Raw genomic sequence first — 70,193 nt, 5'->3', positions numbered from 1 at the left:
GGGGCTTCTGTTGGAACAAGGTTGAATTATGAAACCGCCAGCCCCTTCACCAAGCCTCAGAGTCATGAGTCATGTTAACGCACATTATATATGTTAATGAAAATCAATACACATGGAGGAGTCTAATGTGGGGTTGTGTGTGTGTGTGTGTGTGTGTCGGTTGGTTATTGATTAATATTTTCATCATATTCCTTGTTGAGGTTCTGAATATTGCTTTACACATACATGTGCTTAATTGGCCAAATATTGTCCTCCCCTTGATATTAGTTGGAATATTGTTAATATTATTTTCTTGATAGGTAATAACAATGAACCTTATTTTTTTAGCATCTCTTTAAAACTGATTTTGGGCTAAGGTAATGAAAAACAGAACTTATACAACAATTACTGAAGTGAAAGTGCCCTTTCTAGCAGCACTCCTCGGCAGTTTGACGGCAAACAGGACCCTGGGCCCTGTAGTGCGGACACCTACATGGTCAAAGTGTTAATAGTATTGCATTAACTGTCCAACATGGGCAGTATCGGTGTGGAGGTAACATTTAAAACAGCAGACACTTTCACAGGGTCACGCAACACTGCAGAAACATTATCGTAAGAATACTAAACATTATATGGCACAGGCCACTGCATCTTATTTGTTAAGGACATACATTGGATTGCATCTGAAATAATCTCATACCTCCCTGGGCTATCCTTATTTGAATGAATGGGAAGCCTCAACTCACTAATATCACCGCTTCATTTCACTCCCACACAGATTACAGCACATGTTCTTATTGTGGACAATGTGTAGTGAAGATAATATCCAATGGAGCAATTAGACCTAATAACAGTTTTTGTTTTCTTTATCATTTTTGGGAGAATGTTAGTGTCTTTAAAGATGACAACAAGCCTACACTTCAAACATTTTACAATGCTGTTTGATGTGTTTCTGCAAACCGATGTTAACACAATTGCGACTGTTTGATATTTGTATCCGTAAGTCCTGGGTCAACATACCCACCAGTGAACTATGAAGAAAGAGGGTGCCTGGTTGTGGTAGCAGATCCACCAAGTTCCGCTGAGCTTGCGCTACAAGTCTAGAACCTCTGTTGTGATTAGGTTCCATATAGAACCCTTCTCCTGTAGTGAACAGCACATAGTTCTAGGTAATGTCAAGCACGTTTCTAATACTCTTGCTGTACATGACTCTACTGGCAGTGACTTCAAATCTTTATTGATTTTTTCAATCAAAACAGAAATGCATAAAATACATGTGCTTCCACAGAACATTGAACTAACATGACTTTTAATATTAACTTGTAGAGTGAAAAAAAACCAACAACTCAAAACCAATAGCAATGTGCAACCAATAATGAAATACAGTACAAGCAGCAGAACAGCTCACTGCATGTGTTAGAAGCTGGGTGAGTCTGCAGCTCCATTCCCAGTGATGCACATGTAGAGCTTTTAAAGCTTGCTAATAAACTTGAAGTATTTTTTTCCCTAATATTCTCTTACAATTACTCCCTCCTGTATAAGTGTTAGTAATATCAGGTGAAATAGGCCAGAGGTCTTATTTCATATAGCAGTCATGTTTACTAGCATATAAAAGCCAAATGCTTGCTGTCTACACTCTTAGTCAAATTAATCTTATTGACCACCAGTTGGGGCACCAGTGAGATACCAGTGCATTTGGGACTCCAGTTTGTAATTGTTGCTGGTCAGCTTGTAGTTGCTGGGATTATCAGTGGGACACAGGTATTATAAAGTTCTCTTTAAGGTTTTAGAGAGATAGTACAATGGAAAACAATCAATAAAGGAGATCTTGGCCTCCCAGGTAAGCTTTGTTTTAAGTAATAATGTTTAAAGTAGGGAGTTGTTTGGAAATTCCTACTCCAAATTAAGTACAAAGGTGCTTTAAAACTAATATAAAAAAAACAACCATAGGTATTTCCTAAACAAAAATGTATTTAAAAAAAGGGTTTGGAACTAGAACTGTCCAAACCCTGTAATGTGATGAAAATGTTTCATTATGAATACTTAGCAGGTGGTCAATTGAGCTCACAGTGCCCCCTGCAGGATGTGATAACAGTAACATGTAAGTGTGTACTGAGAAGAGCAGTAAGAGGTGACATGATTGATTCTGCTTGACAGTACAGAGTTAAGCAATATTAGCACAGGATATTATTCCAAGACACAGTAATCTGATTGAAGGGCAGTCCGATTTGTATGGAGCGTATGTTTGTCAAGTTTGTCTTTTAACTGTCTTTACTTATCTGTTATCCAGAGTCATCTACAACTCCCGATTCACTGTACAATTAAGGAACGGGCACTGTTTAAAAACCATGCAAGACATGCTGTGATTTCCATGCCCTTGTCCCTTGTAAACCCACCCTGAAGCAATACTATTGGCCCATCGATTTCACAACCGTCTGGTGGTGTGTCGGGGGCTAGTAGAGCATCCCCTCGGTTTCTAGTAAAAGGTATCGTTGTAGGAACTTTGGCAGTGGCAGCTGTGTAATGATGACATGACACTTGTGGCCGCATTGTTTCCGTATGGCGGAACGGCACATGTGCTGGAGACAACGAGGCTTGCCCTCCAGCGAAAACAGAGACTCGTAGAAACTCTGGTGAATCTGAAAAAGGTTAAAAACAGGTCAAGCTGAAAGCATTGCGTCTCTGTTTTTCTTGAGGCCCTACATGTTAACTCCTTAAACTTTTTAAAATGAATAAATTAGATTGTATAATTTTATACCACGTGCCCGTCTAACTCTCCTTTTATAAAAGCGCTTATTTAATCTTACAGTCAGTCTATTAAATTAAACCTGCACAGAAACAGAAACCAGAAGCCTTCCTGTTGTTTAATGTAACTAAGTTGGCTCAGTCTTAGCTGTAATAGTGTCTGTGTGTCTGGTATGGTGTCAGTGGTGGTGTGTTGGTTCCTGGGATGTAGTAATGAAGCCATGCCAGGGTAGTTATCTTTGGGAGCTCCCTGTCTACTCTCTCCCATCTGCTCACCTGGTAGATTTCCTCTGGGACAGCCTCCATCCATTTGCATGTCACCTGGATTTGGTGGTAGGAATTAAACAAGACTTCAATTGTTTTAGGTGCAGAAGCACACAATGTCAACACCTGGTGTCCCCAAGAAAAAAGCCAAACACAAACAAGAATATATTATTTATTTTGCTTGCAACCATTGAAATGTAATATAAACACAACAGCTGTTACCTATCCCACAGTTCTTTAAGTACCTCTGATCTGTTTTAATCAAATAGTAATAGTTGAGAAGAGCTTATGCAATATTACGTGTACATCCAATATCTTTTTCAATTAGTATAGAGCAATGTTAAGTATACAACCATTTGTATTATACAGCAATCTATAAACTTCAGGCCCTGGATGATAGAATGGCAAGTAGTTTAAATTTTGAATGTATAGTTCATCTTACCTCCAATATTGTCCAAAGTTGGCTCTTCCACTCCTGGTCTTTGTACTAACCCTCTTCTAAATTGTTTAATTGAACCAATTAAACCTCCACTGAGACCCTGAAGTAGTCAATTATATCATTTTACCTGTTAAACCTGGAGCAGAGCGGCCCTCCAGGACTGTGATTGGACACCCCTGGGAGTACACTAACTGTACAGCACAAAAACACCTCTGGTGTTACCTTGAGAAAAGCCAGTGGCCAGACTTTGAGAGCCCCGTGGTTGAGGAGGGTCTGCACGGTGAGGTGCGGCTGCAGGTCCAGCTTGAGGTTGCTGTTCTGCAGCACGTTGGAGAGCGGCGAGCCCCCGTTGTAGTCGATGGCATTGATGTCGGCCTTGTTCTCCAGGAGCAGCATGACCAGGCTGTGTTGGGCGTTCCTGCAAGCCTTGTGCAGCGGGCTTCTGTTCTCCTTGTCCACTGCGTTGGCCTCGGCTCCATAGAGGAGCAGCAAGCGGCACACCTTCAGGTAGTTCTCCAGCTCCTCGGGGCTCTTGGCCCCAGCGCAGGCGGCCCCCAGCGGGGTCTCTCCAGACCTGTCAGTGCAGTCCACCGCCGCCCCATTGCGCAGGTACAGGTGCAGGTGATTGTTCAGACCATGCTTGGCCGCCACATGCAGGGGAGTCTCGCATTCCTCCTCACTGGGCTGGTCAACCACAGCGCCGTGCCTCAGTAAGACTTTGGCACATCTGAAGGCATAACAAGAAACACATTGTTTTAATACAAGGCAAAAATGCAGTAATATGGACACATTTCAGAGCAATTTTACACTGGAAAATGTGTCTGAAATGCTGTATTGCCAGTAGTGTGTAATGTATTTTTGGTTGCACTTTAAAACAATGGCCGTAAATTCATATGAATTTCCGCAGTGTTTCATAGGATTGCACGGGAGTAACATATAAATATAACCAATGCATTTTTCTAAAGAATTTTAAAAAATGGGTACAAATTCATAATGAATTTAAGTGGAACCCCACAGGAATAGCAGCTAATGCATTGGAATTCACAGGAATGTGCCGCCTTTATTTTAAAGTGCTCCCTTTTTTTTTAAAAAAAAAGAAACATTTTCAATCTCAGTGATGGCAAAGTTGAATTTTCCTTGTGAAATGTAACATTTTTGCATGCTGTAGAGGCATTTCTCTTCAGCCAATAACGGTATGAAGCTTCAGTGACACCCTGTGGCCAGACCCCTCTCCTCACTTCACAAACAGTCCATTTAGAAATCAGCTCGTAGCATGTACTGTACACAGCTAAGGAAGTGACTCGGTACTAGGAAGCAGCTGTTTAACCTTTTTGAAGGTAAAGCGTTGAATCGTATTTAAAATTGTTACATGCTGTGAAAAAAGCATACAAAGTGTCTTCAGCACAAGTGAAGGGGTCAGAGCTTGGACTTTTAAACCCTTAACTCACTCCTTTACCCAGTGAGAAGAAAACTGTTGGAGTCTGAGGATCTCGCTAACGCAGGGAGACAGGCACACACTCTGCAGTGGGTTAGAGGAGTGGTCAGCATCTCAGCACTGACAAAATAAAAAACATCTTGGAGACTGAGGGTTTATACAGTGCACTGCTGCCATAAGAAAGTAATTGGTTGTTGATGCGCATTTAATTCAAGCCAGTTTTCTACCAAACGTGTCCATTGTTCCGGCACATGGAAACACAGGGGTGTCATTGTGTAAGAACCAGGGGGTCTGCGGATGTGAGCCTGTTTTTCCCAGTGCTCCCCATCATGCTGGATCTCGTCATAAAAGCATGCATGGCAAGTCTCAAAGTTTACCCGTGAAACTCCCGGTGTTTTAGAGTTTTGAGAGTCTCACGGCCGTGCAATGGATTATAACGTTTGTGCATGAGTTTGTTATTGTTTGCGAGGCTGCGAAACCCTTTATACACGATACAGCGGTAAATCTAATACAACTGTCCAAGCGTATTATTTCTTTTTTTTTTTTGGGGGGGGGGGGGGGGGGGGGGTTGCACATTACACTGTACACCCCCCTTGTTTTCTCAAACTGACAGTTTGTCTGCGCAAGCCTTCTGTGTTAATGTACCAACACCGGGCAGAATCGAATGAGAAGCTGTCACTGTCTCGTTCACGCAGAAATAAAAGAGAAATGGACATCAATGAGAATGTAATTATTAAAGTAAAAACATATCATGTTATTTATGATGCCAGTGTCAGTGGTTATAAAGACAATACAAAGATAGATACCATATGGCAAGAAATAACAAAACAATTGGAAATTGATGGTATGTCTATCTCTCTTTAGTTCACCATAATTTTGGTCAAAGTGACGGCGAGTGCCACACACTGGTTTCGTACTTCTGTAAAATTACGCTTCTTTGTTTTACTAATGTTGACCAGTAATAATAATCACATTCACACACTAACTGAAGATTTTATTAAAATAGAAAATAATTTTTAAAAAAGTATATTAAACTCATTTTCTCAGTATTTACAAAGAAATATGTGTCGATGTATTATTTTTGAATGATTTACATGTTAAACCAGATCACATATAAACATTCACTGTTAAATGTCATTTTTTTTTACTCTTTCTCTACATCTAGGATTAGGTAAAGGATTAAATAAAACATGGGTGTGCCATGACCGCTCATGAAGTACTGGAGTTATTCCAGAAATGAGTAAAATATCAAGTACAATCTATGAAATTCTACATTAATAAGATGAATTCTGAGAATTACTTTGCTTAGTTCAAGCTCTGAATATTCTTGGCAACGTGGCATAATTTGCAGAAGTGCAATTCCCTGTAATTCTGTGCAGTAGAATTTGAATGAATGCAAGAAAAAAATAAAAAATAAGGTACAAAAAAATATTCACGCAGCAGGATTTAAAACAAAAAAAGTTAGATTGTCACCCTGCATTTGTGTTCCCATCATGTTATATCCATTCAGTTCATCACTTGTAATCACTTAGTAAGAAGAGAGGTGGAACCAGTGACAGGAAGACACTGTAGCAGAGTCTTAGTGCCATCCCTGGCTTTGGTTCAAAAGCTGCATAGTGTGTAAAAGTCAAAATAAAAATAAAACAAAATAAAAACATTGCCAACCTCTAATAAAAAGGATGGCTTTTTGATACAGCTTTCTGGCCCATCTACTACATTGAATCAAACATCATTAGGTTTGATGGAGCCAACATGTTCAACACACCAGCACGCTAATGAGTTGACGTCCCCGCCATCCTTCAGAACATAATTAGTGTGAATCCGGCCTCCGAATGAAGCATGGCGGCCTTCAGACAAGAAAAAAATGACCGAAAGGAAAGATTCAACATAAATAATATAGGAAGGAGCCTAAATTGGCCTGCAAATGATTTAATTAGCATAAGCTTTACACGTGTATAGCTCCCAGGGAGGAGTAAAAATATAAAAGGTGGATTAATTCATTTGGCTGTTGTCTGATTCAAATTTAAAAAAATATATATATATATCTTAGTGCATAGTGCCACACATTAAATGCACGATTGTTGCTCCGCTGTATGAAGTAAATGTAAAAAAAAAAAAAAATGATCAAGGCTATTTTATGCTTTTAATACCAACACAATGTCCTATATTCTATTGCATCTCCACACCACACTCAGTGTTATTGTTCTCGCAGGCCTCGCGCAGTGCAGTTTTGCTCCCTGGGGCCAGGTTTGTTGTCCCTGGCCTGATTCCGCACCCATAACATCTATAACTTTATAACGCTCAATCAGAATTTTAAGTGAAAACTATAAGAAACCAAGTCACTAGAGAGCTGTTTCGGAGAGTGCTTGTTTAATTGTAGAGCACTGAAATGTTCTGCGCTCCCCTGACCTGAATGACTGCGATGTCTTGCAGAGGTGCAGGGGTGCAAGCCCGTCCTCGTTCAGCAGGTTGGGGTTGGCCCCATGTTGCAGGAGCAGCACGGCGCAGTCGGTGTTGCTGTTCTCGCAGGCCTCGTGCAGCGCCGTCTTGCCCCCGGGAGCCAGGTTGGGCCGGGCCCCATGCTCCAGCAGGTAGCGCAGGCAGTCTGTGTAGCCCTGCGCTACTGTGATGCACAGTGGGTTGGTGACCTCCCTCTTGTACTCCAGTGACCACAGACCTGCAGACGAGGACATAAGGCAGATATTCATGAATCAGGCAGCACGATTGTAATACACAGAAGTGACAACATAGTTTGTGTGCTGCGTCTGAGGTACGTTCAGGTCCTATGTGCTTTTTAACCCACTTCTGTTAAATATTTTTTACATGCAGTAAAATCTGTAGCTATTTCTGCATATTTCAAATGCTGTCTTGCTGATATTTTTATTGCACACAGAGAGGGCACCAGCCTTCTCTGCCCAGAACCTGGATTCAATCCCAGAATCTCCTAGCTGTCCGACTTCTGCTTGAGCCACTCAACTAAACAGCCAAGCGAACGCTCAGAGAAATACAGCAATATACAGCTCGGTGTAATTCATTAAATTCACCCCATGGTGTTCATGATCTTTCTGTCTGAATTAACAACAGCTGATTGTTAATCATTATTATTTTTAGGATTCATACCTTGTGTACGCTGACACCCGGTGGTGAATAATAATTGTGAAATTATTTTTTATAATAAAGTGAATTACAAAGCTACTCTTAAAATGGAAAATCAAGTTTCTAATCTGTGTGTGTGTGTGTGTGTATATATATATATATATATATATATATATATATATATATATATATATATATATATATATATATATATGAATCAGTGGTTGTAAATTCTGGCCTGTGATTGGTTGAAACCTCATCATAGGAGCAAAAATAGATTGAACTATTGCCCTAACATTCTTACACCACTGGACAATAGTCTCCCTCTGTCATGTGATTGGTTCACATCAGTGTCAGTCCTGCCCCCTTTCAAAGGAACACCCTTCTCCCCTGCACTCCTCACAACAAGAGAAAATAGCTGAATGTGAAAAAACTGCTTAATAGCGATTGTGTGACTTATCAGAAAATGAATTACAAAACATACTACAAAAGAAAGATGCTCCAAACACTAAAATGGTGATTAAAACAGCAAAAATTGCTATACAGATTTGTACGCATTCAATTTAAATTTAGTTCATATTTCAGATTTTTGAATGCGTAAAAACAGCGGCAGGTACACAGCTTATTTGGACCGCTGGCTGTACGTCAAAAAAACGTTGATAACTATGCAGGATGAACTTCAAAAACATTTTCTGTTATTTATTTACTGTATAAGCTATATTTAAACTAAATATATAAAGTCGTATTTACTATCCAACCTTGCCTCACTTATTTTCTTGACTGATTCATATATTAAATATGTACTGCAGACTCAGCCATAGTGGAAAATTAAATGCCCCACGGGAAGACTATTGTTACCTCCATGTGCTCCCTCAGGGCAATAATTTTTCATTATAACCACTATAAACAATCCCAATTTGGCTCTATATCTGGATGCTGCTCCATATTAGCAGTGCTACAAGTACAGCACGCACGCTTACGTCATCGGTGTCTGGTTCAGGTAGAGCATCCTGGTCTATATAAACGGCTGCCCGAAATAACCCTGTACGGTGTAAGTGGTGGATATATATCCAAAATGTAGAAATTGCAGCACATTTGTTATGTTTTTTTTTTGCATTTTTACCTGAGAGCCCGTAAGTAGTACTGCTTTTCACCTGCCACTATAACTCACCCCTATAGACTCGAAAGCCACGTTTACATCTTCGTGGTACTTCTGCATCAGGTTCTCAAGCCGATTCAAGTCTGCCCTGAAAAGGGCTCTGTAGAACCTGTCCAAGCTCTCTCTTGCTTCCTCTAGAGGCTCCTTCTTCAACCAGGCCTCCTGCAATACCTGCCTCTCTTCCTCCTCCTCCACTGCCAATCCAGGCAACTTCTCCACTGGCAAAGTACTAGGCATTTAGCAGCTGTGTGCTTGTTCCATCTGCAGAGTCAAACTCAGCAGAAAGGAATATATCCCAGGACTGCTTGCCATTATCCAGCTATATATATACCTTATTGTTGTCCAAATGTAGCTCTAAGTCTGTTGTTGTTTTAATTTACGCCCCTGATGTTTTGTCAGATGACAGGGAAACTTGACATCCCTGTTGTTTATGTAATTGATTGATCTGGGCTGCAAGTCTTTCTTTTTTTATGCTCGCCAGTGGTGTGTGAGGCGCTATCTGACAACTTGAATATGTTGGCAGGGGATCAAGGTTCGAGTGCACTGGGGAGGAGGGCCAGCTGTGTTTGATCCACTTCTGATATCACATCTCAATTTAACTATTCCATGTGATCAAAGCATACCCAGACTAATCCAATCCGATAGCCCCTCTTTCCCAAACCTTTATGTACAAGATAGACACATTAAGTCACAAACGAATAAACTCTACATAACGTAGGTTCCCTTAAATTGTATATACAGTGTTAAAGTCCAATTAAAAACCTACTGGAAGCGTGCATAGTAAACTGAAAGGCTTTCACATTTATAAGGTTTCCAAGTATGATGTGTCAGCACAAGGTTCCCATGTAAACAGAAGATGTTATTCATACAGTACCTGTACTGTACTCTGACTCAGCCGACACAGCTTTCAGGATGGGGGTATTGATGCTATTATGTTGTTGTGTATGAAGTTGTTTTTTAACATGTGTTTTTGATGGCTGTTTGTTAAGTCGATGCAGAGAGCTTCAGTATTTTAAAGCCCCAAACTATTACATGATAACTCAAAGCCTGATCGGATGTGACAAGGTATTCCACACTTCCATCTGGCTCTCATTCATGGGAACTGCCAGAGGAATACATGTACACACACCCAGTAGACAATCATGGGTCCTTTTTAGGTTTGCAGCCTTTAATTGTTTAAAAGAATATTCAAGTTGATCGTGTAGTGCAGCTTTTTGTTGTGTGTTACATTTTGGCCACTTGCTTTGATGCGAAACATAAATGAACTGAGGTTTCCAAAGTGTGTAAAACCCTCCTGTTGATATGATCAGCCTCTGTCACAGACAGTACAGGGGCTGTCTGGAAGTTCTTTGAGCTAGCAAACATGATTAAATGTCATTAGAAGATCAGAATAGGATGATAATGATCTGCAGCTGACTTGCACAGAACTTATTGGAACAGGGAGCTGACAGTTAGACACATGTAACATTCAGAAAGTGTTCAGACTGCTTTTCAAAGAGCAAACTCTTGACAATAGACCACACAATCCGAAAATAACAGTACGTAGGTTGTTCTTTCAAGCACCCGACCCTTTACAGTGTAAAGTTTCAATTTTCTTTTTTTAAGCAAGGGGAAGATACAAATAAATGTACCTGCAAAAAACTTTAAAAACAATAAGAGATTTGCTTGCACTTCGGTTCCTAGAAATGTCGGAGGATGTAGGAGTTAAGGAACGTTGAGAGGTTGAAGATTAACATGCAGCAGATGCACAGCAATATTTTAGTAGGTTAAAAAAACTGAAACAAACACACAAATATTTAATATTTAAAAAAGAAATTAGTAAATGAAATAAGAAAAAGTCCTTGCAACACAGAGTACTAAAGTAAAATAAATTACTACGCACCCCTTTTCGTGGCTGTCCATTGCAGTTCATCGCTCTGGAATTCGATCTCTTTGTTGAGCTCTTCAGAATCTGAAAATCCCTCCTGCAGGTCCTTCCAGTGCTGGGAGAGGAGAGTCTTCAAAACATCCGGGCAGGAAAATGTCATGAGGGGCTTTCTCACAGCACGGCTGTCTTGTTCTGTAACCCGTGTCAGGAGGCATGCACTCTTACTCTTCAAATTATTCTGAGTGTCACTCGAGTTCCTCCACGCAGCAGGAGAACCTGAGGAAGCCACACTCGCCCTTGTGGACAGCATTGCTTGGAAGTAAGAGAAGCACACACAGACCTCCCACCTCAAAGTTTGCTCAGGTGGGATGACCAGGGCTTATTTATACTTGATAGTCTGGTTTTGCTATTTATAATTAGATGGGAATTTCATTGGATCTGGATTTTGCATCACAAGTCTCTCACAATCACTCTGACCAGCTCGCTTATCTCTTAATATAAGTGGCATGGAACAGCCCTGCAGGTTACTAATATTTGTAAACATGCCAGACATTGGCTTAGTGTTTGGATGTATTTGTCATGATATCACCCACAATGTGATCTTGGATCAGGACCCAACAAGAGGTGGCCAGACACAAAAATAACAGTGGCCATAACACCGCTGTTTCCAGTGAGGTTATTGGATGGAGGGTTGATCGTGCTCCCTGGTTACATGCCATAAATACTATCCTCAACATTCTTCATTTTACTGGTAGCCACATGAAATACTTGTTCAATATCAAGGTCATATTGCGCAAACGTTACGTGCCCTCTTTGGTTGTGTAAAGATGCACACCTGGAAAAAAGGTAGCTACAAATTAACAACGCTTTGAAAAAGAAAAAGAGAAACACTGGCCTGGCTGTGACTGTGTGCATTTAGAGTCAAGAAGCAAGACTGTACCTGTATGTATGTATGTGTATATATATGGGGCTGTGTGGTCCAGTGGTTAAAGAAAAGGGCTTGTAACCAGGAGGTCCCCGGTTCAAATCCCATCTCAGCCACTGACTCATTGTGTGACCCTGAGCAAGTCACTTAACCTCCTTGTGCTCCGTCTTTCGGGTGAGATGTAGTTGTAAGTGACTTTGCAGCTGATGCATAGTTCACACACCCTCGTCTCTGTAAGTCGCCTTGGATAAAGTCTGCTAAATAAACAAATAATAATAATGATATATATATATATATATATATATATATAATTTAGACCTGGGCCCCTTGTGAGGATAGACTAACAAAAGCAAAATGATGTGCTGTTTTTGTGATGTGAACTACGTAGAAATCCAAATTGATCTGATGTTACAAAACACAGTAGCAGTATACATAACAAAGCATATTCATCAAATTATAATAAGCACATTTAACTACAGCATGCACTCAATAAAAACAACTGGAGAAACCATAAGTCCGCTAGTTAAGGTTAGCTTTTCATGGATTACCAGACTGGTAAACTATTTGAGAACGCCACATTCCAATGTCTAATAATAAAGTTCATAACTGTTAACAATACCCACCGTCAACTGCCCAGCAGCTAATACTGGCTGCCCCATCTAAACAATCCACTGCTTCTTTAGCTCCTGAACCTCAACCCTCACCTTCATTCTGCAGGCCTGTCTTTGGACAGATGAGAAGCACAGGGCTTTGGCACAGACCATGCTGCTGGCCTGGCTATGATAGCTCTGTAACTGCATATTCAGTTCCCTTCTCTGCCATGGCTACACAAACACATCCATCAAACAAAGTCAAGACATGTTTTGTGTTTTAAAGCTTAGCTGGCATATTCAGAACCATTCAGAATTTGTATACATGGAAGTACAATCTGCAGTGTTCTGTTTTTGTATATCAATAGTACTCAAAACAGCTGGAGGAGCTCGTGGCCCAGGCTGGTGGATCCCGACTTCAAATAGGAGTGTGATCCGTGAGAAATATGTGTTTACATCCTACACGTGTCTGGGTGTTAGTGGCAGACCCATGATGAAGCACACAAGAGGCACACAAACTCATTTGCAGCGGTCGAAACCACACCGTCTATTAAGGCCCACACAAGAACCAAAAATGGTTTTGTCACATACATACACGCACCATTTTCAAAATCCTAATACCGTTTTAAAAACAAATAAAAGTGCTGAAAGTAATAAACCAATTCCTATACTGTAGTGTTGACCGTAAAGAGCACATTATCGTTTGTTTGGTAATTAATAGCTAAAGCTGGTGTGGCTCAATTATATTTGACACTGCCTTCAGATCCTCGGCTCATGCTAGCTGCTGCCTGCTCTAGCGAGTGAAGAAAGGGAATGCTCAGAGGAAGCTATGCAGGTAATGGCTGCAGCTTCTGGTTTGTGGAACAATAAAAACACACACTGTCAAGTTAATGCTAGCCCTGCCCTGCCGGAGTGGTTTGAAATAGCCCTTGATTTATCTGTTCACCGCTGGAGCATTTGACCTTCACTAGTCAGCCATCAATTAGGTGTAATTGTGGAGGAGCACACCTGCTCTTTAATGAGACCCTCACCTGGTTCATCTCAACACCCCTCAACTGGGACTGGGAGAGGAGAATCCTTCTTTCTTTCTGTTTTTGTGTTCTCAAAGTATCTGAAACAGAACCTAACATAAATGACTGACACCACGCAGATGCTCCCCTCGTTGAAATTACAGACCCCCCCCCCCCAATTTGTCTGATTCCAGGGGGTGTACTCCACACCTGTTTTCATTCATCTTCCTGCCATTTCAGAACAAAGCCATGCTGAGTGTGTGGAATGGTGGCTGCCCCAGAGTTCCCCAGACTGGCTGACTATAGGTGGTAAACACAGCCTCCAATTCGAACGGTTAAACAAGTAAACTGGATAATACCAATTACGGGAAAAGAGAGGAAAGTTATTTTGTGACTTGAGCTGGATTTGAACCCGGTCCAGAGATGAAAACCACAAGAGCCTAGCAAGTTACCCTGCTGTGCCGCAAAAATCATACACTGACAACGTGAAAAGTCCCAATTCTCTGCTCTCCTCTAAATCCCCATCTCCTCTTTATTTTCTTTTTATAGCCCTTGTATTCAAAAATTGTAAAGAGGTGCAGCTCAGCTGGTTTTGATGCCCAATTTAGATCAGCATTAATGGAAATGAATTATGCGGAGGCAGTATGGAAATTGCGGATTGCCACTCTGTACAGTGCTCAGTTCCGCCGGGACCCAAGAGTATAACAAGTCTTCTTGAGGCAGGCTGTGTATCTGGAGGCTAGATATTCACAGCCATGTTAGAAATAAATTGTCACAGAGACCAGAGTTTGCCACTCGGTCCCACTGTTCCACACAGAGCAGAGACAGGCAGCACACGCTGCAGGGGCCCACAGGAGTTCTGCGAGGGGAATCCAGACCAGCTTCAGGTTTGAATGATATTCGAGGTAACAGCCAATATAATACACCCTGATGAAGTGTATACATATTCATAGTTTTATACAACACGGCACTTTACTAATGACAGCTGTACTGCAACTGCTCCACTGTTTCTACAGTAAAGCACATGATATGCATGCTCCTAATTATTCCAATGTTTTTACAAAGCCTGCAGAAGCAGAACTGAAAAGGTACACAGGTATAAAATCAGCGTGAATTAAAGCATTTTGTACCTAAAAGATAGGAGGGTGTGCAAATTTACATAAGAGACCACACTGACATATCTAGACTAAAGAGAACACGTAAAAAAAAACAATACTAAAATAAAAGGGAGGGGGGGGGGGGGGGGGAGGATTGAATCGGCCTATCAGTGACTTGCTTTGTTAACAAGCTGGATTTGCGAATACCCCTTCAGATCTGTGCCGAAATGTCAACTTTAAAGAGTCTACTGCAACACACTTCAAATTACATTTCAGAACTCAGTGAGCACTAGCACCGGTGCTCCCTCAAATATCACCCAAAAAAACTGACAAATGCAATCCTTCATTTGCATAGACCATATGGCTGTCCAGCGTGCGCATCTGTTTACAAACATATTTTATGATTTAATAAAAATGTAGTACAGGTGTACTATTACTTTACTATTGATAATATTTTAAAGCAGGCAATTTCGAAATAACATGTATACCTCTTTAAATATTTATGTTTAATAAAACAATAACAGTAATAATAACATAACAAAAAAAGCCATAAAAGGGTGTGTATATATATATATATATATATATATATATATATATATATATATATATATATATATAAACATCCCCATGAGGAGAGTGGGAGGTGGGGTTGTTGCTGAAGAAGACAAACAGTATTTTTTTTTAAATGTATGTGCACAAGTCTTTTTTTTAAATATTCTTATTGTGTACATTCAATAATGCAGGCACCCTGTTTCTATCTTCTCCTACCTCCTCCTCATCTTCTTCTCCCTCCATTTGCAGGGAAGGTCTTCTCCTCCTCATCCATCTGTGGAAACACAACCAACATTATTAGAGAAGGCCATAGGCCATAGAATTAGCCCACTGCACCACCAGCTCCTGCATGAAAGCTGTGTTTCACAGTGACTTTAAGGTAAATGAACCCATTCTTTGAAAATAAAGGAAGGGATCAGCTGGATTCAAAACCAGTACTCCAAGGAGAACAACACTGCATGCTAGTGAATTAGCCCACTGTGCCATCTCACTTGCAAGGAAGAGCCTGCTTTTTCATTGTCTACAAGGTAAATTAGCAGTCTTTAAAAATAAAGGAAGGATCTCCAGGATTTGAACCCAGTCCCCCACAGCACAGCATGCTAGTGAATTAGCCCACTGTGCAATTGATTTAGGCTGTGCTGAGAATACCTTGCACAGTACCTAGGAGATCTTGTATTCTATTGTGTCATCTTTTGTTTAGGTTGCGTAACTTAAAATGAACCGGTTGCACGCACGTACACAGCGTCCTCATAATCATGCAATGAGTGCACAGTACGACATATTTCAGATGTATCTATAAAATCTATTTGCAAACATTGCCAGGCTGTAAGCATGTGATACCCTATTTCTTTGAAACCGTTGTTAATCAATGAGAAATCGCTGTGTAGATGCAGGGGGGTTTGCAGGCCGATGGCGATACTGTTTCTTGTTTCTGGACAGACTCTGTCAAGCATGGTTGAGGTTTACAGGGTTAAGGCTGCATACCAGACATCATTTAAACACTCACATTTTTCCAAATGCAGCAGTTAAACAAGTAGGCCACTGAACACCACAGGGATAGAGTTTGATTACACCCACAAGGAAAAAGCTCTCGGCGTGATTAGAGCTGCGCTTCGCCACTGCTGGCTCCGAGACAGGCAGCCACTTGGTTGCTATTCAGATGTCGATGGCTGTGAAGAGTTTGTTAAATACTGAAATTTGTCAGATTAATCACAGCTGTAATTTGAAGTGATGTATTAGCAAGTCAGACTAATTAACCTCAATTAGCAAATTATGGTGAATTGCTTAAAATCCAGCTTATTAGCATAGCATTAATTGCTTTGTTTTATAATACCCAGCTGGCTAATTGTTCTTTTTTTCAATAATTATTTTGAAATTAAAGCAACCACATTCCCATTTCTTTGCCACATTGTAATCATGTATAGGCTTCACTGTAATGGCCCCTTTTCTTATCTCTTCAGGGCTTATTGCATTGCTGTAGACACTTTTATTTGAAATCTACAACATATATTTGAAATATATATATATATATATATATATATATATATATATATATATATATATTTTTTTTTTTTTCTTTTTCTTGCATAATCTTCACAGGAGGGAACACAGTACACCGCAAGGTTTAAATCTATTGTTTGCACAGCTCACTTGTGAGACGTGAAGTTAACATTTGGCCCAGGATTCTGTTTCGGACACGTATCAGTCTCTCTGCTAATATGAGTAACCTTTACAGGGCAGGACAATGAGCAGAGAGGGAGACTGCTGACATGTGATACCTACTCGTGATAAACTGAGAGACACTTTCTCTGTTGTGAGGAAAGCAGTGACAGAGAGCAGGCTGTCTGAGAGCACTCACTCAAAATGACAGCAATCTAGTCATGTGTTTCTAGAAGGGGCTTTTTTTTTTTTTTTTTTTTTTTTAAACTAATTTAGGTGGCTTTTACAATCAATCTCTGTTCAGTTTCAGTAGATACAAAATTTAAAAAAAAATCATTAACATTTGTTAAATTCTTCAAATGCTAATTTGGATTTCCTGTAGAAACTGTGGTTTACGGCCATAATGTCTAAAATAACACAGCCCAATCTTAATATAATAACCCCTAAGCTGACTTTTCTTGTTCTTATTGTAGAGAGTGGCATTTTGTGTGTAGAAGTGAGGTTACAATACAATAGGAACCTGAGAGAAAGAAAAAAAATCCAGTTATTCTGACAGGGACCTAAGGACCGACGTAACAAAATTATTTGTGGAGAATATATAGCTAATTCTACTTTACATGACTGTTGGGTTCTTACTACCACCACTAATAGTATTTTGCTATTCTAAAGAGTGTTTGTTTTTTTTTAACTAAAATGTCATCTAGAATAAGGCTTTCTCATTTAAGAGCATTTGTGGAACACACAGTAGACCTAGTTTTCATGCAAATAAATGTCAGGGCATATTTAAAACTAAATAGAAATTCTGCAGCAGTACTTAAGCTAAGCATCAACGGAGTACAGTTGTGTATGTGACTTGTATAAAACCATGCAGCGGTTAGCAGCCTAGACAGAGATCTATATGGCTTTTGAACTGGGGTTTGGAAAGAAGCAGTAGACAAGAGAGAGAGAGAGAGCTTGGGAACGCACAGATTGCAGGGTATTTTTACTTTATTGCAGACTTCTAGGAAAAGTGGGAAGTGGGTCAGCCGCTTGGCAGAGCAACCCTGCCCTGTAAACACAAACTGGAAAATCTATTCCAATACTGAGCCAAGGTGGATTAGAGTAGCCTGGGGCTATAATTAGAAGCAACAATGACAATTACACAGGCTAATTAGTAGCTTTCTGGCACCGAAATTAAAGGAATCTTTGCCCGGGAGACTGAAGCAAGCCAGGAAAATAATTAATAATAACGCCATGATTGTATTCTTCTGTTTATACATTCTTAGAACATTATTTGTTGTTATTTAATGCTTTCCTGCTGTTCTTATTACCAAGCTCAGACTTCTGCCATCCTTTAGGGGATGAAAGCAGGAGAGATCTGGGATACCAACAATGACGATAGCCCCGGAAGACATCCCCTAGCCTGAGGTGCTTCTTGAAAAGGCATTCTTCTGCATGACTTAGAATTCAATCATTTAAAAGCCTAATTGTATACTTCAATTACTGTGCACTGTTAACTTGTCCAGGTTAATTTTATTAAAGCTATTTAAAGAGTATGGTGGAAGTTCTCCTGAAATTCAAACATCTATTTGTAATGAATAGATTTCTCCAGAACAACAAATTAAATCACAGCTATATACTACTTTTGCTTAAGGGAGGAAAAACATTATTATCGTTATTATTGTGATGTTCTCATTAAGAAAATATTCCAGGTATGCAACATTTTTGAAATCTTTATTATTATTATTTACTTCTTAGCAGACTCCCTTATCCAGGGCGACTTACAATTGTTACAAGATATCACATTATTTTTACATACAATTACATTATTATTATTATTACATACAATTACCCATTAATACAGTTGGGTTTTTACTGGAGCAATCTAGGTAAAGTACCTTGCTCAAGGGTACAGCAGCAGTGTCACCCACCAGGGACTGAACCCACAACCCTCCAGTCAAGAGTCCAGAGCCCTAACCACTACTCCACACTGCTACCCTTTAAAAGGGATTTATTTATTTACAAAGTATACAAACTGCTGCAAAGCTTGATTTCATTGTGACCACTGGTTTCCAAGTAATTGCTTGAGCATTTTTGCATGAACACAGTGATTAGTTCCACATTTTAACAGAATCTACAGTAAACACAACATTTCTTACACATGATTTTAAAGGCACTGGCTTGGATTCCCCGCCCCCCCCCTTATTAGATACCTTCAGTTCAATGAAGTATCCCAGATTAAGGGACATGTAATGGAACAATACAATTTAAAAGTAAAAATAATAAAGAGATGGAATTTCAGAAAGGGTGATTATATAGCAGAATCATTTTTTGACCGTGAATTAAACCAGTCTTGCCTAATAATGAGAGGGACACAGTTAATAAAGCAGAAATAAAAGGGCAGAAAAGCTACTGAATTTGCAAAAAGAAAGTTAATAAAAGCCTTTTTGCTAAGGATGGGTGGAGGAAAATTGCTTCCCTGAAATGTTGAAAAAAATTATTTTTTGCCATCGTCTCCTACCTAATGTATTTGCTTACGATTGTAAGTCGCCCTGGATAAGGGCGTCTGCTAAGAAATAAATAATAATAATAATAATAATAATAATAATAATAATAAAACATGAACCCAAATAGGACTTTGACAGACTAAATAGTATTTGGAATGCAGAGAGGAGGCTGCACACAGTGTTCTGTGAGTAAAGAAGGGGCAGACTGCCCTAGAGGGAAGGGGAAATTCTGCCGTGGCTTGACAGGACCATCCTTCTGTTTATTTCTTCTTCTTCTTTTTCTTCTTCTTCTTTCCTTTTTTCCCAACTTTCTTCCCCTTGCTTTTCCTTTCTTTGCCTGACTCTCCATCCTCCTCGCTGGCTTTCGCTGCCTTTGCTCTCTTCTTACCCAGTGGGGTTTTGGCATACCAGGTCTGGAATCAGATTACAACAGCAAAGTTTATGTGAAGCCTGGGTGTACTGCATGAAGTCAGCTGTACAAGCCAGGGACCGGACAGCTGGTTCCACACCCTCATTCACAAGCGCCTTCTCTTCAAGAAGCTGAAGAGAAGGTCAGAGGCTGTTATCTATGTATTGCTTCCTCAGCTTTAGAGATAATATAAGAAACTTAACGTCTCAAGAAAGACTTCTAGTCTAAACAGGAGTCATTACCTTTGAAGTTTCTTTTAGCAGTTTCAAAATGTCAGCACTACGGAGTGTTTAATAGTTATGGATGGTTCCGCGGCTAACGCTCGCTGGAACCAGAGTCTTGTTAAACCGCACCTTGCTCTGACCGTTGTTTTGAAAGGTAACCCTTGTTCCCTGAAAGAGAAGATGACCACCAAAACATTACTTGAATTATTCATTAATTATCACAGGATCTCAGAGGAGCAAGGGAGCTGCCTATTTCCCCAAGTTGCACCATTTTGTCTTCTCAAGCAAGAACAGCTGTTGGGGTGTTGAGTTTAACATTCGGTATTGTAGTGCACCATCTAGTGGTGTACTTGAAGATTAACAAGAAAAACTGATCCATGAAACCACAGACAGACCGGTTATTAAATATAATATTTGTGAACCAACTTTAAAACTTTCAGTTGGTTTGTACTACCATAACATAACCCAGGTAGACCTCTATTAACCTGTACACAGTGAGAAGAGTGGTTATTGTTTGGAGTGCAGTGTGACAGGTCTGCTCTTCCTTGTTCTAATGCTTTCCAGGACCCCCTTTGTAAAGAAGAGGGTCGATGTTCTTCTCTTTGAATAGTTTGTGTGTTCAAAATGAACACATGCACACACACCGGATAAACAAACAAAAACTTTTCAATAATGAATCGAATCTGGCCATGTTTATTATAGTGCAATCTGTGTGTTTGAACCCCAGTCTGTAATTAAAAATAATATTCATGTAACAACAACTTGAGACTGCTTAAGAAACTATACAATGTGTTTGATTCTAGTTTGGCAAAACCAGCAGCTGTTAATAACAGCCATGCTCTGAAAATGTATTCCCATGAGGCTAAATAACTGAAACAGACTACCTCACACGCACGAGCTCTAGCACGACGCAGCGTTTCTGTCGGGGGTGGGGGTAGGGGTGGACGGGACACACCTCGAAGGCTTCCTCTTCCTCCTCCTTGTAGATGGGGTCTTGTCTGGCTAGGGGGCTGATGAACTCCACGGCGCTCAGCGGCTTCTTATCCTGCAGCTGGACGCGCCGGTCGGTCAGCACGGCCCGCACCATGTGTCCCCGTGTGTAGCCGTCTGTGGTCTTAGCCAGGGAGCTGAGGTCCAGGCCTCTGTTCTGCAGGATCACATCACTCCACAGCACTGTGCACACACAAAACAAACAGGTCTCACCATTCCCAATACACTGACATACTGCATGGGGCCTGGGTGTCTTGTTTTACTGCCCTTTTAGGTAACACTTTATTTTTGTAATTAACAAACTACATATGTGCAATAGGGAAATGTAACTTATGTAACTGACAAAATGTCAGTAGTTTTTCAAAACTTCATAACCAATATCTTACACAGCTGGAGCAGGAAACTACCCATATAAAAGTCTTAATAAACAAACTCAAGATACATCTGGGATATGAGAACAGAACTGCAGTGGCAGTCTAATTGAGGTAATATACAAGCATTTGCATATCCATGGACTGTTTATTAACATAGAACTAAACTTCAATAAATGGTAACTGCATAAATAAAAATAATTAACTAAAACATCCATTCGTACAATCTTCATTTCCTGAAATAAGAGTCTGCTGCAGTGGGCAGGTGCGTCTCTTAGTCAGTGAGTAATTGTTAAATAAATACATTTTAGAGATAAAGCTAAGCCAACAGATAGATGACGGTCTCTAATCTCAGACACACAAGGACCCGCACTCCTGGAAAACAAGGAGTAGTGGAGCATTTCCATACAGATGCTGGTAAACCAATGAAAGCTACTATTAAGCTATCTCACAAATGACCAGCAGAGGGACACCTTTACCTCTTAAAACAAAGCTGGATCATTTCTGCATCAGTTTTGCCTCTGTAATCATCTGGCCCACCTTACTCAATAATAACATAAAGTGACACCAACATTTACACCAGTTCTACGTGAATGCTTATTTAGCGACGCACATTGACTGACTGACTGCCTGCCTGGCTGTCTCACAGCAGACCTCATTGTGTGGGGGGTTTGGAGGAGAGGCACACTGTGTGAGAATACTTTCTCTTCGCAAGAATAATTGATATCTATTAGATACATTTGCATCTTCAATTTTAAGTATATACAGCTGTCGTCATTAAAAGTTAACCAGGGGAAGGGGAAGACAATATTGTTTTTGTTGTTGTTTGTTTTTTCATTTCTCGTTCTTGAGTGAATGTACAGTATCCAGAAGCCATGGGAGTATGTGAAGGTGTGCAATGTGTGATCTTGGAAGCAGCGATAGAGTGCGTGCCGCAGTGGAAGCCTGTCTCCACTCACCCAGCCTGGAAGAGTAGTCAGGTCTGGGGATCAGGAGGATTTTCTTGTAAACTTTGCAGAAAGGTTTCAGGTCTGCGTCGAATGTCCGTCGCGTGGTGCCCACAATGAGAACGCGATCCTCAGCTTTGATGGACTTCAAGAGTTTCTGAAGGTCTTTCTTTAAACACTTTGGGTCCATCTAAATGCACAGAGACAAAGATGATAAGACAACAGGCACAGAGAGATGCCTTTACTCTTAAAATTGATTGCAATGTAATACTTCAATATGAAAGTCAGCAAGAAAACAAAATTGTCCGGTTTCTAAAATTATTATTGTTCCCATTATTTCAAGCCTCTGTGATATATAGAAAAAACATACAATAACAAAAATGGGAAAAAATACCAAAACCTTCCTGGGCAAAATTGAATACCACTGTAAAATAAGTTTGTTTTTGTTTTTTTCCCCTTATTGATATATTTATGGAATTACATAGCTACATAGCTGCTGCTCTAGTTGATTACCACTAGAGGGCGATCATATACAATGCTCTGCAAGTCTGCATAGCATAGAACTGCCATAGTAGAGCTGTCCTTTCAATTCATTCTCCGTGACTGGTATAAAACTTGCTGATATAAACCTGACATCTGTCTAATGCACATCATTTTATGGAACCTGCTGAAATCTGTGAAATATTCTAGTTATTTATCACATAATTATATTAACTTGTTATGAGTCAAATAAGAACATACTAACAAATTAACATAAGAAAATGTACGAATGGGAGGTCATTCGGCACATCCTATATTGATCTCAGAACTTTGTCAAGAACATGACTAGGTAGCTCATTCCATACCCTCACCACTCTCTGTGTGAAGAAGCGTCTCCTTCCCTCTGTCATAAGTCTACAACACATATTAAATTCATGTTAAATTAATATTTAATAAATATGCAATAGTTGGTTTCTTGCCAAATGTTGATTATTATTATTATTATTTATTTCTTAGCAGACGCCCTTATCCAGGGCAACTTACAATCGTAAGCAAAAACATTTCAAGCGTTACAATACAAGTAATACAATAACAGCAAGAAATACAATAACTTGTATTGATTGAATGATTGAAAATGTAATTGCATATCACGTCCATTTATATCACGTTTTGTTACCCTTGAAAATATGTAATAATTTCCCATTGTTTACATGTTTTTAATTGAAAATACAGTTAATCTGACTTAAATGTTAATGGAAAGTAACAAGGAATAATTGAACGTAAATTTAATATGCAATTGCATATCTATTTAATATTAATTCATGCCATGCAATATAAAGTGTTACCCATTTTTCTTGTAAAAAAACAAATATGAGTGTTTAATGACTGCTTATTCAACAAGCAGACATTATTTAGCTGTGAAGTGGGTGTCAGCTGACAGTGTGCAGGAGAAGTAAGGGAGGGGGAGAGGGGCTGGTCCAACATGCTCCATCTGGATCTATAAATGCTGGAAATAAAAATCAGAACATAAAACAACAAAAATCAAGATTGCCTCTTGGTAATGCATCAATTCGATGCACTGCACACAACCCTCACTGTTTACATATTTTGGGCTATTGTTCTTAATAACTAGAAAGAGTGTGGTTATCCACACTGCTCGAGTTCCCACTGTTACTTTCAGCTCAAATGAGTCTTTGAACTTGAAGGGCATTGAAAATTGCAAAAAAGAAGTCAAAGCAGATTGAAAACCAATTTGTGCAGCACTATGCTAAACAACTTTCCTCTGCTGTAGTCGGTCTGAGAGAAACATGACAGCTCCAAGTGTACCCCCTGTGCCTCACCGGTCAGTACCATTGAACAGGTGATGGGGGGTAATACAAAAACCATGAAGGAGGGAAGTGATCGCTTAGAAAAGCATAGGTAAGCATTGTAAAGCCCACAGACGCATGGTAGAGTATATTACAACTGTGGTAAATGCATAGACTAACCATGCAAAAAAACCATAGGAAAACTGCAGAATGGCCATGCAAATCTACTGTGGTAAACATTTATAAAGGGATAACCACCAAGGTTGAAGTGATGGATTTACATCTGTCAATTTTGCTTATACTGCAATCAAATACTACCAAGCAGCCCAGAAACAAGAATGTTTAATCTGTTTTATAAATAATAAGGAAACAGGCATATATGACCATAAGATGTAATAAAGTCGTCTCCCCTTTAAAGCATTACTATTTACCTTGAATTCCAATAGGCAACAACCCTCCCTTCTCTGTTCAGTCTCTGTTTGCTGGGCTGATCTGAAGAATGCTGAACCAGACAGTGCATATGCTGACAGATGTGTGCCTGTGAGAGCCTGCAATCTTTTCAACTTTTCTGGAATATAAACACTACCTGAGAATGCACCCCCACACCCCCCAATCCCACTTTGCTGACGATATCATCTTGCTCGCCAATGGAAAAAATGCTAATGGAAAACTAAAAACATTTGCAAAACTGATAAACAACAAATTAATTATAAAAAGTCTTGTACAGTTTATCAGAGCTCATAAACAGGGCCGGCATGATGTGCATGTTGATAAACTAATGAGTACAACCGGATCAGCTGGCTTTCTTACAGGCATTTCTGGAGCACGAAGAGTAATCGAGGCATTTGCAACACCTCTGAAATGTCCATTAAGTTGATTCATTAATAACTGCCCCTACCTCCTTCTCAGCTTTCTTGTAGGTTTTCTCAGCGTCTCCGATCCACACCACCGAGGGCTGTAACTGGCGAGCCACCTGAAATCACAACGGTGGAGAAGCTTATGCAATAAATAGCTAAACCCATTAAAAAAAAAAGAAAAATCAACCATTACCAGCAATACACTTCTAGAACTCTGTGAAAAACAGACCACTGTGCAACAATGTACAGTATGGGCAAACCTATTTAACATCACTGCGAAATCACGACAGTAATAAAACTCATTTTTGCAGATGCTGGTTTCCCCTGAGAAGCACGAATTTTGTTACCTTAGAGAGTTCAACATTAGTGCTTATCTGGGTTTGGGTAACTAGCTGACTATTACAAAATGTTACTGCTGTGTTTGGGAGAGCAGCCATTTAGGCAGAGACTACTGTATGATCTCCAGAGGATGCAGAGCTCACTTAATTTCAACTCCCTTTGATCCATGCAGGAATATGTAGCACACTCCTTTATAAGCAGTCCTCATTTTAATACATTGGGAGTTTGATCCATTCAGGAATATGTAGCACACTCCTTTATAAGCAGTCCTCATTTTAATACATTGGGAGTTTGATCCATGCAGGAATGTGTAGCACACTCCTTTATAAGCAGTCCTCATTTTAATACATTGGGAGTTGATGAAAGCGGTGGTTATCTAGGAGGTTGGGTTTGCTAGCAACAATTAATTATAAATAATGTTTATTTTTCAGGTCAGCTTCAAAGGTGGGTGCTGCTACAATACAGCGCTGCTCTCTCTCCTCTCCTGTGCTCTCCCTCCCTTCGGATCACGCATGGCAGTGATGAATGCCCTGCTGATGGATGAAATGTGAGACCTCCACTGGTGATGATTTATGTGGACAGCTAAATCCTAATCTCCCTTACCCACCCTACCTGAAACAACAAAACATGTAGGGAATTCATTAGAACACCTCCTACAAATGGTTATTGCACAGCCATTTGGGAACTCGGGGATACTAATGTCAGGATCTAATATCACGCGATGACAGTCGAAGTTAGCCTCAGTTTTTTATAAACCTTCCCTCACTCCTACTGCAATGGTTTCTTGCTTCTCCATAAAAATGTGGCTGTAATTTTCATTGATACTTGGAAAATCATAAGCAGCCCAGCCGATTTATCATAAGCGTGCTGGTTAAGTAAGTTTGTTGCCCTGCCACAAGCTCTTGCTTTTGGCTGAAAGAATATGCTGCACAGCTCATTACCAGCTGTGGGACTGTTCTGGGGAAATTTTGTGGATTCCCTGCGCACATGTTTCTATAGTTTAAATGCCTAATGAGATAATAAAAAAAGATTATTTGGCTTGATCATTTTAAATTGTGAGTAAAATGTATGTATATATATATATATATATATATATATATATATATATATATATATATATATATATATATATATATATATATATATATATATGAATTTGGTCATGCGGGTGTTGTGTCAATATTTTAAGTTCTTAATGTTTGGAACCAGCAGAGACCAGTAGAACCAGTACCGTGTTAATAAAATCAACCAATGTTTATTTACCGACCCACACTATCATAATGAAACTCATGCTGAAAGCAGCTGCATAATCCCAACTTCAGTATCATGATTTTATGATATGCATGTAAAACACTTACAGTGGTGTCTGTATTTTCTTTTCAAAGGGTAATTACTCATTGAAATCAGAAACCTAAACTAGACATTATTATTATTATTATGGTACTGTGAACAAATAAGTCACCTGAACAGGGTTTGAATAAGTGAGATTCTACTGAATGTATATATATATATATATATATATATATATATATATATATATATATATATATATATATGCATACAGTACATGTATATGTATACAATTCTTATTAAATAATACTTTAGCAGACGCTTTTATCCAAAGCGACTTATAGAGACTTGGAGGTGAACTATGCATCACAATTGCTGCTGCAGAATCACTACCAATAGGACCTCGGTTTTACGACTCCTCCGAAGGACGGAGCATGAGGTGGCTAAGTGACTTGCTGGGATAGAACCAGGAACCTCCTGGTAACAAGTCCCTTTCTTTAACCACGGGACCACCAAGCCTCCTCATATGTACATAAATATTGGTCCTGTCTCAGACGGAAAGAGAAAGCTGCTTCAAGAACACCAACCTTGAATAATGACCATCATCTGCAGGCCGCTCTTGCCAGGGTATTTCCCAGCAATGTTGGCCGAGGACAGGTTGAAGAGGTTGGCTCCAGTTTCTGTACAGAGGGCGTGGACCAGCATCTTCTTCCCCACCCCAGCCAGGCCAGCGAGCAGCAGTGTCTTCATCAAAGGGGGTTTCTCGTGGACTTCCTGGGACCCTTTACAGAAAAAAAAATATTCAAAATATGATAGAGGCAGAGCCGCCAGTGTGCAATGGAACACAACCTACCGATACATCATCTTGACATCACAGGGACATCAGCATGCCAGCTACGTTAAACAGCACATAACAAAAGACTCATTGAGGGTTGATTCAAAAGTAGTATTAAGGACTGCTCACTAGCAACCCACCCACTTAACAGGGAACAATACACATTAAGCAGATGTTATTAATAACTGGTGGTACAATGCACACAGATTAATTGGCTTGTACTTCAACATTCTATCTTGTGTTTCTTTCAGATACTCAGCCTGATAAATTATTAGCACTGGACTTCAGCCAGAAGAAATCTGATTTATTAAGAATGTGAGACAGCACACAATCAACTAATCATCTGCGGTTCATCAGGTGCAATGTGTTTGTTTTTTTAAAGCAAACATTCTGTTGTGACCCTATTCATTAACTGCAACCAGGTGTTGCCCCAGATGTATTTAACCTTGCCCCCACAGTATTATTCTGGCCTGTTTATAGAGTACATTGCGCCTGCAGCCCTACAAGCTTGGATGCAGGTCTTGACATATCTAAGAAGCCTTAGAGAGATCTCTTAGGAACACATAATGAACTGTTTGAAGAGGTGTTAGTGGCTCAGTTTGGGGAACTCTCTGGGGACTCTCAGAATGGTGCTGGGCAGCACTGTGCTGCTGGAGGTTCTGTCCAGGAACTACTTGCCAAAATTCTAGCCTGGCTAATCTAAACCCTGCACTGACCAAATCTCAGTTCTCAGACAAATCTGCAATTCCTTAAAAATCCTATCTCCAAAAACAAGATATGCACAATGTTAATGTGGATATTGTAATGCATCTGTAAAATAAGCACATTCTGTTTGTAAATGTGACATGCTGTATGCCTAAAGCAACTCAGGGGTCACTTTATAATTTCCTACAGGGTGCCTCCACATATAGAAAGAGGTTTCTTACAGACTGCACAACAGCACATACAGAAGGCAATGTGACCTACACGGGCTGGAAGAATCGGGCAGAAACATTAAAACAACATGTGGTTCAGAACGGCTTGGAATCTGCTTTTAAATACAGGAAAAGGAAATGAGAAGTTAAGGGACTGTTCGGGTCACAGACTGCACTGCAATATGGAGGCTGTGAACCTGGATCTGCATGTCACTTTCATCACAAAAACACAACCTTCCCAACAGGTGCAATAAGAGAAACTTGACCTGCTGTCGAATTGTATTACCCATGATGTGGAACCTCAGGCTAATAAAATACATTGTTACCGACTCTGGTCTTAAGTTCCAATATTAACAATGCAATTACATGGTTTTAATAACTTGAAAACAACAATTTAGTTGTGCAATTATTTTCACTTAGAAAAAAAAAAAAAAAAACATTTTTCATTGTAGACAAAATGTAGTAAATAGCCCAATGTCCATTATCATTACTAGTTTTTGCTTTTTACAAAGTAGCTCTAAAAATACCACTTGAATTTGCTAGTGAATGGTTTTCAGGTCATGGCCCACCTGGCATGAAGGGAGTTCAGCAGCCAAGTCTTTCAATCCAGGGATCAACTTTTAATACTGGTTCGATCCCTCTTTGAACAGGGGATGAAATTCAAAACACAAAATGACACTGGGATACAGACACCCAACACCGCCTTTCATTCTGCATGTGACCCTGATGTTTTTTTTTTTTACCAGGCCCCCTGTTTGAAAACCCTTGGTTCAAGCATGGTGGCCTTTGAAAGTTCTTTCCTTTAAAAAATGATGTTGTAAGATAATGATGCATGCTGTCTCAGGCTCAGATTTCTTTTATGTTTTCTCCTTTGGGGCACTTACCCAGTGGTAGGATTCCATACAGGGCCATCAACTGCTTGACTTCTGATAGGGATGGCATGGGTTCTATATCAGCCTGGAGAAGCGTAGTGCCCTAGGTAAATGTACTCGCCTGTGGAAGGAGAACTACACTATCAGCACACTGAACATGAGAGCGCACAGCAGCTATCAGTGAGGTTTTCAGCAGTGCAGATGAATACTCAACCAAGCGTGTGGTAAACCCTAGTAATAATAAAAAAAGACATTTTGCACGTAATGTATGCTGGCTAAGCACCATGTAAATTAAATTAACTCAGAACACATGCAGCCTGACCAAGCCAGCCTAATGAAAAGTCAGAGGCTGCCAGCTCTGTAACTCTGCGTTGCCCACGTGGAATGAGTCAGATTGCATGAACTTCTCCTGAGGTCTGAGTTACACCCCAGTGGCCCTGCAACTTCCTTTATAACATTCCCTGTTATACTGTGGTATATTAGAGCTCAGTGCATGTACTGGTGACATCAATAAACGAGAATGCTCCCGTCAGTCTGTATTTGATATCGGAATGTGTTTGTGGATATGACCAGTACCTGATCTGGTAGTAACATACTGTATGTCCCCCGCCACTGCTGTAAACACACAACAAGAGCTATCAGTATCATGAAAAAGATCATCACACCTCCACTGGAAATCCGTTGCCAGAGATATGATTCCCAACAGGGGGAAATTAAATAGCTATTGCGTTTAACACACTGCACAAGTAAGCAAGTTTATCTTTTAAAAAAAACAAACACAACAAAGTAAGATGCTGTTCTGGAACACTAACACAAAATAGCAGACTTCATTGGGTGAAAGAAAGAAAGATATAAAAGAAAAGAATTACCAATGAAATCCGTCAGCTTTGTCCTGGAGGGTCTGATGAGCAAACCTTCCTGGAACAGCTCCTCGTACAGGGACTCAATGGTCCTGGAGCGAGATCACAGCACAGTGCATTAGTTAAAGGGGTTTTTGCATCATCCACATGTCCATAATATTTAATTTCTAACCTGTGTAAAAGATCCTAGCATGTGAGTTACTGTTCTCTGTTGTAGTGCCTGGTTAGATAATTATACAACGGGCTTACTAAATGTAATTTTTCAACCAGTGGGTCTGCTTCTGAAAAGACCCAGAGCTGGAAAAATTACTGCTAGGGGTGTGCATGTGTAATTTCTATTCCTTCTGAAACTGGTTCTGAGACTCTTTCTTTACTCACTCACAGTTGCCACAGTTGTAGAGGAGGCAGAAATGACAGCACATTTCTAAAACCATGTTACTTTCCAGAAGCGGTGATGTTTCAGGTTTTCCCTTTACATTTCAATAATTTTTACAGCTGCTGGATTCTGCTCATAACACATGCAAAGTTGGCCAGTGAAAGGGATGTTCTCTGAAACTACACAACTTGCTCCCTGAGGTGATGAAAAGTCCCCTGTGGTCGATCTTACTCTCAGTGTCAATGTTCAGGAAACATACTGGCAAAACATGCCAAAAAAACCAAACAATTTAAAACATGCATTGTTGAATCTCAGATCCATGGAGAAGTATCCACATGTGAGTAGAAAAAGTCTCCCATTAGTTTTGAGACCTAGAGCAGCTGGAAGAACCTGCCTCTGGGAGTTTCCTACAGTCATCTTCAGGAATGTTTCAGGTCAATTACTTGGAGTTTATAAGGAAGTTACCCCAATGTTAATTATTAGTGGGGAAGATGGGGATCAAACCAGTAACCTTTGGTTGCTAACCAGTTGTGTACTCCATTCCTCAAAAACATATATTGTTTTCCCACAGGGGTCTATTTTAAACTGAACATGTTCATATCTCGTACCTCTTGTGCACTTCTATATTTACTATAAAGGTCTCAAATGTGTAGTTTCAAAAGAAAATGTATTGAAAACATGAGGTACATAATGCACAGGTGAGAACGTAATCTTCACTCTGAAAAGATGCATGTGGTACCTGACTAGTTACAATGCTTCTACATACCTGTCTGCGGTCAAGTCCTTCTCTTTCTTCTGCTTCTTTTTACCACCCTTCTTGCCTTTCTTCTTCTTCTTCTGAAACGACAACTGTGGTCAGCAATTCCCAGAAATAAACATGTCGGCTAGTGCCTTCTTCAGTGGGCTAGAGGCTTCCTCCTCCATAACTTCAAAAACACTCAATCGAAGATTATAAGGTACAACTTACAAAGACACTTAATGAAGTAATCAGCTAGTGCCTTACGCATGGTACACTGAGCTGAAACATTTGTCTACTTGACTTAAGTTTCTAATCGTTCTACCATAGACTTCTGATTCAGTGCTTTGATGTTATGGGTGATGAACAAGTCTATAACACAGTGTGGCACACAACACAAAAGCAATGCACAAAGCAGGTCTAGCCACCCACCATCATAGCAATAGAAGGAGCTTCCCCATGAGCAGGTCACCATACTAACTAGAAGGGACACCAATGGGATAATATAGACTAATGGGAAGTGGTACTAAGACCATTAAACTAGATCCCAAAGGTGGGAAAGGTGTTACCCCAAAAACTACACAGCGAGGCAGTAAGTTGAGCTGGCATCTGAACCCAGGATCTTCTGATCATATTCCACTTCCAGTTAATTCTAGCTGATGCGATAACTTGAAACCCTTTGGTTAGGAGCCATGGCAAGACGCCAGTCATGCAGCTGTATCTGTTGTTTGCAATCTTGAACTCTGGAAATCTTCTATCTGTTTGTGGACTGAATTTCCAATATATTATTTAATATTTTGTTAATGTTACATACCCTAGTGCTGTGTTTATCTTAATGGAGTATTAGTTATTGAAAGGCAATGTAGCCTCCAGCTCATCCAGAACTCTGCTGCTCGCCTGGTGTTCTCTCTACCTCGCTTCGCCCACGCTACTCCACTACTCCGCTCGCTCCACTGGCTCCCGATCACCGCTCGCATCCAGTTCAAGACTCTTGTACTAGCCTACAGATGCCTTGATCAGACTGCACCCAGCTACCTCCAGACCCTCATCTCTCCCTACACCCCCACTCGACCTCTCCGCTCCGCCTGCACTAGAAGACTGGCTCTACCTCCGCTACGCTCCCCTGCCTCCCGAGCCCGCTCCTTCTCCACCCTTGCTCCGCAGTGGTGGAATGACCTTCCTACAGATGTCAGGACTGCCCAGTCCCTGACCACATTCCGGCGCCTCCTTAAGACTCACCTCTTCAAACAGCACCTGTAGAACTCCTCTGTTGTATCCTGGGACACTATCACCCTTCATTTAAATATGCTTTATTTTGCTCTTATCTGCCCCCTATTTTACTGCATTTAATCCTGTACCTCAGAATATTGTAATCTGCCAAGTGTTTAATCTGTAGTATTTTGTACTTAATCATATCCTGATGTAACTATCACTACTTAATCATATCCTGATGTAACTTTCACTATTATCTGCTGTATTATTGAATTGTGGTTTGTCACACTTGAGAATTATTGTATTTCTTGTTCTTATTGTATGACTTATATTGTAACACTTGAATGTATTTGTATTTGCTTGCGATTGTAAGTCGCCCTGGATAAGGGCGTCTGCTAAGAAATAAATAATAATAATAATAATAATAGCCAACTGGCTTATGCATGATGGCTCCCATTAAATAGTACAATAAAAAAGAACTTGATTTGTGTTTGGTTTTTTGACAAAAATAAACATATTGTAATCGATACAGTGGCAGAGGAGGGTAAGATTTTGTCACTATCAGTTTGGGACTCAATTGAACTCAACTGCAAATCTGAAATCTATAATACCCTACCCAATTCAGAATCCTATTTTCTTCTCACATCAAAACTGGGGAACATCACACCATGTACAGTACTTGCATTTTTGCACATTGTAAAATAAAAAATAAACCTAAATTCTTATTCAAAGATAATTTTCCCCCGAGGGGGACTTGTCTGTACTACTCTGTCATAATTCAACAAAGGCAGACGGGCCAGCACTGGCAGTTCAGAATTTTAGTTTAGGCAGCTGCTGTGGTGCATCCAGAACCCACTATATCCCCTTGATACTGACGTTTGGATCGGGGGCTGATGCTAAAGAGAGACGTTGATCAAAATTGAATTTATGCAATATGTTGGTTTGCTTAACCAACAGGTAGTAAAATAAAAACAGGAGGGGCATGCAACAAGGATGAGCACCCCCGGCACTTCATACCGAGTATTGGATTGTCATGGCGTTGTATAACATGTGACAAAATGTCATCGCCAATTCATTGTTACTGGCAACCCACTGCTTCACAACATATGAGGAGTGGGTTGGCATGCCACTAACAGTGTACAAGCTCTTTTCCCACTGATCTCAGTCAAGCGAACATAATATTATTGCTTCACAAATGGTAGGAATCCCATTTTCCAAAGCAACATTCTTATAAAACAACAAAAAAAGGAAAGGAAAATGTGAATCTTGGGTAGCTGTGGGCTGTTACATGCTACCACTAACTAATAGTCAATACACCCTGCCAGCATTTATAAGAATTGTAAGGAAATAAATATGAATTCTTGGAATTGGTCTTAGATAATTGGGCGTGTTGCTTTTACAGGGCCAGTTTAAAAAAAACAAAAAAACAAATATTTCTTATGTGGAGCAGTACTGTGTAAACTGACAGATTAAAAATATATTTAAATTAAAAGGTGTTTGTCTAACACTGCAAATCACTGCTTTTACAAAGCACTTTGCTTATAGACCTCTTAAAAACATCCACACAAGAAAATGTAACATAGCAGTATGTGTTCTTAAAGCTTGCATAGAAAGTACATGATTAACTCTGTTCAATCATGCCAAGGAGCCAGCTGTTTGTGTTCTCCAGTATAATTGTTCTGTCCACTATCCCAAACTGTCAGCCTCGAGTAGTGTTGCTTACAGGCTGAAATTAAAATAAATTAAATGGCACAAACCATACATTTTTGGAAACGCGACTGTGTGCCACTCACACTCTGATACAATTTCTATTCAGTTTACCATCATGTACTCAACATAATGTACTCAAGTAAATCATTACATTGGGCATTTTATGGCCTTTTGCTGCAGATTAATCCAACAACATATAATCCATTATTTTTAACTGGAGCGTTTTTATTCATAGAAGTGTATAATGTAACCACCCTTACGTTTAGGAAACACCATCAAAACCACTATATTGATATTGAGCCGGTGACACAGTTACCTCTTTGTAACTTGGTTCTCAAGTTCCCCTTTCTAAGTGATTTCCCTGCTAAACCAATGCAAGTCCCCAGACAGCCTTGTTCTGACACAGGAGACAGTTGCTAATTGTAAATGTCCAGCTTGGGGGGTCTCTGAAGAAACTGAAGGAGGTTGATGGAGTTGACATTGAGGGCTTCATGTTTCTGAGTGGCTGGAAATAGAACCAGTCTCTGCCTTTCAAGCCTAGTCTGACTGCAAACCACAGAAGGGTTCCTTTTCCAAATTAATACGCCAGAAGGGTTTCCTTTCCAAATTAATACGCTTTTTTAAATCTTTTCTTTTTTAGGATATTCCTGTTTTTTTTTTAATATATTTTGCGGTTTGCTTTATTTCTTCCGTCAGTCTTAGAAGTTTTTCTTTCTAGCATTTGAAATATGCCATGTCACATTTGTTTTAAATGCACTGCACTTACAAAGGGTACTTAAGGATTTGTGCAATATATTAGTACACATTGCTATAGTGTTTTTTTTATTTATATATACACAAGTATGCAATTTGGTTTTGAATTGTATACATGTATTTTATTCTCTAAGTCCATGAATCCCTCAGAGGACTGGGATTCAGCCATGCATCCATGGTGTAGCTACATTTTACTGCATTAACCAGATATTTTACATCCATATCTGACCCATATTATAAAATGCTCAACTTTTACCTTCTTGCCACCTTTCTTTCCTTTTTTCTTCTTCCCTTTCTCCCGGGCCGCAGTCAGCTTCAGGTTCTGCAAAGCTCCCTCTTTCTCACACACCTGGACTCTGATTTCCTCCTCCACCTCTTTTCTCTCCTCCTCCTTTATGAGCTTGCCATCGAAGCGCTAGGAGAAGTTGTGTCCCTCATCTCTGCCCTGCCACACATCTGAAATCCACACACCATGAGGGGGGGGGGGGGGGGGGTAGTTATTTTCCTTCATTTTCTGGTGCAAATCCCAGATAGAGCCTGACTACCTACCTCCCTTAAAAGCTTACTGTGGCATGCCAAATATACCAGAGCTTAGGCTAACATGCTAAAGCACAGTACCAGTAAATAACATGGTAGAAGCATGGGAGTATTTATCCTCATTATCAAACAGTGGACCAGTTACATAATTTTAACTATTTAAAATATTTTCTTTAAGACTGTTTTGATAGATTAAATAAAGTAATGCACAGTATGAATGAAACTGTTCTAGACTGTTGTTAAAGAAATAAGAAACCAAAACACACTTAAAACAAACATTCTTAAAATAACTCATGAGTAAAAGGCCAATTACACGGACATTTGTTTTAAAAGTGTACTCCACATTTCCCCTTGACGTGAAAGATACCCATTTCAAGACAATCCAGGGAGAACATTAAACATTAAAGCAGCAGAGACTGTGCTGACCAGACAAGTCAGGTCACGTATATTAACTGTACAATGCAGCTTCAAAGAAGTTTTTGAAGGATATCAGGTCAAGCCACATCGTACAATGGTAACTACTACCTTATTAGTAAACATAAATCAAGACCATGGAGCTGTGAGTTGTTTGCAGTTGTTGTTTTGAAGGGGTTCCACACACTGTAAAAGTCTTTCATCAAGCTGATGGAGCTGTGAGGTTACTGTGAGTGATTATACACAAAGGGGGAGGAGAATGAAGTCCTCTCGTAAATAAACCACGACCCTTTTGTCCCGACGGCTTTCCCTTCACGCTCGTCATCCTGTGAGGAAGGCTGCTTTCCGAGGCCAATCCATTAAAGGAAGCTGGATTATAAATGGCCAGTGTTTGGATGGGGGAGGATTGCACTTGCCAAGAAATATAAAAGCAAACATTATTGCGCCATTCTCAAACTGCTTTTTGGACATTATTATTGCACAAGACTGAAAAATCTTTGGAAATTTGTGTTGGCTAAGAGGCTCTTCATGTTTTATAAATTCATATTTTTTGTCATTTTTTAATTTGCCATCAATGGTTGCTTGAGTGACTATTCAATGGAAATTAACCATTTGGCTAAATGATGCATCTTACACCATGTTTACAGCACCGATGTTATAATGATCTCTCTCTCTCTCTCTCTCTCTCTCTCTCTCTCTCTCTCTCTCTCTCTCTCTCTCTCTCTCTCTCTCTCTCTCTGCTGTTTTCCTTCCCAAAGATACTAAACCTCAATGTAACCGACATCATTTTAAACAAGTTTCGCATGAACAAGAATTCATCTTAAAGGGAAAGTCCTCCAATGAGGAACCACAGAACCAGGTGGTAAAGCAGGATTTAGAGGTCTGCGTTGGATCACTTGAAAAAGCATTTATCTGAGGAAAATTGCATTCAGCCTTCTAGCATCAGACAAGTTCTTAAAATACACAGCGAGCACTGGGGATCGATACAGCTGCTGGAGTATAAGAAAGCATTTTTGCTGCAGCCTTATTTCTCAATGAACACGTGAGCCAATCTCTTGTTTACAATATCTACTGCTCCAGTGGGTTTCCTCCTTCACTTGTGTCCTTCTTTATGGGAAAAGGCTGTTTTTAGTGTCAATGGCAGGAAAGATGGTTCTTAATTACTATAGTTTCCTGTTGCGTAAGCTGCTGCCAGAAAATTGGAAGGAAGCAAGAGGTTTACCTATAGCAATGACAGTTATTGATGATATGACACTGGAAAACTAGGAGTCCAGGAGTCCACCAAGCCAAACAGAATCAAGACGAGTTTTGTTTTTTTAAGTTACAAAACAAAGATGGTTGGAATTCTCCACTGTTAACCTCTTTAAAGTCGTGTCCCTAGATTTGTCATGTGACAGGACTCTCGTCAATAAAGTCGGAACATCCACCAGGGGTGGCCAGTCACAATCCTGGAGGGCCATTCCTTTTGCAGATGTAACTGGTAAAACTACTTCAGGGTCTGGATAGGTGTTTAAATGGTTCAATTAAATAATTCAGAAAGGCCAACTTTGACTAACCCTGCATAAGATGGAAGAGAGAGTAATAGTGATGAGAAAAAATAGACTGACCATGAATGAATGAAGTAAAAAATATTGACTGTATGAATCAAATTAAATTAAATTAAACAAGACCCGGAAGAACACTTCTGTGTGTGCTGGCAGGGTTGCAGCTGGCACAGCCTACAGTAAACTGTGATGTTTGCTGAATGAAACCCTTCAATTCTGCTTTATTTAGTGTTCACAGCAGTTGCTGATTAGCAAGCCCCATTGTCCCTGTTGCCTTCTCTCACACTTGTCATCCTGGGAGGAAGGCTATTTTATGTGGGATCAATGAAAGGAAGGCTGGTTCTAACTTGCATGTGTTTCCTATTCCCGCATAATAGGAGTTGGTCCTGCAGCGCTTGATGATGGTTCTTGGGATTGGCAGATACAATAAAAAATAAAACATGAAATAAAAGTTAAAGGTTTGAGATTCAAGGCTAGGGGTGCTAATGGCGTCAACCCAATCTTAGTGTTGCGTCAGGATCCCGTCACACGAACCCCACCTAATCCCTTTAGCGTGTCGGCACAGTTCATTCTGTGAAAGTACAGTATGGACACAGATCTGGTGTGTTTATAAATAGAAAGAAAACCAAAAAAGAATGGCTGTGCATTTGTGGTACAGGAGCTAAACCTCTGATCTATCTCACTGACCAATTACCTTTTCTGCTTACCTGCAAAATACCAATAATCATTCACCACCAGTGCTTGCAATGTGTGTACTGAGATAAGCCATCTCCCAGATAGCTCCTCTGATATTTTTATTCCTCATGTGTTTATGTACTTTAACCAAGATCAGATCATCTACATGGCTAGATCTCTCTATAATCTGCCAGGAAGCTTCACAGGTACAGTGCACCAATCAATTGCTTCCCCACTGCTACAGAAGAACAATGCAGGAGTCTTACACACTGAAGGAACAAAAAGAGTGTAACCAAGTAGTGCACGGTATTGTGTTTGAGGAGGCTTGAGGGCAATTTATGGTGACCCAGTAAGAACATAGAGAGGTCATTCAACCTACCTAAGCTCATCCAATTCTTAATAGCTGATTTATCTCAAAAGTCTGTCAAATTGGGTTTTAAAGGATCCAAGTGATGCTGCCTCAAGAATATGATTAGGTAGCCCATTCCATACCCACACCACTCTCTGTGTGAAGAAGTGCCTCCTTCCCTCTGTCTGTCTCCATTTAATTTCCAACTGTGTTCACTGGTCCTGGTTTTTGTACTGCGTTTAAAGTACTGGTCTGGGTTAACGATGTCAACTCCTTTTAAGAATGTAAAGTACTGTGATATAGCCTCAGAAGGGAGGTTTGTGAAAACAGGGCCAAAGTAAATAAAAAAAATAAAAATAATTACCAAAGATAACAGTGGAAAATATCCTTTGAATCTGTTAAAGATTTCAGGCAATCACACACACATATAACTTACTATAAATTGAAATAATTACCATCATCCCATTTCATGGAGAGATTAACAAACATTAATAAACAGGTGAGTCCCGCCACCTCAGGTCAGAAACTTGCAGGTCCTTAATCATTCCTATGAAGTCTGACCCTCCCTGCACACCCTAGAGCAGAGCCAAGGCTGTGAGCATCATAAATCACAGCAGCAGGTGCAGGTTCCATTCCCCGCTTATTTATTCTGGCCTAAATAATGTTGAACTCTTTGGCTCCCTCGTTCCCTGTCACCTCTTTAGGTGTATGAATTATCACACATATGGAGGTTGCTCCAGGACCATGTGCTGCTGTAAATAATGAAATCCAGTGTCTATTGACTTGTCTTTTGATTGCTGAACTTTGTATGATTTGCTTCCTTCTACCACTGTAGGGAGGAAGTTGCTGGGGGCCATTTTCCATCCTTACTCTGCCTCCTGCAAGACAGAAAGTTCAAGACATATTCATTCAGGCATTTAACTCTGTAGAGGTGCTGTTTTCAGACACGGCTGTCTGATTAAACAGCAATGCTTTTATCAAAGTAGGCAGTGACAGAATCTCCAGCATAGAAAGAGCAGTTTTTCAAACTCTGAGGTGCCAGAAATGCAGCAATAAATCCAGACATTAATGTTGAGATGTATAGTAGCAGCAAGCCTGGATTACTGTTATTATTTACAGTTTTATTTACTTTGTCTGTTTATTTTTTATTTTTTTGCTTGCTTTCCTAAATGCTGATTTTTCAGCATACATGTTTTATTTAAGCGATTTGTTTTTATATAGCTTTCAGTAGATAGATTGCACATGTTGTAGGTATTACAAATGATGCACATCAGTAAAAATTTTGAATACGTTTTAAAAAATGTGAGCAAGACGAACATATGCTATTAAAAAATAGGTTAAAGCTTTCAAATTCAGAGCCATTTTTAAAGCCATTCCATTTTTCTCTACAAGAAAAAAGAACAGATGAAACACATATTATAAAGTAATACTGGCATCATTCAGGAAACAATTATATTCTGCCCTGAAGGCGGCAGTGAAATATATAAACGTCAACATAAGTTCCAGTGTACCAGATTGTTTGAATTCCCCTTCTCCCTTGAATTTCTCTTCACTGACAAGGTATCTGTATTCTTTTTTTAAAGATCTGCTTTTCCAGTAGTAAAACAGATAAGATACGAGTTTATTGCCAGATAACAGTGTCACTCTTTCCTCGAAATCTAATCTAAAGGCTTCATTTGAACAAATGCAAGACAATAGAGGCTTTTTAACCATTTACTGGACAGATTCAGTTGTTGTTAAGTAAGTGTTACCAAAACACTTTAAAATTCAAACTCAAATTTGCGGATTGAAGGAACACACTCCACATCTTATGCAAATATGTAACCATTGAGAACTAAATGATGAATGCCTGTGTGCTATTGAAATTTCCCAGATTGAAATCCAGACTACCAACGTTCTATATTACAGGTTTATAAGGTTGTGGTGCAACCTGCCCAATATTTTTATAGAGGTGACGCTGCGTCACATTTGTTTAATTTATGAAGGCAGATACTGAAATCCTAATGAGTTCTGTAAAACCACAAACATCCCACCCCTGTAAACTGATTGTAAATCCTTCACAGTATAAAAAATGACACGAGCTAGAACATTTCAAAAATGAAAAACTTCACCACAGACGCAAACTAGGTATGTGGCACCTCTAAGCGAAAATAAAATGTTACAAAAACCATTGTCATCAATAAATAGTATGTTGTACTCTCTATTTATCCGAATGATTTTCTAAACTCAGAAAAGAGTCAGTTTCTGTTGTTTTAATATTTAAAAGATTATGTAAAAGATATGTAAGAAGGACAAAACTACTCAGATACACCATCTAATTTTCAGGGCTGTCTTGTCCCCAAGACTATTTTACTTAATTTCCCAGTGCATGATGAATTTAACCAGGACATTGATTATGGTTATGTACTAGAATCTAGATGTTGGTGAAGTTTTGTCAGTGCTGTGTATTTGTAAAATCTGTTAGTAAATGGATAACGGCTAATCCGGTTGGCTAAATAAATTTTATATGGCAGGTATGGCGCAGAATATACACACACACACACACACATACACACACAGACAAAACACCCTCAGTCTAGAGAGTATTTAAGTTCAAATCTAATCAGCTACTATCGAATCAAGCTGAAGTACACAATCTAGTTTGATCATGAAATCACAATTGCTACACTCTTGATTTCTACTACTGTTCCCACTCAAGGAAAATGAGTTAAACGCAATTCTGGAATAATGATTTCACCAAAAATTAAACCTACAAGAAAAAACAGCCTGACCGTATCCTGATTCATTGCTCCAATCCTGACACATCACATCAGTTTCACAACACATCCTCATGACAGACATCCTTTATGAAACCTCTTTACGTTGTGTTACTTTGATTTCCTAAGAGGGAACTAATGTCGACGAAGGCAGAAGGGGTTTTCCAATGATGATCCGAGCCGCGTACCACTGGTCCCTCTTGCAGTAAATCCATGCATCTGCAATCCTGTGTGATCCCCAGTTTAAAACTAGCCTCCCATGTTCCTTCATATTTTTTGTTTCCCAAGGCTGAGCTTACCGTAAACTTTGTAAACATATTCAGCAGCACAGAGAGACCACATTCCCACACCTGCCACATACAGTAGGTGCAGATAGAAGCAGGCTGGCCTCGGGGGAATGATAAGCAAGATAGGCTCATTTTAAGTCACCAGTTTAAGGAGAATTTATCTGGCCTTCATATTAATAGGCTCTATTTTCTAATAATGTCATTAATGCTATTTTATATAGAGGCGTCCCTTTAGTCTCGTCTGGTTTACATTATTATTCAATTTTTCTTTTAACAGAGCTGATTGATTGATGAAGATGAAGTAAAATGTGGTTCTGTTAGCATAATGCAAACCACTGTTTTCTTCTGTGGGGGTGTAGTGGGTGGTGTATAATGGAAACTGTTTCTGCTGTACATACTGAATAAAAATGTTTCCAAACTGTTAATAATAGAAAAAAACAAAGAAGCATATGACACGGAGAACTGATGAATGAGAAGCATGTAAAAATTAGGTTGAGGAAACGCTACAAGGAAGTTCAGGGCCACTGGCAGCAAGTCTCCTGTAACTCAATTTACCCGCTCTATTAATAAGGAAGCGATTAGCTACTCAGGACCAGGGTTAATAGGAATAATGGTTCCATTCTTTTATGCCCAATTGGGTCCAACAGAATGTTACTACACTTAAGTAATTTATACCATTAAGGAGAATGTGAGTGGTCAAAACTAGTCGAAACCAACTTACAGTAATAGTGACAGCATTTTAATGGAGTGTGTGTTTTTGTGCCTCCTTGGGGAGGTCCTGTGTGAGGCTAAGAGGTTTTTTTCAAGCTGAGTTAACAAAAGCTTCCAAAGCAAATGGCACCTGTCTGGAATTAACAGAAAGAAGGGTTGCATGGTTGAATGGAGCCACTGCACCAATTTTGAGTTGATTGTTTTAATCACGTTAATAGGTACAGTAAACTACATGTTGTCAACAAATGAACACAAATGCTGAATTCCCACAGCTGCAAAAAGAAAAGACAAAAAAGTCTGTGGTTGAAGCCTAGAACCACACAAATGTAGTTTATGTTAAAAATGATGAGCTGTGTGAACACTGTTTGGTCCCAATGTATATATTATTGGAGGAGGCTGTGTTGGGTAAGATGTGAAGGTCTTTCTGTGCCCTGGATTTATCCACAAATACATCTTATTCAGAGTCATTGAAAGAGTAAACAACAGAAAAAATACACAGTCTTGGCAGGAAATGAGGACTGGGCCATTCATAAAAATAACTGTTTTTATAAAAGCCCCACTCAAAATTCCTTCCTAATCCCAGCTCACAGGGCATGCAATACAGTACAAACATGCATCGTGGCAATAGAAAAGATAGTGACTTTTCTTAGTAAAGAAGATATTAACAGAGGCATTTTTTTGTCATAATACATCCCAATTGAGTTGATTAGATTGAAGCATGGGTTTTCATACAATAGCTATCAAATAAAACACAAAGAACTCTAAATGTGATATCAGTCACTGAAGAGAATGTGGAGCAGCATACCTCCTTGTCACCTTTGCCCTTTTTCCCTTCCCCTTCTTGTCTTTCTTTTTCTCTTTCTTTCCAGACTTCTTCTCCTTCTTTCCTTTCCTTTGCTTTTCTTCTTCTTCTCCTCCTCTTTGGCCACCAGCTCTGCTGCTACCTGAAAGATAAAACCAAAACGCTGCAGAAACCAAACAAAATAACGTGCATGTTTACTCTGGCAACGTGCTGCAGCCAGACCCAGAGTCGGACATTGCCAGTGCTTTGGATGGAAGACTTCAAGTTCAGTACCTCTGATGAAGCTGTGCATGAAAAGGTGTTGGTGGCTCACAACGAAAACACGCCGCGTCAGGGAGATTTGTCCCGTTCTTCAGTTGAGAATATTAGATGGACCAGTAGTAACGTTCTGACTTAAAGATACCTGACACAGTGGTCCAGGTTGCAGCTGCAGTCTGGGAAACACATGCTCTGACTGGTTTGGGCACCCACCATAATAGCTGCTCTTTGTGTTATATACTACATGCTGAAACTCAGCTTTTCTCTTGCACTTGCAGCACTGCTTGTGTCAGAATTGCAGATCCCCTGTAGAGCAATACTGTGTCCACACTCACTGCAACACATATTTAAAGTCAGGCTCTTTTAACAAGGATGCACATTCGGGGAAATGGCTTTAGTTATTGTACCGAGTTGAAGGCTTACCTTAAACAACTTCTTTATTCTTTTAATAAATATCCCTGAATTGCCTGCCTGCCAGCCAGCCAATGGACACTTCCAGACAGCAGCTGCATGCCAAAAGCTGTTTCCGGGGGTTTATTGTTCTCTCCAACCCTCCCGCTGCATTCCCCCCTCACACTTACTAACCAGGAGCAATGAGCAGTACAGCTGTTGCCAAAAAGATTAAAAGACAGCACCAAAACAAAAAACTATTCAATACTTTATTCATTTTTATTACCTTTTTATATTACTTACCATTAAAATGACAGCATTAGCTATTTTCCACATCCTGGCACATTGGCACGCAGGCTAGCCTGCCTTACTTGTGCAAATGGAGTCTCCGTTACTGGAAGTACTTATAGCTTTGAAATCTGTTAAAATAATTAATAATATAGTTACCTGCTCAGGTGTCTTCTCAGCAAATACAGCAGCAGATCCCCCATCCTCTTCATCAGGGTAGTCTGGAAACTTGCTGGTGGCATTGCTGAAATCTGAAACAGCATTACAATAAAGATAGTAATATACCGATTCCTGCTCTGGAGATCCATTGGCAATTGGAATTGCCTGGTAAAACTGGCTGACCTCTCAAGACTCAACCCGTTTGTTAGACCCACATTTGCATGGACAAACTTGCCTCACCCCTCTGAATAGGACACAGTCTCAAATTCTCATCCCCTCAGGATTCTTTACAATTATATTTTTGTAGTATCATTTTGTTCCTGGTGCTTCAATACGCAGTGTTTGAGTCTGTTTCATGTTTATATTCACAGAACAAAAATTAAAATATAATCTATCTTTAAAAGCCTCCACTAAGTTTTGTACAGATTTCAGATTTAAGGGTGAAATAAAATTGTTTAAAATATAAGAGGAAATCGAAATTTTATATATATCCATCAAATCAACAGTACGAAGGTCACTCTTGAAATCAGGATTGAAAAGATGTGTTGCAGTAAGAATACCTTTGTTAAGAAAGGGGAACAAGACTAAAATATGCACAAGAACAAAGAAATTTGACTATGAAACAATGGTCAAAGGTGCTTTGGGCTGTTGATGGATGGACAATGACACCTGTGTCTTCTGACAGTTCTGTTGTCAATTCAAAACGTGACTTCTTTCTATTCCTTAAGGATATTATCTTCAAGTATTGCTCATCCTTGTTAGACAGCTTTTTGGGTCTTCTAGTCCTGGGTTTGTCAATTACAGATGATGTTTCTCTGTACTTGTTGGGATTTGGATACCACACCTTGAAAATCAAGTGATGCGAGCTATTTCACCTTTTCCTTCTTTATGCCAAGGTTGTTAGAATAGTAGAAAACACTAGTGGAGGCTTTGAGTAAATTGTTGATGCTCATAATGCATCAGAGTAGAAAAATGCAACATGTCTAAGACTTTTGCACAGCAAAACCTATACAGTATATTGGTTAAAAAATTAATAGATACCATTTACGTGTGTATTTATGAGAAAAATGAACAGGTATTGTTTACTTGTTGTATTTACTTCAGAAAATGAATACAATGAATAATGTAATATTATATTGTGTACTTGACTGTAATTTATACATTTGTTTTACAACAGTCACAAAAATACCATTTTGCATTTGTAAAAAAAATATGTAATGTGGCATTAACTTTTATAGCCACTTGCTGTGAAACATTGCGTAGAACATTGGACACTGCTCAGTGAATAAAGATTCTGATCATATTATTCTATTGTAAGACATGTATTAAATAATGTAACAAAAGTGTGGGGACAGTGGTGCTGCAACATCATTAATATACCTGTATTCTGAAGGTTACAAGGTATCCAATAGTTCTGTACTTAAATTCCACTCATCAGGGAGGGATCAGGAAAGTCTGACATTTCCCTCCAGAATGCCTGAGGATTTAAGCAATTGCTGTATTTCACTTGTTATTTGACTTTCTCCCCTTGGTTTTAAATCTATCCCACTTATTACAAAAAGCAGGCCTGTTACGTTTCACCAGTTCACAGTTCCGCCTGGTAACAATAACAGAATACGACCTGGCAGGCAGAAGGCTGCCGAATAATGAATATCTCCCGAGGGAGAGCAACACAGAAGCTGCTTTGGACCGGGGAAGCCTGACCATTTCAGCATTTCGGACTCGTAAATTCCCTGTCTGTCACCAGCCCTGGGAAATATGTGAATCGGGAGACTCTCACCAACCTGACCTCAAATCCAACAAGCCTGCTGCTGTGTTATCATCAGTAGGTTCATATGTTTATTGAGTAAGCCTCTGGAGGAAACGAATGGGAGATGGACACTACTGCCAGCCCTGCCTGTGTCTTAGCTGAACCCCAGACGCCAGCAACGCCAAACTGAGGTGACTGGTGTCCGTTGTCTGTCCATTTAACCAGCAATAACATGTCGTGGCAGCAAATACATGGTGCAGGTAGGAATGTGTTGATAAGTGATTCCTACCAGCCCGTTTCCTATGCCAATGCTTTCTGTATGCTTTGTCTTACAGGCAGATTGCAATCTAGGCCATGCTTTTCAGGCCTTGTCTTTTAGCACAGATTCAGAGCTCCTTTCCATCAGCAGGGTTTAAGCATATTGGTTTTCAGCAACAGTGATGATTTGGACATTTACTGTAATTCTAAGGCTAAATTACATCCTTCCAGTGTTTTAGGTGCTTTGGACACATACGGCTAAGCTTTTTATTCCAAAATATTATTGATGTTTTCCTAAATTCTAAACGTTATAAAACACTTATTATGGATATGAAACAGCAGTTATATAAACCAATATATTATTCTTCTTGTTCAGAATTCAGTATAATTTTCTGTATCTGGGTCAGCTGCATTGAAATGTTATCCCCATTTTTGTAACCCAAGGGTTTACCTCGGAAGCCCGATAACCCACACTTACTGGCACTCGATGAACCACTGGCGGATCTGCTCCTGCAGGCTCTCCTTGATGTCGGGCCCCTCCAGGCTGCGGATCGTCTCTCTGATGCTGACCAGGGCATGCTGGAACTCCACCTCATGCTCCTCCTGCACCATGTGTCAGGCGCTCTCAACCTGCTGGGCTTGGAGCCGCGCCGCGCTCGTCTGCTGCTGCTGCGGAGCGGGCAGCTCGAAAACACGGGGGTTTCCATTGATTAATTAAATAAAAAATCAAATAAAGATATAGTAAGACCTGAATTATATTCAAATGTGATCGAAAGAAAATGGTACATATAAATCAAAAATGGTGTCTATTCAGGAAAGCCAAGGTGACAAATATGTTTATATTTCTGGCATCTGGATTACCCAGCTATTAAGAAAAACATTCCACACCAATTTCACAGCACAGTGTAATTTGTCTTTGGGTTTCTTTTTAACTGTTTTGCCACTGCTACAGCACCTGGCAACAAGACACCCCTAAGCACTTCATGGAGATTCCTTTATAAATATTTTGATAACTAAAGAATAAACAATGTCCACATTTCATTTAGCTCTGGAAGTAAATGTTTATCTCTGGTACCGAGGCCCCTCTCTATGACACTTGAAGGCATGTGGTATTTTTCAGAACTTTACACTTCAGTTGCCTTGGCAACACAGAAAGAGCGTTCCAAGGCTAAGTGCTTGTGCATTCAGGCTGAATGTTCAGGCTTGCTTTAAAAGCTGCAGTGTTTGTGTACCAGTTTTATAAAATACCACTGCTCGGAGCACATCTCTAGTTCTCCTATCAACTATAATCAGACTGTACCCATGTCTTAAATACAGTGTACTGGCCAGTGTGAGATGGATAAGATCACAGTTACATGATATACTGTTACCCTACTCTTTGCATAAAACAGACTAGCAGGTTATTCCATTACTCTACTAGTATTATACATATGAGTTCTTATAAATCTCATGCTCACCTCTGATTGTTTTACTCGTATTGTAACGTGGTACTAATTACTATTATGCCATTGCAAGTCGTCTCGGATGGCTTGACATAAAAGGCCCTATTCAATATCATTTATTTCTTGTTTTCATTGTACTGCAATATCTGTAAAATGGAGTGAATAAGACCAAGGGAGTGAACAGTAATTTAGCATTTTTATTACAGATTATTTAGGGAGAAAAAGGTGCTATTCATGGCTTTCTGAATTATATACCTAATCTTTTTGATGCCAATACAATTCAAATACTATTTTCATTCTATTTCTAAGAATGAAAAGGTTTTAAATAGTGGTATTGTTGCAGCATACCAGTGTATCGTTTTGCTTCATGCTGAAGAAAACAAATGTCCATAATCATTCTACTTTATTAATAGGTACCAAAAAAATTAATGAGGTATTTTGCCAAGATGCTGATACATGAGTAATAAGTATAATTAACCAAAAATGGAAATGCGTCACTCTAGCACTATAAATGGCCATTTTGTTAATTAGTCATTAATTGCAAAGAATCCTAACACCTAAAGTCAACCGGAAACATTTATAATGCACTGTTTATAATTGGTATATAGCACTAGCTACATGAATGCAGCATAAGTAATTTGCTGCCTGCTGCTCTTAATTGAGTATCAGAATACCTGGCCAGGTTAATTCTCTATTCAATTGCTAAATAAGTAATTTTGTCCTCGTTTCTAAAGTGGGCCTTTCAGATTCATAAGGTAAACTTAGGTGAAACTATATCAATTTACTGTCAGTTTTTGGTAAGGGGTTTATCTCTGCACTGGTCTCTCTCTTGTTTTAAATGAATGATCGTTTCCTTAATTTCCACATGGAAGTTCTAATTAGATTCAGGTGTTTTGCTAATTGCCTTGGCAAAGGGCTTATTGAGCTTGATTTGTCATTATGTCTTTAAGTATCTTAATTGGGAGCTCTTTAAATATGGTTATTACTTCCTGGGAAGGGTGTGGTTCCTTTTTCTGGGGTGATTCTTTTTCGGGTGTGGTTTCTTTTTCTGGGGTGATTCTTTTTCGGGTGTGGTTTCTTTTTCTGGGGTGAGTCTTTTTCGGGTGTGGTTTTTGTGGATGCAGAGTTTTGGAGGAAGGAGCAGGGTTTTTTGAAGAGGAAGGTTGCTGGTCTGTAAAGGTTATTGGACGTTGCTTAAGGATTGGGTTTGTTACAGGTATACACAACCCTGAAAACACCACAGACAGGGAGAGGATACTGTCCTTGTAGAGCAATGATAGCTAAATGTCAAACCATTCCAGCAAGGCAAACCCCTCATGGTTACAGCTGTTCTGTGTACTTTCCCTTTCACTGTATCTTTTATCTATGATTTTATTGCATGAAGAAGAGGTGGTGTGCCAAATTATATCTTTTTTCTTGTTCCAAGGCCTATTTCAGTCATATCATTACGGCAAACACAACATACAGTCTTTCTCCTCTGTGAATAGATAACAAGGTTGTATTATTGACAAAAATCATATCTTCGAAGGCTGAAAGGGACTTGTCATTTTGGATGTTAAATAAGGACCACATAATGGCAATTTAGCTCTAAATAAAAAATAAATCCAAAATAAAATCAGGTAAAACTTAAAAGTGCTGTAGCTATAAGCATAATTTACATGGGGGATGGATGTCCCACTCACATTTTCATTAATATGGGATTGTTTCAGATTCAGAATAACAGACTTCAGGAACCATCCCTGTTCAAATAGAAATCAACACAGTCGGCCTCTGTTTTCTCACCATAAAATTATTTGGGGCCCGTATTGACCGATTGTAGTTGCAGAAACGCAATCATTCAGCTGTCAAGATGTACTGTATGATTACTAGTTAATTAAATACTCAATTAACCTTCAATTACATCACTGCATGACTGCTACCATTTGTCCAAGAAAAAAATAATCCTAATGATATAATGATAATTCTTTTAAGAAATGCATGTCTTGATCATATTTACCGACCCCCATTTAGAATATCTTTTGTAAAGGTTTGGTATCAGATCCTTTCGATTTATCATAGCATACTTGACCACTGGCGCAACAGCAGTGTTCATCTGATTGTTACTTGAAGTCCTTATTCTTTACTAACCTCTTCAGTGCTTGCCTGGATTCATAGCCGATTCCTACAAAATGTTAAGAATTTCAGGCAGGGGATGTTTTAAATACAAGAAGCATGTGTTATGGGTTCTTCTTCCTCACTGAGCCACACACCTGTGCACGTTTTGTTAGGCACTCTTTGGAAACCGAACCTGCTGAGCTCAGCATCATTACATCATGATGTAATTGGTAGCTGGCACTCCGGCAGAGTTCAGATGCTTTCGACTGGCATCCCCTCAGCAGTGGCAGGAGGAATAAGGATTTTGCTGAAGCACACAAAGCCCTGTTTTTTTTTCTCCCCGGTGATCACTGGGTTCAAACAGCCTGCAGTGTGTTGCTGTTCAGTGTTTGCATGGCGGTGGTTGTAGTGACTCAGCCTTGGTATACTTTGCTTAGTTGTTGCTACAGGAACCACTCCACTATGCAGCAAGCACTTGGCTTGCTCCCTTACAGGGCTCTGTTTAAACCCAGTTCAAGTATACATGTCCTCTCCCTCTCTAGGACAGCTAACAAAAAGCAATTTAAAAAAGAGAAGAATTTCAGTCTCAGCATAACAGACTACAGTTTTCCCAGGGCTTGCTCTCCCTCATGTAAATGTAGCTATTTGCTTTACACAGAGAGCGTATTATCAACAGGGATAGAAGGCTATAGGCTTTAACAGGTGCCTGCTATGTCAAGGGTCAGACTTACATTCAGTCTTCTTGAATAAATCTGGAAAATATTTGTGTGTAAATGTAATTTAACACATCATAACCTACCTAAGAAAAAAAAGAACATTTTGAATTCCAAGTAGACCTTATTTTGAAAATGTTTAATGTGAATTTAGTCAAAACTAGCTTTAAGTTTTGAAATATCAGACTTTGATGTATGTGTTTTTCTCTTTCACCAGATAACTCTTTAAAAATCCTCATCTAGGTTTTCTTTTCCACTAACAAACAAGTAACCCTTGCAATTCTGATCGTTATTAAGATTGCTGTCCTAGAATCTCATTGCCCTCTGCTTGACGATTAAAAATACCAAGATACTTTATTATTGCCTTAGCCTATAGACCGTTTCTCTCTGATCTGAATAGCGTCTCTAATCTCTACAGTCTATAGTTTTTTTTTCCTTCTGACTGCTTTTATATTACCTAAATAAGGAAACCAGCCACTGGTAATAACACTCTTACCTGTGCGACATGGTTTCAGTGCTGTTAGCTGGTGTGGTTTCTTCTTCTGCAATGCCAGCATTAGCTTGCAAAGATAGTCTGCATAACTCAAAATTGGGGATCCTAAACAACAAACAAACAAAAATAGACCATGTGTGCTATTCTATGCTCCATTGTATTTTGGGTTCATTTATTTAAAGTTTATTTACCAGGAGAACTAAAAGATGTCCAAATGCTTTCACAGGAAGACCCCAATGTAATGTTTGGCCACCTTTGTATGTACTTGTGTCTTTTTAAATATATTTTAATAAGAGTAGTAGTACAATAAGAGCAGACAGTCTCCTTGGCAAACTGCAGTACTGGGTTAGTGTGGTAAGAGCTGGGTTAGTGTAGTGCTAATTTAGCCATTTCATAAATCCTGCAACTAATTAAGTGTTATTATGTTTAAACTATGGGTAATTATTTCCAAGGTCAATGTTATACAAGTAAAAACAACAATAGCAAATTTACAATGACTGGCTGTGATAACGAGAAGACATTAGCTTATAGTGGTCTGCCATGGGAGAACTGTACAGAAATATGAATCGATTGATCTTTGTAGTTCAGCCATTAAATGTATACACAAAATAAACTTTAGACATGTAATCGTCTGGTCCTTGGTTTCACTATTAGGAAAAATGAGGGAATCTTACTTAGGCAGCTGCATTTGGAGCATAGTTCACTTCACATTAAAGTGTGTACTAATATGGCATTCATTAGAATGATCTAAAAACACTTCACTGCAATAATGGAATTTGTTTTTTCCTTGTCTGTATCTTCCAGATCTTCACGGTGTTATTTTTCTTGTCAGTGTTTTGGCAGTACAATCTATTATTTTTACATGTGGACACAGACCACTTGATCACATCAGACACAATGCTGAGTACACTTGTTAAACTAAAGCCAGGAAAATAACTGAATTTTATTTTGTTAAACAGTCAGCACTCATTCTTTCACGATACATTCCATTCTGTGCCTCCCACAATGCCCATGGTTACAGTGTATGCGATTACTGTTATCGTCCCTCGTTATGTATGTTTTTTTTTTTTTATAAAAACCAACTGCTTTGATTTTATTTACCCTGCGACGACACACAAAATAAAATAAATAAAAAGGAACAGCAGAATTTACAACCATGTCTAAATAAAATTTTACTTTTGAAATAGAAAATGTTTATGCAATCAACTCCGCATGTAAAGGAGTTTAACACCAACAAATCGATTATAAAAATATTTTTGCATCAACTCTAAGGTGCTCGCATTATAGCATTATTATTATTTTATTTTTTTACTGAATAATGATACTCCAGTGTTTGTAATCTCGCTCTGTTCTGCACGATACAGCATTAACAACCGGACGCCACGCCTGTGCACTGCGGAGTTTCCAAGATCTGGAGTCGAGATAAAAAAAAAATGGGATTGCGCAACTACGGTGACTGGATTTAAATGTCAGCTCTTAAAAGATATTTCGCTCAATATAAATAGTACAAAACAAGAACAAGAACACAAAGGTTGTTTGAACAATATTGACACTGTAAAAAATCTGAATTGAATACAGTATTCATGCAGTCGCGTGGAGTTTGTTCTGTTTACATTGGACTGGATAGAACAATAAATAACGTCTGATAATGGAGCGAAAGAAGTCCTATAGATATACATGAAATTGACTAAACTGAATTATATACGGACTTTTCGACACTGTAGTCTCGTTGTTATGTTCTAGTACTGCAGAGTTACTGTGTCTCTGTCCAATATCATTTTTGTTTGTAGTGCTACGCTCTCATGTTAATAAGCTAACTCGTTTCCATTCATATGTGTGGTTATCTACCTGACATCTTAAGCTCCGTTTCATGACTGTTGCACGGCGCCTTTTGTTTCATGCAGGTCTGTGCTGGAGCGGTACAAGCGCCTTTCATCATCACAAGGAAACCAGATCAATGCGGCACACTTCTACGCTTCGTTTTACAAAGCGTCTTTTCTTTTTTCCCCCCTTTTTGTCGCTAGTGCCTTCCCATCAATACTGTTTGATGAGTTTTCACTTATTTTTCACTTTGTTAGCCATTACAAAAATGATTACTTTTTCTCTTCCTGGTTTTCTTTATAATCTTTCAGGTAAAATTGGATTTTTAAAATCCACACTCATGCCATTTGCTGTTCTTTTACTCTTTAATGACTTTCAAGTTTTTTGGATATCTACAGTGGATTCAACTGATATTTTACTCACACAAAACACACTGAACGTGTTACCTGGTGCAATCTGCAGTCACATTACTTGTTCATTATTCCTTGTTCTCTTACCTATCTAACCATAGCAGCATGTACAATATAGAATAATAATTTCTAATTCTTCTGCAAGCATGATATATGGCCTGGTAGATTTTATGTTACACTTATTGCTAAATCAGTGATTACCCTTGGACATTACAACAACAAAATGCTAAACTCTAGTTTACTGCAGATGAAAACTTTTTGTGTTACTGAACAAGGAGGTGTAGACTGTCAAGCGCTGATTAGACTGTAAAAAATACACATTTAGTCTTGATGGGGAGCCACACTGAAGGTTGCTTGACATTGTTTACATTGCTTTAGGACCTGCCCTTCTTATGAAATAAAAAGCAATTGCATGTAAAGTGAAGGCCATCCTGTTCAGTGTTCTGATATGAGACCAGAAGTCATTCTGCAGTTTTGCATTACAATGCTGTGTGTTTGCAGGCTCACTTTATAGATCTTTATTTTACAAAGTGAATTCTCACGGGTATAAAAGGGTTTTGAACATAATCACGACAGATCATGATAAGGACAGGTGCGCTATAAGAAGCATCTACAGAAATAATGAGCTGCAGATGTCAGCAAAAGGCAGATGCTTCCCCAAGGTTAAATATTTCTGCAACTATTTCTCCCAATTCACACAGCTCATAGTTTACACACATGATTGCTGTTTGTATCTATCTATGTACAGTATATATATATATATATATATATATATATATTTACATGTCTAGAACACCTGTATGAATATACAATTACATTTTTATCAGAAAATAACAGTAAACTGAGGTGTGATTCTGAGAAGCCACTGTACCAAAGGGAAGTGTTTCACAGAGAGTGGATGCAATGTGAAATGTGATGTGCGTGTGATTGTAGCCACCCCTCACTATAATGTGGGAAAGTTTATGAAGGAAATGCTGGTTATCAGGTGTTGACGCAGGATGCTTTGTGGATTTCCTCCCCCTGTATGGTTTTGACCTGTTGTTTTCCCCAGATGTGAAGGAGATGCAGTTTTATTGTTCCAACACCTGCTGCTCCCTGTTTCACAACGATGGTGTACGTTTCAAGGCTTTTGGCATGATAGGGCTTTCCCAATTAAAACATAAAAAAATATATTAATAATTGGCAATAGCTGTAAGAAACAAGTGTGTTTTATGTGAAATCCATTAGCAGGTTCCTGATATGTAAAGGACAATAGAAACCTCTTCTCTCTGCACAACAATAATGTATTATTATTTTATTTGGTGAGAATTTTGCTAGGTCAGGATGCTGGAGATTCCCATGGTCGTGAAGACTCAATCTATATTTGGATTCTCAAACAGATATAGATTAGACCTGGATTAACCAGTCACCAAAGGAACAGAGTATAAGACAGGTGGTGGCTTGTTACAGCTGCTTTTGTCATTCACTTGTATTGAAAAACAAAAATGGTCCCAGGGTTTGCTAGCATTTTATACTAAACATTTGTCAAGCATTCCCACCAATGTGTATTTATAACTACATAACTACACCGGAGAAGACAGATCTGCAAAACACTGTTTCTTTTTGTTTGCTTCGCTTCGTTTTACAAATGCACGATGACTGAGTGTTTTAATAATAAATTACTTTAAAAGCAGCCTGTGTTTCCATTACTACAGCATTTACATGCCTGTGTCAGATGAGAACACTGTACTGTCATTGCACAAGGCCGCTCCGTGACGGTCTCTGTCTCTGGCTGATGGAGTCTGTGCTCGTTCAACTTTAACTACCACTGGAGCTGTGGAAGTCCATTTTTGCCCAAAACCCCAAAGGGTGCATATCATGGAAACTGTGGGTAAAGAGGAATCAAATGTTTGGTCTCATGGGCCATGAAAGCTTTGTTTTTTATCGGCAAAATCCCAGTCTGTCAAGAATCTTATCATTTGACAAACAACGTCTCTAAAACAGGTAAGTAGTTTAAAATCAAAATGGCAGATTAGTTTGCATAGTTCTTAATCACCTTTTCTTCTAAGAAATATATGCCTACATCAGGACAATATCTGGGTCTGATATTGCATAAAGGTCCCTTTAAAAACAACCAGAATTAATCCATTCCAACATTAGTCTATATAAAAATGATACATATTGTGTCAATGCAGGTGTTATAATTTGATTCTGGACATACAAATGTGCCAAACATTGTAGGCTGTTAAGGGGTTAAATGCGTGGTTATGGGATTATAGTCATTATAGTGCTGCCACTTTATTAGGGTCACTTTATATCGATTATAAGGCAGCATTCTCTTGGCTCCCATTTGCCCCATAATACCAGTACAGTAGCACTTGTATATTCATTAAGGCAGAACGCAAACAGCACAGTCTTGTAACTATGGCTTCCCACTAAAGCATTAGAAAGGGCAAGCACGGTAGTATAATAACAGGTGCTCTCAGCAGCTCATTCTACCAACACAGCCTCTTATAAACTTCAATAACAATGTAGCATTGGACCCGGTCCAAAATCAGCAAGCTACTGTACTGTACTGTTAAATATAGAAGCACAGCTGAGAAGGAGGCAGGTGAACACCATCATTAGGACAATGCCTGCGTGTCGTTTGAAAGGTTCTGGGGAAATGTTTGTGTTTATTCTTACAGGATGCATCCATATGGGCAAAAAAAAGAACGAAATAAAAACAGAGGGTTCCTAGATCATGCCAACTCCGGGAGCCTTTTTAATTTTTTTAAGCAGCACAATATTTGGATCATAATGAACAGCAGCTTGGTGCATACAGATGTTCCAAAGCTTCCCCATGAATATTTTCCATAGTAAAAGCACATCAAAGAGTAATGAAGCGCAGTGAAAGCATGGTAAAGCATAGGCAAGCATTGTAAACGATAAAGAAGCATGGTAAAGTATATTATTAAACATGTATTAAATGCATAGTATAACCATGAGAAAAGCATGGTAAAACTGTATAAATACCGTAGTAAACTTGCATAAGGGTAGTACACTTGAATCCTGCTGTGAACAACATGAACCTCTACTGACACACTGCATTGCAACACCAGCAAGCAGGATACCAAGAAGGCGACAGCAATGGATATCGATATGCAATCAATTTGACCTGTTCAGAGCACAGAGATTAATCTTAGAAAAAAACACAATTCCTCAGCTATATCTGTCCCAGCTACTTAACATGCATCTAGAAAGTTTAAAAAACAGTCTTGTAGACAATAATATCTGGAAGGACGGCTAATCACACAGAATTGGTTTGAAATGGCAAACAGGTAGAAGCAATGGAGAGGGGTTGCAGCACATGCCTATAGTCAAGGTGTCTTCTCAGCTTCATTAGAAGTGTTGATCGTCTGCAGGGCCAGTCCAGCAGCTGGTATAATGCTGAACTATCTATTTCCTTTCAATAAGCATGGAGCACATGTGCAAATCATAATGATAAACCAGTGTTAATTCACTCCCAGCTGTCCCCCAGGCCAGCCTGTATGCAATCAAATCTGTTATAATGTTATTACAGAACACAAGCAAACCCCCCTGTTATTAAGGTCCTTATTCAAAATGTGGGCTCTTGTGTTCTGCGTCCATCTTTCTGTTTCTCTGTCACGCTGCCTTGTATTGTCACAGATCTTTTATCCTAGACTCCAAGACCTTTTGGATTGCATTTGGGTATAATCAGAAACATTTATTTTGTTTTTTAATCAAATTCATCAATTTTGCATTCCTAATAGCAATGTAAAACAATAAAGTGGTGATATGTATATGGATTAAATGAACACTTTATTAGTGAGAATAAATGTATGCATTTAGTCTTGATCCTGGCCATAAGCAGTCTCCACCCATGCATCCTTGATGAAAAAGTTAAGCAATGTTGATTCTGCTCAATACTTGGATGCAAGACCTTCATAGAAAACCAGATTCTGTAATAGGTAGTGTTTGTGGGACAATATGGGGGTCTTATTATCCGCTGGCTAGCTAATTCTCAAAAACAAGGCTTCAATTCCCCCGTCTCTCTCTGTAAATGAGACGCTGAATATCAGTGGATCTATCCTACAACAGTATCTTCAAATAAATAACAGGGCAATTTTAAGACCTATTAAAGGCATCAACCCTAAGCATGTCATTGTTAATACGGGAGACCCCTGGTGGCAGACAGTGGCACTAGCAATCCTTTGACAGGCACAGGGAAGAATGCTGGCCTCCACTCAAAAATGCAGGCCACTCTAGATAACTCCACTCAAAACTACAGACCAACAAACTAGGGTAATATAATACTTATATGTATATCTATGCCAGTGTTAATGTGTTTTTCAGGATAGGACACTGAGGCTATTTCATTAGTTATACTCAGGCAATCTCTCTGCAAAGTTACATAGTGCTGAAAAAGTTCATAAATCTGTATTCACAGTCTCTTTAGTTGCATGAACTTTTCATTTCCCCCAATTTTATTTTAGAGATTTTTCCTATACTCGACTAAAATTGCAGGGAGAGACTATGATATCTATGAACCAACACCCTGAAAAAAAGGCTACAGTTCAAAGAAGCACATTCCTCATTCATTCCAATCCAAATATGAATTAAGAACATAAGAACATAAGAACATAAGCAAGTTTACAAACGAGAGGAGGCCATTCAGCCCATCTTGCTCGTTTGGTTGTTAGTAGCTTATTGATCCCAGAATCTCATCAAGCAGCTTCTTGAAGAATCCCAGGGTGTCGGCTTCAACAACATTAATGGGGAGTTGGTTCCAGACCCTCACAATTCTCTGTGTAAAAAAGTGCCTCCTATTTTCTGGTCAAAAAAGTCCCCTGGGTCGACATTGTCTATACCTTTTAGGATACACTAAATACACTAAAGTTTCCATGACAATATAATTGAATTGACTCTGCTGAATAGAACACGGCTGAATAATATCCAGTGTTTTTATTTTTTAATTGTTTTTTGTAAACGTCGGCTGATGCATTTGCACACGTGGTATTGCTACATTTTATATAGACTACAACCACCTTCAACCAGATACAATTCTTAATTTTTTTCCCTAGGAAATTGATTTTGTAGCTAACATAAAAGTTAGATACGAGTAGCGTAGTTTGCACAGTATCCCTTATGCGTCAATACCTTTGCCATTAGACATTTGAGCACAGAGCTTGTGCCCGTGGGTAAAACTGCCCCGAAGCGATCTGATACAATCTGATACAATGCAATGCTGATGCAGTAGGACAGGAGCGAGTGTCAGACTCATTATAATCTGCTACTCTGTGCGCCAATCTCTGATTGTGGTGTCATTTGATTAATCTGTGTTTTAATGCCATTTTATTTTAGATTTTGGAATAAGCAGTTAGTGGTTAGTTTAAATTTTATGCGACCACGTATAATATACGGACATGAGTTTTAAACTAAAATATCACTAGTTAAGATTGTTAAATCAAACGTTCTCCAATAAACTCAATGCATGTAAACGCTACAGTGTCAGTGGCATGTTGCTAACACATAGATAGTTTTGTTCCACTCGGCGAAACAAAGTGAAATAGTCAGCATTTTAATAACTGTGGGTTTTCTGGAGTGACCTGCAACCAGATTGCTCCGCACGCTCAGTAGTTTGATGTTGTGTGTTTTGGCATGTTTGTTGCAAGCCAGTACTGCCTCCTTAGACCTGCCTTCGTAGGCGTTTCTCTTGTATATTAACAAGTGCATGCGGTTGAAAAACCCAGTGTGTGTTCATAGCACGGAGCGCACGTCGCAAGAGAGAAAAAAGACAACGAAATATACATTAATAATAATTTATATACAGACCATTGCTCTGTCTGCCCACAACTTTATTAAAATAATAATAATAAAAATAGCTTTCGAATTTTGACGACGGATTAAACCAGGTGGCAACAGGTAGGAATATATATATATATATATATATTGTATATATGTATGTAGTAGGAGAGTAATCTTAGTTAGTTTGTCTGGACGGAAGGGAGAAGATTGCTACTGAGACTTAGGAAGGAGAAAGCAGTGTCTGGATATTAATTGTTTGAGTCTGGTGCTTACTACAGTGAATCCTGACACTGTGATTTCTAGAGTTGTCATTAAAAATGCAGCCACTCCATCGCCACCGCAGCTGGTGTCTGGTGATGCCACTAACTTCAAGAGGGGTGTCTCGTTTTACTCACTAAAAAGGTATTTTTTGACCGCCATAGATCTGCCATTTAGTGCAAGCTGCATTTTAATTGAGTTTACAGTACAGTGTGATCAAAACAAAGGTTCGGGTACTTAAACAGGCTCGTGTTAGAACGAGGGAAAGGCTAAGTCTGCACTCGCGGAAATAAACTATATATTCTAATAAGCACAATGTGCGTCATTTTATAAAGAGTATGATTTGGACACAGTTGCAAGTAAATGATATGGAAAGTATCATTATGTTAATTTATATTTAAGCTTTGCTGCAATTAAACAGAACACACGCGCACACACGAACATTACTGCGTGCTATTTTTGCATAGCGAAGATACTTTAATATACTCTATATTATTTAATATATTAGGGTGATTGCTGCACTGTGACGTTAACCACGCTTGGTGTATGGTAACAAGTTATTCTCTTTACACAAGCAGGCGCCGTATGTTTTCCAGGTGCTATTCTCAATACCTTACTATATGGTTGGCAGTGAACTATCGAGCCGCGGTATTCCATGTATGATGTCATGACATTATAGTGTCTAGGAACATCGGCGTAGTTAAATACTTTAGCAAATGTCTTTAAATACCTGCAGTACTGCAGCGCGTGTGTTGTTGCATAATGCATCTTAAATAATAATAATAATAAAAAAAGTTACGGCTGTACATATTATTTTTAATTTGTGAACAGTGATACATCTAAATAGCACAGGCTTTCAAAAGTGACCAATATATGCCACCCCTCTTTCTGCAAACAAGAGAGGTTCCCTACAGTTGTCTTTAGAAGACAACACTATAGAGGACCAATGATGCGGCTTGGCCGAGGAGGATGTTTGAGCTGCATTATGTAAATTACATCAAAACCACTCTGTTTGTATTGTGAACGGGCTTTTGTTTTTTACCTATCTATAGTTTAAAAGTGCTTTGGGGCTGCTGTAATACATGTCAGGTTACTATCTGAGATGCGCTTAAATACTTTAAGTGAGATTTCATTAGCAGTTTAAATTATATATTGACATAAAAAAAAGTATATTCAGTGTTTAGGTACTTTAGGTTATTGAAATGTAACCAAATGATCATCCGTGTTACTGCTTGTAAATCACAAACATCAGCATCTGAAAATATGTATAGCAACTCACAACCATTTTAACTGGCAATACTTTGGAGCAGCACTAAGCAATTATATTGCCCACCCTATTAGTACTGGTACTTAGCTAGCTGTGTGAGATTGTTTGCTTTGCTGAGGGTTCATAGGAATCATGGTATGGTATGTGAGAATGCATTGAAGAAAGGATATTAATGGGGGCTTGTTATTGTCAATCACAGTTTACACAATGCACACCTGTGATTGAATACAACGGTGTCTGCCTTGTTTAATAGCACAACAGTAAGTTGTTCTCACAGCAACAATAATGGTCCAGACTTCTATTGCGGTGCCTGTCTGATCACAGGACGAACCGTTATCACTTATTCAATGAGAAAGAAAATGCTTTCTTTTTATCTGTAGAGCTTTGTAATCTGTTACTCCAGGCTCCTACAAGGACTGACTTCTCCTTGTTCCATACCGCACACTATCAACATTGCATCTGCCCTGGACAATGGAGACTAGGGGATGTAGAGCAGAGATATAGTAGCATGGTAAGACTAGCTTGGGCTTTTCTGAGAATAGCTGAATCTGCAGACCCTCTCCCCCTTGCCACATTTCCCACATATCACAAGTTGCTTTTGTTTGTTTTACAGTGAGGCGTTATAAATATGTCAGATTTACTCGGTTCAGAGGAGAAAGGTTTAGGGAGAAACAGGAGAAAGCGGACGTCAGGGAGTAATTCTGCCCAGACAGGGAGGGCTTTGTGCCTTGGTGAAGTTTTGGATGAGGAAGGGATTAGGTGAAGGGCAGTCAGGTCTCAAAACTGTAAACAAATCAGATTCACAGGGAGTTTTGTTCTTTAGTTCATCAGCGGGTTACTTTTTTAGTTATGGAAAGCAGACTTTGTGGTGCCTCGTTGTCACACAACTGTTTAAACTACAATGTTCCCTGCTGATTAATATATGTAATTGAGAGAACATCAGAGCAGGAAAAAGTTCCGTAACACAAAGATTTAACTGAAAAAGAATACAGGTAAGCCTCTCACATCCCAGGGCTTTCCTGAAGATAAGAGATACTGTTTGCATGTTAGCTGTGGTTATTATTGCTTAGAGACATCCCAAGCCTTAGGAAGATAATGAGTCAATTTATTTGATTTGATCCTTTTAACCTCTGTCAATCCCTGCTCCTGTTTCCAGATAGAGACGACCTTTGATAACCTATTGATCAAGCTACACTTTGGTATTCTTGGGGAGCATGCAGCTGATGCCGGCTGTTGAGCACTTGTACACAGAGTGCAATAAAAAAGAAACTCAGTAATATGGTAGGCAAACGTTTAAACAGTAGTTATAACATATAACATATTATGGTGCCTCTGTTCTTGAAGAGGATTATCAGATAACTCAAACAAGCATTTGTGACAAAGATAACTGATGGGTTTGGGTATTTTATGCCTAGTTGCACACAGCAATCATGGGTTTTGTTATCTGATAAAGATAGCAATGCCATAATTACATCTTCATTTTACTACCATAAATCTTATGATCAGATGTTTAAAGCTATGGATACTGATACAGTAACAGCGGCTACATACACACTTCAAAATAAACGACTGGAAATCAAATGTAAGTTCAGTATGTGCAGTACATGACTCATCAGTGACTTTTCATAACAGACAGCTATAGCTTGTTAAGAAGCTGTTATATCGGTTGAATTGTTGTTCTTTTATCAATGACCTTCATATAGCTCCACTGCAGCAGGGCTCTATATGGTAGATTTGTAAGGGGTTGTATTACCAAAGAAAAAAGTCAAGCCGATGAATAGTCAGCTCATTGGTACTGAACTGATAGACTAGTCCAGCACACCCTGGGGCGTGAGCGAGCTGCAGGAATGTCTCCCTTTAGTTTGTTTTCCTTTGCAGATTGAACTCAGATGCTTAGGACAGTGTGCTTCAGATGATTCCCGTCAATGACATCTCCTGGTTATTGGTTATTTTTATTTCTCTAATTTAAAAGACAACGGTACTGTGCTGCCAAGGAAATGGATACTCAAGAAAAAAAAGAAACAATGTTAAATATTCAGTGCAGATTGCAGTGTAGGGTCAAGGTAACTGTCCCAGCAAAAGTCTGAGAGCTACACCTTATGCAGTATTTTCTTACTGTGCCACAGTGATAATCAAGTATAAAACACAAGCACTAAATTTGGACTTCCTAATTGTATTTTAGGTAAGCCCATGTCCAAGATTAGTGTTAATTGGCAGCTTGACTACTTCGAATTGGAGCATACTGTAAATGCAGAATATGTTTTAATGTCTCATTATTTTCCTTTTCAGATTAGAGTCGATCTAGAAGATAACTCAAAATGAGTGCCATTGATATAACTGAGATCGTGGATTACTTGGACGAGATTAATTCTTTCAGCAACAGCGTGGACCACAACTTCATAGAGACACTAGTGTGCCGTCACAGCTTCAACAAGAGTGCAGTCCTGTACACCCTGTCCCTGTTCTACATCTTCATCTTCATTATTGGCCTGGTGGCCAACTCTGTGGTGGTGTGGGTGAACCTGCGTGCCGAGAGGAACCGCTATGAGACGCACCTGTACATCTTGAATCTGGCCATCGCTGACCTCTGCGTTGTGGCCACCCTCCCCATATGGGTGGTCTCCCTGATCCAGCATGGCCACTGGCCCTTCGGCGAGGTGATGTGCAAGATCACCCATCTGATCTTCAGTGTCAACCTCTTTGGGAGCATCTTCTTCCTCACCTGCATGAGCGTCGACCGCTACATCTCTGTGGTCCTCTTCGGGGACTCCAACAGCCTCAAGAAGAAAGTGGTCCGTAGGTTCATCTGTATCTTCGTGTGGCTACTCGCCTTGGCAGCCTCCATCCCCGATACCTACTACCTCAAAACAGGTACCAACCCAATCAGTGAGGAAACCTCCTGCCGTCCTGCTTACCCAGGGCACAGTTTCAGGGAGTGGATGGTCGGAATCCAGCTCAGCTTCATTGTCTTGGGCTTTGCCATCCCGTTCCCTGTCATCGCTATCTTCTACATCCTCCTGGCCAGGGTCATCTCTTCCTCCAGTGACCAAGAAAGGAGGATCAGTCGCAAAATCATCTTCACCTACATCGTGGTCTTCTTGGTCTGCTGGCTGCCCTATCACGCCGTGCTTCTGATAGACGCCTTGTCCCTCCTCAATGTGCTACCCTTCAGCTGCGAACTGGAGAACTTCTTGTACGTGGCCTTGCACTTCACCCAGTGCTTCTCGCTCATTCACTGCTGCGTCAACCCCATCATCTACAACTTCATCAACAAGAACTACAGGTATGACCTCATGAAGGCTTTTATCTTCAAGTACTCCACCAAAACTGGCCTGGCCAAACTCATCGATGCCTCCAAGGTATCTGAGACAGAGTACTCGGCAGTGGAGAACAACCAACCATTGTGAGAACCATTGTCCACTCTGGAAAGACTGAGCACAGTAACTTTGGAAAGTCACAAAACGCATTTACAGTGTGCTAGATATATATTTTTTTTAATGGTTGAACGTGATCACATTTGTACAATTTTAATAAGCAGAAGTGTTATGATGATCAGTGATGCATAATTGTGGCACCCTATAAAGAAACACTGTAAAAGATATAAGGACCAAATTTAAATATGTTTTGTTTAGTTTTTAAATATATTAATAGAAATTCTAAATGACAAATAACTGACATTTGCTCCAAAACTGACATGCTGTCCAGGTGGACTTTAGCATTCCTGATTACACTGGGGACAAAGGAGCAAGCAATCGGTATTAAGTTCTCATAGTTTATATTTACAGTAACTACTCTCGGTATCGCACAAATGGGGAAGAGCAGAATTGGAGTTAAGAATATATGGATGTTCTCATCAAGCATCGCTGTAAGCTGATAGATCAGTAACTTATAGATCATGCTCTTTTAAAAAATGCCATTTAATCTATAAAATAAAGCTTTTCTGCCAAGCCATGGCAAAGTATGGTTCCCAAAACAGACAGTTAAAAAAAAATTGAATGTTGCTTAGTGTATATTTAATAGGAACATGCCTTATAATAACTTTAAAGCATTATTCGATTTTTCTTATATATTGTGTATATAAATATATATATCTTGAGCTATTTATATTCTTCCTATGGCAGAAACCTTTTCCAAGTGTATTTTTTGTTTTGTTTTGTATTTGCTTTTCTTCTAAATTGTAATTATGCTTGTTGTGCAGTAGGTTTGAGGCAATATACAGTGTTACTTAAAATGAAGAGTCTTGTCCTTGTGCTTCTTGCTCTATAATGGCTAGGAGAATAACATCTTTGCTACCATCCCTTCTATAACCCGTTCAGATTACAGTCACTTATAATTATGCAAATGCGGTATGCTGCACTACTTCTTGCAGAATACTCTTTGTTCTAATGTTATGTACAAACTGTTTATTTGACATATTAAATCTGCTGTTAATAGTACTATATTTGGTTAATCTTTTGACTATAAAGTGCCTTTTTGGTACACTGATGTTATTTTGCTTTGCTTTTTTTTCGTGGTTGAGGCTTGTTCAAAGTTTAAATCAGTTCAGAGTTTCAGTAAATCTGCTTGGCTTCTCCAGTGAATTTTACCTGCACTGGTGTTGGAATAAGATAAACAGAAATGTTTTCCACTTCATTTTTATTATAAGAAAAATACAAATCCATTTATTCTGAATTTTTCAGTCAGTTTACATTCTGTTTGAGGTTGCAGATTTCTACAATTACAGATTTCTAAGCAACTCTAATTAATAAAAGTGGGTGTAGAGTTGCTATAGCGGTGGTGTTAAGAGAAAACCTGACCTGGCGTCATTGTGCTTGAATTACTATGTTAATGAAGGCACTCCTGTCGGTCAGAATAACAAGTCAAGTGAGTGGTTCAGCTATCTGTTCTGTACAAAGTCTATTATCATCATTATGCAGTGAAACCTTTCAATTGAAACTGTCGAATTCCCCACATAATGTTATTAAGGATTCTGGACTCTGTGTGTGTCAGTCACTAGAACTGTTGGCCCAAACAACAAACAGCTGCTTATTGCAAAAGCTGGTGAAGAAACCTTTCAGGAATGGATATGTTGTATTTGCCTTTTACACATGCATTTTTAAAATAAATATTTTATGTATGCAAAGTAATTCATTCTTCTGTGTTTCTGAGATTCATTCTTCTGTGTTTCTGAGATTTTTGTGTTTCAGGTTATATTTTAAACAGAACAAAAAAAGGTTTCACACTCTCCCTTTTTCAATACTGCTGTACACACACACACACACACACACACACACACACACACACACACACACACACACACACACGCCCGCCCCCCCCCCCCCACATGCACACATGCACACATGCACACATGCACACATGCACACATGCACATATGCACACAGACACACAGACGCACGCACGCACACACGCACGCAGTCAGGCTCTACACACAGCAGCCTTGAGCAGACTGACTGCTGCCCTTAAATAGTGGCAGTTGGCTCTAATTTACAATAACGAGCCAACTGCCAAAACAATAAAACAATTAACAAATTAAATAAGTGTGCATATATATTGCATAATGAAGAAGATTGATAAACTCAATTACTTTTCTTCTTGATTAAGTATTTCTAGCGATTGATGAATATCCTCTCTTCTCTCTCCAGCCTTGGCATTTTGTCTTAATGAAAATCATTGCCATCAAGGGTCTTCTCAATCAGATGCAAGATAGATTACTACATGCAATAAAACTGCAGTAAAATGTGTTACATGAGAAATTGAGTTTATAAATGACATGGTGGCGCTATCAATATCTACAACTGTTTAGATCATGCAATACTGCAATGTAAAATACAAGCACACCCCCCCCCCCCTCCCCCCCCACACACACTCACACACTCACCCCCCCCACACACACTTACACACTCACCCCCACACACCACATACACACACACACACACTCACCCCCCACACACTCACACACTCACCCCCCCCACACACACACATTCAGACTCACCCCCCCACACACGCACACCCCCCCCCCACACACACACTTACACACTCACCCCCCCACACACGCGCACACACACACACACACACACACACTCACCCCCCCACACACACACTCACACACTCACCCCCCCACACACACACATTCACGCTCACCCCCCCACACACGCACACACGCACACACACTCACCCCCACACACACACACATTCACACTCACCCCCCCACACACGCACACACACTCACCCCCCCACACACACACACACTCACACACACCCCCCCCCACACACGCATTCACACACTCACCCCCCCACACACGCACACACACACATTCACACACTCATACCCCCGCCACACACACACACACACACACACACACACACACACACACACACACACACACACACACACACACACTCACTTTAAATAGAAATGCTGCTTGGTTGCACAACATGCATTAAAAGAAACAATAGGATTTATGCCTTTGTTTTCTCTCAGAAAACAGGTGAAATATCCCACATGGCTTTGTTTAAGCAACATAACCCTGATTAGGTTCAAATCCCATAATACAAGGTTAAACAGAGCTCGTAGATGCCATTCTTCAAATTGTTGAAGAATATTTTTCACAGACTGACCACTGTTTGTAGGAATGCTGCAGAGAGCACAGAAGGGTAAATGGCAGGATTGATGTGAAAACCCTATTTTGGTATAAACTGCAACACAATCGAAGGATGGTGTCGGTTTTAAATGTTTCAACAATGCTGCAGAGCTTGCTTTCCCTAAGTGTCCAAGGCCTGAAGCAGTGCTATCTGAGTCCTGCTCAGCTCTCATCTTTCAGCACGATCTTTCAGCCTGGATTCTGAAGATGTCAAGAAACCTTCACATGTAATAGTAAATTAAGGTTTTCACCATCGTTGGCCTCAAGGAAAGTCAAGTACGCTAACCCATGTAATGGTATATGTGCCAGATAGATACCAAATGATACTGTTTCTATTCTGAGGAATAATACATTCTATTAATGTTGAGCAAGCTTTCTTGCTAGTAATGTGATTCATCATATGATGATACATGGATATGATTTTAATTAGCTACTCTGGCTATTTCCATATGTTTTAATACTGAAACAGTATTAATTAACTTAATTCCTCTTACATATCATACAAATATCTCCCCAGTTTCAAGCAGGCCAGTTTGTAACAAGCTTGGAAAGCGTTATGTGACCACATGGTAGATCCATGGTGTGGTTTCCACACATTCACTTTCTGCTGTCAAAAACCATTCTAACCATTTTGTGTTTCTGGTAATACAGTAAAGTAGTACAATAACTTTAATTTCTAGTACTTCTCTCAACAATTTAGCTATTTAGCTATTTTGCAAATAGCAAATCTAGGGTAGAACTTTACTTCAAAGTGCTGACAGAAAGACTCCCCATACTTATTTAATTTACTCAGACCAATTTTTTATTTTTTTTATTTTTGGTATTTCACAGAAAGTACTGTTCAAAAAGTTGGTTTCACCCTGTAGAGCATTTGATGACTTGTTTGTTTTGACTTTCGTATGTGTAACATGTATATTTATTGTAACTGTAGTATTCTTCGGGTATCTTCTGCAATGAGGAATCATTCTGCAGGCTCTGTTTTTAATCCATATTGTCCTTACAGACGGACGGATGAAAGCAGCCACTCTACCCCCGTTGTCAGGGGAATGCTTTCTTGAAAGGGATAACGAGACATTGCCAAAAAGGAATCACAAAAGCGCTGAAATGAAAAGTCCCACTAATCTTTATCGCCCAAATAATCAGATGTCCTTTGGAAGTTTCTTTAACCATTAAGCTTTTTTTTTTTTTTATTTGCAACGTGGAATGTGAAAAGAAATCCCGCTGTATGTCACATCCAAACTATACAGCTATATTAAGTGTGGCCAACCTGAGCACATTTCCTCTTTTTAATCTGATTTGAAATAGATAATTTTATTTGGCTTCAACAGAAGAGCATAGTGTGAAAGCTATGCAGTTTTTTTTTATTTTATTTTGTATTTTATAGGTGCTTAGTATTACTTCTGATAAATAATGTGTTTTCAATTCATTTTAAAACTCAGTACCAAAATACAAACGAATGATCAACCATATTGTACCTTAGGTTGTCTCCCTCAATCAGGTAGGAGCTGTTCTACAGTATTCTATGGCACATTATTTGAGTTCTTTTTAACCGTATGAATGATGTTTGTAAGTGTGTGTATGTTGCCCCCTTAGACCACCATACATTTGAGTAAACCCACACTGCTGCTCTTAAAAATTTCTTGTCCTGTGCCAAAGAGACCATCTACAGAGCCAGATGAAATGGCCATTGAGCATTTTCATTTTTTTTTTCTTATAGATATTTGCCTATTCTACATCTTCATTCCAGGGTGTAATTGACATCTCAGCTTACTGGCTAATTACAGTCCAGCCCTGCAAGCACAGCCTTAAAGCCACCTAGCTCGTTTAATAACACATCAATCCACTCATTACAGGTTTACATTACAGGATCCTCAGCAAAACATTAAAGGGCCTCTTCACATTTTCCTAGCTCAAGGGCAGTAGTTATAAACAGTAGACAAGATATAGGTCTTTCTATACATGTGTCTCTTTGTGTTTAGTTACAGCGTTCTCAGGGGCTTTCTTCTTGTTATATACATTACATATTTTAATCATAGACTATATTTATTGTGGGCATACACAGACACACACATATTTATATACCAAGATACAGTGCTGTGCAAGACATACTAGTCAGATTATTGTTAGCATGCTAGATAAGCGAAGGGACCTGGAATTCATTAGGAATGTCAAAGCAGATTCCTTTTGTTTTTTTGCCAGGAGGGTAATGACCAACTCTCATGCAAACCTGCAATCACCGAGAACCGCGCTCCTTTTACAGTTCACTAAGGTCAAGGGAAGTGCAGGAAGTGCACTTACTGCCAGAGTAACCCTCATCAGCAAGACCTGCCCAAGCCACTATCGGACTGAAACAGCCAGCTATTTAAGTTGTCAACGCTGAGCTTGAAGACACTCGTCGTCCTCATTTACACATTAGCTTTCATCATTTTCATAAATACCTGAACAAGAAAAAAATACCAAAACACTTTATCAAAAGAAATGTTGCTGATTATTTCCTTCTGTCAACATTCCAGAGAGATTAATTTGACAGAGCAAAACAAATAGTTCATCTGTTTTCCCAATATTTAAATGCGATCTTTTAAAAAATGTTCTGATGATTTCTCAAGAACCAGAGAGAATGACAAAAACCACAAACAAGATGGAAACCAGACAGACAGAGCAATAATAAAAAGTCTCAATATTACAGCAACTGAACCTTTCAGAATGAGGAACATGCTTAACTGTATTAATGGCATTGACAGCCCTCTAACTACACTCTGCTACAGATGTACCTGGTGAGACAGCAGTAACCTTTTATGAGGGACATAAAGTTCTAGCAAGCTGAGCTGTCTGCTGAGTGACTGAACAAACAGCATGCCTCGCCTCCTCCATATTAGACAGAAAGTCCTTCTTCTTACCTCGAATGTAAGTTTCTCATTAATTTTATAGGAGCCCTGTTTTTGAATTGGGGGTGGGGGGTGAGGGCTGATGACGGTGAACACTGATGCAAGACCACAGGCAGAGAAGAGAAACATTCCTTATGCTGGTCTGAGCTCTGTCTGTCACAGCAATAATACAAAATAACAAAATAAAACAGAACAGAACTCCTATAAAAATAACTACAAACTTTATTATTCACAGATCATTAAAGAGTGCCTGATCTTGGGGGTTGTTATTTCAATCACACCAGCTTTGTTTGGCACAGACCACTCCACCAAGATCCGCGACAGGGATCAACATTGAGTTATTGGACAAGCTCTCTTGAGAACGACTGCTTGTCAAATTCCGTGGACTTCTATCTGTCAATAGACATGTTTAAAAACAT

The 70,193-nt window shown here is 39.4% G+C and overlaps 2 protein-coding genes and 1 pseudogene across 4 annotated transcripts; 1 reads left to right on the top strand and 2 right to left on the bottom strand.

The window, feature by feature from the left end:
- Nucleotides 1–1,263: 1,263 nt before the first annotated feature.
- On the bottom strand, nucleotides 1,264–11,420 carry LOC117400430 (ankyrin repeat and SOCS box protein 18-like). Its single transcript, XM_034000390.2, has 5 exons — nucleotides 11,000–11,420; nucleotides 7,272–7,539; nucleotides 3,650–4,154; nucleotides 3,001–3,114; nucleotides 1,264–2,618 (listed from the first exon to the last, which is right to left on the bottom strand). Exons 1-5 carry the CDS (start codon nucleotides 11,292–11,294, stop codon nucleotides 2,433–2,435), a joined length of 1,368 nt encoding a protein of 455 aa, XP_033856281.1. The 5' UTR covers nucleotides 11,295–11,420; the 3' UTR covers nucleotides 1,264–2,432.
- A 7,094-nt stretch (nucleotides 11,421–18,514) lies between these two features.
- On the bottom strand, nucleotides 18,515–47,264 carry LOC117406575 (dynein regulatory complex protein 11-like; annotated as a pseudogene).
- An 11,413-nt stretch (nucleotides 47,265–58,677) lies between these two features.
- Nucleotides 58,678–65,374, top strand: LOC117403578 (atypical chemokine receptor 3-like). 3 transcript variants are annotated; one of them, XM_034005798.3, is made up of 3 exons: nucleotides 58,678–58,840; nucleotides 61,405–61,529; nucleotides 62,538–65,374. In XM_034005798.3, the coding sequence occupies exon 3, from the start codon at nucleotides 62,567–62,569 to the stop codon at nucleotides 63,653–63,655; it is 1,089 nt and encodes a 362-aa protein (XP_033861689.1). In that variant the 5' UTR covers nucleotides 58,678–58,840; nucleotides 61,405–61,529; nucleotides 62,538–62,566; the 3' UTR covers nucleotides 63,656–65,374. The 3 variants fall into 3 exon arrangements, with proteins under 3 accessions (XP_033861689.1, XP_033861682.1, XP_033861706.1); XM_034005791.3 differs by lacking the exon at nucleotides 61,405–61,529; XM_034005815.3 differs by lacking the exons at nucleotides 58,678–58,840; nucleotides 61,405–61,529 and adding an exon at nucleotides 58,872–59,125.
- The last annotated feature ends 4,819 nt before the right edge of the window (nucleotides 65,375–70,193 follow it).

This window comes from Acipenser ruthenus, chromosome 10 (genome assembly GCF_902713425.1).
Source record: "Acipenser ruthenus chromosome 10, fAciRut3.2 maternal haplotype, whole genome shotgun sequence".
NCBI classification, from domain to species: domain Eukaryota; kingdom Metazoa; phylum Chordata; class Actinopteri; order Acipenseriformes; family Acipenseridae; genus Acipenser; species Acipenser ruthenus.
Note: the sequence above shows the minus strand (reverse complement) of the source record. Positions and strands in the feature narration are given on the sequence as shown.

Coding starts and splice junctions, on each gene's coding strand:
- LOC117400430 (XM_034000390.2), bottom strand. CDS start 11,294: ATGCTGTCCACAAGGGCGAGTGTGGCTTCCTCAGGTTCTCCTGCTGCG. Junction 7,540..10,999: donor ATGGACAGCCACGAAAAGGG/GTGCGTAGTAAT, acceptor CCTCGTCTGCAG/GTCTGTGGTCACTGGAGTAC. Junction 4,155..7,271: donor AAGACATCGCAGTCATTCAG/GTCAGGGGAGCG, acceptor TTATGCCTTCAG/ATGTGCCAAAGTCTTACTGA.
- LOC117403578 (XM_034005791.3), top strand. CDS start 62,567: ATGAGTGCCATTGATATAACTGAGATCGTGGATTACTTGGACGAGATT.